Source organism: Rutidosis leptorrhynchoides, chromosome 2 (assembly GCF_046630445.1).
Source record: "Rutidosis leptorrhynchoides isolate AG116_Rl617_1_P2 chromosome 2, CSIRO_AGI_Rlap_v1, whole genome shotgun sequence".
Taxonomy (NCBI): domain Eukaryota; kingdom Viridiplantae; phylum Streptophyta; class Magnoliopsida; order Asterales; family Asteraceae; genus Rutidosis; species Rutidosis leptorrhynchoides.
In genome coordinates, this window is record NC_092334.1 from 675,320,186 (window position 1) to 675,392,274 (window position 72,089).

General features: G+C 33.7%; 2 protein-coding genes across 2 annotated transcripts; one reads left to right on the forward strand and one right to left on the reverse strand.

Moving 5' to 3' along the window:
- Nucleotides 1–31,364: 31,364 nt before the first annotated feature.
- Nucleotides 31,365–31,913, reverse strand: LOC139890271 (dirigent protein 11). Its single transcript, XM_071873164.1, has one exon. It carries the CDS (start codon nt 31,911–31,913, stop codon nt 31,365–31,367), a length of 549 nt encoding a protein of 182 aa, XP_071729265.1.
- A 7,212-nt stretch (nt 31,914–39,125) lies between these two features.
- LOC139893944 (exocyst complex component SEC3A-like) lies at nt 39,126–48,898 on the forward strand. Its single transcript, XM_071877149.1, has 25 exons — nt 39,126–39,370; nt 42,199–42,269; nt 42,376–42,456; nt 42,558–42,625; nt 42,709–42,811; nt 42,896–43,041; nt 43,679–43,796; nt 43,898–44,002; nt 44,086–44,187; nt 44,303–44,440; nt 44,537–44,665; nt 44,927–45,007; nt 45,133–45,207; nt 45,300–45,473; nt 45,561–45,708; nt 46,067–46,125; nt 46,215–46,385; nt 46,468–46,547; nt 46,644–46,725; nt 47,071–47,168; nt 47,583–47,691; nt 47,806–47,874; nt 48,167–48,232; nt 48,321–48,410; nt 48,575–48,898. Exons 1-25 carry the CDS (start codon nt 39,193–39,195, stop codon nt 48,683–48,685), a joined length of 2,652 nt encoding a protein of 883 aa, XP_071733250.1. The 5' UTR covers nt 39,126–39,192; the 3' UTR covers nt 48,686–48,898.
- The last annotated feature ends 23,191 nt before the right edge of the window (nt 48,899–72,089 follow it).

Genomic DNA, 72,089 nt, shown 5'->3' on the forward strand with positions numbered 1-72,089 from the left:
TGAAGTAAATCCTCGGAATGAGAATGTTAATATGGTTTCAATGAATTCTGAAAAACCAGCACCAGAAGATGGGAAGGTTTTAGATGAGAGTAACAATGAAGAAGTTACACCACCACCACCCGAGTATGTAAAGCCAATGGTGGCACCATACAAACCACCCATCCCGTTTCCAAGAAAAGGAGTTGAGTATGAGCAAGTGATAGGTAATAAAGATTGTGATACCTCTGGAAAGAAGAAGAAGAAAAAGAATAAGAAAGTGCAAGAAACAAAAGCCGTAAATATAAACCCGGTGAAGACAGTTCCACCAAAACCTCCACCTAGGGTAGGTGATCCGGGTGAATTTATTGTTCCTTGTCTACTTAGTGATTGTGTCATGTATGATGCACTAGCAGATTTAGGTGCAAGTGTAAGTGTTATGCCTCTTTCCTTATATAAGAGATTAGGTGTAGGTAAGTTAAGTCCAACGGATATGAGTGTTCGACTCTTTGATCAAACCATTAAACACCCAGTTGGAATTGCTGACAACCTACCCATTCAAGTAGGTAATTTAACCTTTCTAGTCGAATTCATTGTCATTGACATAGAAGAGGACCCAAACATTCCTCTAATTTTAGGTCGACCATTCTTTGCGTCCACCGGGGCGTTATTTGATGTAGGAAATGGAAGAATGACACTTAGTAGTGGTAACAAATCGATCACCTTTATGATTCGAAAGTCTAAATCTCCACCAACCAAAACCATTGAACCAGCAAAAACGATTGGTAACAACCATGTTGTTTTACCAACTCCAACGGTAGTGCTTAATAATAATGAAACGCCTAAGTGTGGGGAAAATGAAGTAACACCTAATGATGACATGATAACAAAGAACCCCGTTGTTGATACGAAATTAAATGATCTCGTTATTAATAGTTCAATGAAGAAACTTATTAAACGGATTCGCGATGCTAGAACCAAGGGGAACTTTAAGTTATGTAACCGGTTAGTATCCAATCTATCACCTAAAGAAAAGGAGAAACTAGTTGAAATTGTGGATATTACACAGGAATCCGACCAATGGCTTAAAGAAAAAGTCACGGATATGCAAGTTGATTATGGACCAAGAGAAATTAACGATGAAGTTAATCACAATTTTGACACCACGGCTACCTAAGTGTGGGGAGATTCAAATGTTCTAAAAAGAAAATGCTATCTAGAGTTAGTTGTTCTGTTCTCGTGTAGTTCCGAGAATGGAACCCGATTGGTCTTTTCCGCTAGCAGACACTAAAGAACTAGTTTCCTCCCTCCATTCTGAATTTTTTTTTATTTTGTAGGTTTTATATAAAAATTAATATGCTTTTTAAATTTAAGTTTTGTGTGATTTTAAAAACAAAATTTACTTTATTTCATTAAGTTAAAAAAAAAAATTGATTTCTAAAATTCGTCGTGAGTTGAAGACTAGGTCATAGAGCCGAAATTGCTTTACCCGAGAGCGGGGCGAAAAATTTTGTTATCATTATTTTTAATTTTATTGATCTAAAGTATGCCAAAAAAAAAATATTATATTTTATAAATTTTTGAACGTGGAGAAATATACCCAACTTCAAAAATATGTATATATGTTTGTAGTTTATATCATGAACACAACAGGGTAAAACAACGCACTTTCAAAGACTGTCATTAAAGTTCAGCAAAAGGTACCAATTTTGACGACAAGACGCAAAATAACAAATGTTATATAACAAATGGAGGAATGAACGATGAGGCGCCATCAATCATTCGACGAGCTTTGTAATTACAAACTCGGTATTTTTAATCACTTTTCTACACTAATCACCCTCATGAATTTATAATTATAGTCTGATTTCATGCAAATGAGGGCATTGCATGATCTCAAGTGTGGGGAAGGGTTATAAATTCTCTCGGGTTTATACTTAGTTTAATTGCCAAATTTCATGAAAATTTGAAAAATTTTCAACTAAAATACTAGTAACGCAGTAGTTGTATTAGAATCTAGTGCTCTCTGATAACAAGGAACAGCCCTAGTCTTATATACTGACTACCCACTTCTAGTAAAATTTTTCAAAATTTTCAATTAAATGAAGTCAAAATCATGTTTATACATATTTATGAACGATGAAAACTAGGTGTTAATACTGAAATTATCGTTACCTCGAGGACATAAATTGAGAAACAACCCAAAACGCTTGAATTCATTTAAAAAGGAATAAAGAAGAATAAAAAGGCAAAGAAAGAAACTAAGTGTGGGGAGAATGTACCAAGTTATTCAATTAAAAACTATCTATCACATGTTTCTGTAAAGTTATTGCAGGTGCTTTTGTTTTGGACTTAATTAACAGTTTTACCCGGTTTATTGTAATATATTTGAAAGAAAAGATGGATCTACACGATGAATCAATTCCATCATTAAAAGGAAGTAAAGTCTTCCGAAAAAGACACGCGCTTCTTGATTTAGGTCATGAAGTTGTCGTCCAGACCAGCTGTAGGTTGACGAAAAATCTAGAAAAGTCATCTCTAAAATCAGCAGGAAATCCACGGACCTCAGCATCAAACAGGGTCGCCAAGTGGTCAGATTTATCCTAACCATGAGAAGGATTTATCTCGTACAATGGGGGGGCACCGTGCAAATTAGCTTGATAAGACTAATGAATCAGATCCCCAGAAAGGATAATCTCCTTAAAGATTAAAAATCAGCTTTTAAGCCTGATATTACTCAATCCTTGAGATTGACCTTAAAGATTGAGAATTCAAACTCATGGAATTCGATGATATCTAAACTCGAGCTTGAACGAGAAAATATTTTGATCAAAATTAAAACCGATTTGTTTTCTGAAAATCCATTTTCAATGCGTTCATTACCATTGAACGTAAAATCCTGGGAATTCAACAGAATTCATTAGGTCACCTGAACCAAATCGGGTGTCAACCGTAAGAACGGTGGTTGCATAGCATGGTCGAAGACAGGACCTTGTGCCAGACCGAAAAATCAAAGGATGATCTTTACTATTGCTCCTACCAAGGATAGTTCTAGCATCCGACACGTTAATTAGACCATGAACAAATGCATGTCATTAGACATTGCCTTAACAGTTTCTTGTTCATCGCTTTCCTTTACAACCGGACGGTAGTTTACCGAAAGGTAATATACGGAACAAGTAAACTGGATGTGTGCTTCCGATATCGGGATAGCAGTGGATTACACGAACCTAAAAGTTTTAAGCCAAAATATTGATCCACAAATATATTTTGCAACACCGATGATGGATCAAATCAGAAAACTTGTCTAGGGTAAAATCTAGCTTGAATTTTTAAAAGATCAAATGTTTTCATAAAGATCCAATTTCCTTAAGGATCTACATTTTTATAGTCATGTGGGACTGTAAACCACCTTTCAAATGTGCACTTTGCTTTGAAAACCGAAAGTAAATCGGCTATTTGATTGCAAGTGTCGTTGACCTAAACCCAAGGCAACTGTGGATGACACACCCACCTTTAACCATGGTTCTATTATTAATATCATTGTTTATACCGCTCTATCAAAATCACTAATGTACAAAGTGTGAAGAATAAAGAAGTGATTCGTGTGATGTATTATATTATTTCAAGACTGTATTGCTTGAGGACAAGCAACGCTCAAGTGTGGGGATATTGATAAGGCTAAAAAGGAACATATATTTCATAGCAAAATCCCCCAAGAAAGACAAGATTTTAGTTGCAATTGTTCCATTTTCAAGTGATATTCGTTTATATTAAATAAGTGCGAAGACAAAAGGCGAAAACGACGAATTAAAGACACAAAGGTCCAAAAAGCTCAAATATACAAGATACAAATAAAAAGGTTCAAATTATTGATGAAGAACGTCTAAAAATGACAAGAGTACAAGTTGCGGAACGCAAAGTACACGATATAAAATAGTACGAAAGGACGTCCGAAAATCTGGAACCGGGACCCGAGCCAAGAAGAAACGCCCGACGCAATGGACCAAAAATATCTAGTCTACTATGCACATAAATATAAAATAATATATAAATAATTATTAAAATTATTTATATTTTATATATATTTAATAAATATGTCGACGAACAAGAAGACAAAAGATATGTGAGCTGTCCAGCGTGGCCATGCGAGTCGCATGGCAAATAGGCATAAACCCATGCGAGTCGCATGGCAGTAAAAATCTGGCCAAATGCCTATAAAAAGGCAGTTTATGCACGAACTCAAACACATCTTTTTCTTTTCCTTCTCTGAAAACATATAACATAAATAAATAATTATAATTTTAATTATAATTTTAATAATTATGATTTAGTTTAGTATTGTAACAAATGATTTACGGGTTTTAAGTCAAGACTCTGCCCGTGTAATACTACGATATTAATACCCACTGTAAGTTATGTCTTTCCTTTTTAATTTAATGTCTCGTAGCTAAGTTATTATTATGCTTATTTAAAATGAAGTAATCATGATGTTGGGCTAATTACTAAAATTGGGTAATTGGGCTTTGTACCATAATTAAGGTTTGGGCAAAAGACCGACACTTGTGGAAATTGGACTATTGACTATTAATAGATGGGGGGTATTGTCTAATTGAGTGACAACTCATTGGAATCTGTCGAATCTATCTTCAAATTAATTATCCTAATAATTAATAATGATTATGGTTGTCCTATTTAGTGACGTTCATATGGAATCTATTATAATCATTTAATTAATTATTCGGGTTGGGTAATTGATTATTCAAACTGATCAAGTGGGTAAATTAATATTCATATCTAATCAAAACAGGGGTAGATTACATACAGTGATAACTGGTGTAATTGTTGACAGAAGTGATAACTCCGTCACAGTTTAAATCCTTAATTAGTTGGAATATTTGACTTCGGGTATAAGGGTAATTTGACGAGGACACTCGCACTTTATATTTATGACCGATGGACTATTATGGACAAAAACCAGATAGACGTATCAAATAAACCAGGACAAAGGACAATTAACCCATGGTAATAAATTAAAATCAACACGTCAAACATCATGATTACGGAAGTTTAAATAAGCATAATTCTTTTATTATATTTCTCATAGTATCTTTATTTACTGTCATTTTATTACTCGCAATTTTATTTACTGTCATTTTATTTATTGTCATTATTTTACGCACTTTAATTATCGTCATTTATCTTTGCGCTTAAAATATAGAATCGACAAACCGGTCATTAAACGGTAAAACCCCCCTTTTATAATAATATTACTACTTATATATATATATATTTATATAAATATAGTTTTATAAAAATATAGTACGTAATCACTAGCTCCCTGTGGAACGAACCGGACTTACTAAAAACTACACTACTCTATGCTTAGGTACACTGCCTATAGTGTTGTAGCAAGGTTTAGGTATATCCCATCCGTAAATTAATAAAACTTGTGTCATATTTTGTAGTATTTCCTAGTAAAAATAATACTATTTCATATACCCCTCGCATAACATCAATATTTACAAATAGATGTTTGTGAATCGTCGGTCAATAGTCAAAGGTTAACTGAATATATAACATTAGTTCCAAACATTTTGGAGAATCAATATTACAGACTTTGTTTATCGTGTCAGAAACATATAAAGATTAAGTTTAAATTTGGTCAGAAATTTTCGGGTCGTCACAGTACCTACCCGTTAAATAAATTTCGTCCCGAAATTTGAGTGAGGTCATCATGGCTAACAATAAAAATGTTTTTATGACGAATATGAGTGGATAAATAGAGTTTTATCATTATTGACTAATATAGATAAAATGATTCGATTATGTGAAGAGTACGAGTGAATCTATCGTAAAAGAGTGAAATGAGAAAATAAAGTTTCGTCATATCTTTTGACATAGATAGGGTTGATTTCCGGAGTTCAAGGGATTTAGAGAAAATCTTTGTAATTAGATTTGGTTCTTCGGTAAATAAGGAAATTAGGATCTTCTTTGGTTAAATGCTATAATCTGTTTTGATTGCTCTGTCGGATATTTTACTATAAATCCACCCTCTTCATTTCCTTATTTTCCACAGGTCATACCTTCTATTGTTTCTCCCTCAATTCATATTTTAAAGCATTCGTCAATATGCTCCATCCAGTTCTGCTTCTTGATATACTCCTAACTTTCATATCTGTCATTCTTCTTTTTCATCTCCCACCAGAAGAATCTATTTACTTTTACTATTCTCTTGGTTTTATAGTATTTTTAGTTCTCCCCTGTCTTTATATTGCTATATGCATCGATATATACGGTTTGTAAATTTCTGGGTTGTTGTTGGGTTTTATACCTTCCCTTATATTTTGATGTTTCTGCTTTTGTCTTTCTATAATCATTGACATCCATAGTTAATGCTCTCTCCTATTTGCTGTGATTTATACTCCCATTTCTATTTCGGAGCTTCATGCTTTTGTTTTCTCTTCGCAAGTAATGGTCCAGAATTCGTAGGTATGGAGTTTCGAATGATCATAATATACAAAGTAGAAAGGAAAGGTAATAGCACGATTTGATTTGTCAATTTACCAGAATATCCGGAAAAGACCGAATCATCAAGAAAAATATTTTTTTGATATGTTTAGAGGTTAAATAGAATGAAAGAGTTACGTAACATGATTTATGATGAGGGTATGATCTGTGAACCTTTATCACGTTCCATTAGAAACTCAGCATGACTTACTGTAATATAATCACGTTGATCAAGTGTCATTATATTATACTAACTCATGCTTCAGTTCCCAACACTACTTCAAAACATTCATATTTTAAATTAAAATTTTTCAGAATTTAGAAACTAAAATAGTTTCCTTTATGATGTAACGCAGATATCGCGAAGAGATAAATAATTTTAGATAAGAATAGTTATGAAAATATCTTCAGAAATATCGAGGATGTTTATAATGATAGATACGATGCTATCTTAAAATTTCTAATATCGAAGGATGATAAAGAAGATTTATCCGTAAAGGTTTAGAGTCAGGAGCAAGGTATTCGCTAAAGGCTTCAGCAGACACTGAATCATTTGGATTCTTTGAAGGTAGATTTAGTCTTTGTGATTTGTCAACAGTCTCCTTCATAGTTTGCTCAATCCGTTTTTCAGTTCTAAATCTGAGCTTTTTTCAACACACCACTCTTTATTATCAAACTTTTGGCCATTAAGATCATTTATAGTTTTGCTGCTTCATCAGCATTCAAAGTTATCATAACCGAATCGTCAGTTATCAATCCGAGGTGTTTTTAAGAGTTCGAAGGGTTTGAATGAAGATTGTAATTGTCAATATACATATGATGTTTTATAGTCTTGAATGATACGAATATTTTTCTGAGTTTTATGAAAAGAAGTGATGTTCTAGCACAGTTTAGAAGTCAAAGTATAGCTTTGAAAGGTGTAGGGATCTGAGAGTGATGATATCAGTTATATCTTGACTTGGATTCTGATATGTTAAAATCAGAATATGTAATTGAATTTGAATGAGTATGGTTGTTTTGATTTCTATGAAAGAATGTATATCGTTGTGAAAGTAGTGAGTATAGTTGATGATTTACTGAATCAAAATCGAACATATTAATTGTGACTTTATATATCTCCCGGGTATTACCTATCCGTTAAAAGTTTCACAAGTAATATTTTGTATAAAAGAATTTTCATTAAAGTTTTTATGAAAATATTTATATGTGTATTTTCTTCAGATGTAATACAGATTTAATGAGTTAATATCGTATTAAGCTCATTTGATTTTCGGCTGGATTAGAAATGAATAATCTCTAAAACATTAAAGATTTAATAATCTTCACGGAGTATTTCACTAATGTAATCAATACTTCGTTATTCAGTTTTATTGATATTTCCTCAGTGAATCATGTTGGTGCTCATGGAACTCTTGCTAACTTCACAAGGTACGAATAATGTTTTCTGGAAAGTTTCAAGTACATCGAAAATGAAAGTGTAAAATCAAACATGTATTTGAATAATACACTTGATTTATTATGAAATGTAATCTATTAAGTCGAAGCAGAGATTATAGTTAACGATTGTTAAGTCATTAATGAAGGATGTACATCATAACATATTAATAACATGAACTAACCGAGTAGTTAAGATTCACACGTAATAGCTTAGTACGAAAAGATTTATTTTGATCTCAAAATTCATATATATATATAAAATATACATATAATTTCTTCAGAGGGAATGAGTTAATACTTCATAACTCGTTGATACGATATACGCGTTGTTGATTAGTGATGATGTTTGCGGTGATTATGGATCTAGCGGAGCTTGTGATGTTGTAGATGCTGCTGATGCTGACGATGCTGACGGTACTGACGGTGCTGGCGATGCTGACGGTACTGTTAATGCTGCTGGTAAAATAGATCTAGCTTGTAAATCGTACACCATTCTGATCAGGGTTTTATTTCATCATTTCTATTCTCTCACTCATCTGGTTTACAATTAGAACTAGAATAAGTAATCTCTAAAACTTTTAGAAACTACATATTCTCTGCAGAATATTTCTTTGATGAATTTATGAATCAATACTTCATCGTTTGTTGTTGTTGGTATTCCTTGGTATCTATGGTGCGTATGACGTTGATGTTCGAGGTACAGATTGTGATGTTGAAGTGTGGGATGCGGATATTGTTGTTGGTGGTAGTAATGATACTGTTGGTGTTGATGATGGTGGTACTGTTGATGCCGGTGATGCTGCTGGTGCTTGTAATCTTTGCACCATATTCTCTAAAGCCACTACCCGAGCGCGAAGCTCGTTGACTTCTTCTACTACACCAAGGCGATTGGTGGTTCGGACGAGTGGATGAATAAGATCCAGAATTTGAGATAGTATATAATCATGACGAGATACTCTGGAAATGAGAGAGAAAATGGTATTACGAACAGGTTCGCCGGTAAGTGCTTCAGGTTCTTCGTCAAGAGGGGAATGTGGTGGATGGAAGGGATCACCTTCTTCTTGTATCCAATGACTAAGTAGGCTACGAACCCATCCCTAATTCATCCAGAATGGGTGATGGCTGATTGGTTGATCCATTCCAGTTACACTGTCTTTGGAGTTTAGGTGAATATCCATATCGGAATAGCTGTCGGAGTTTAAGGAATTTGAACTAGATATGGGATCCATCTTGTATAATTAGGGAGATGATTTTTGATATGAAATAGATTATAGAATTTAGATTGGTACTCTTCAATACATAATTTACATATGTATATATAATACCAAAATTCCATAAATCACGGAGGAATTTTCGGAAGATGTCAAGCAAAGTTTACAGTAATAGATATGCTAAGATATGAATTTGTCTGTACACTATGTATGCAATAAATGCAGGAAATGTGTCTAGACTTAAGAATGATAAGCATAACTCGGTAAAAACAGATACGGTCATAGTCCAGACTCACTAATGCATCCTAACAATTACCAGTTAAATACACTAATGCAAATTCTGGTTCCCTATGACCTCAAGCTCTGATGCCAACTGTGATGACCCGTCCAAATCCATTTGGACGAATACATCATTCATTGATTTCATAGTGAGGTTTTGACCTCTATATGATACGTTTTGTAAACATTGCATTCTTTTAAAAAGGCACACCATAAATGAATATATAAATCCAAGGTTTTCGACATCTGATGATTTCTACATATAGACAATCACAGTATATAATAGTTTTTAACAATACATCCGTTAACAATACAGTCAAATAAGATACATGGTGATGATTTTGTGAATGCAAAGTTTTCTCGAATAAAGCATGTATGACTCCATGCACATAGCTTGTATAACATATAAGCAAACAGCGAAAGACTTCTAGGAACCTGAGAATAAACATACTTAAAAGTGTCAACACAAAGGTTAGTGAGTTCATAGTTTTAATGTTGCGCATAATCTGTATAAAAAGGTGGATCACAAGATTTCAATTGTTTCATCCGAAACGTTTATCAAAAGATTCTACGTAACAGAGTACCCTGGTAACTAAACTTAACGTTATAATGATAATTACCCTATTCGTTTTAATACACGCAAACCAATTTGTCATAAACTCAAATATCATACGTCCGTTAAAAGGCTAGCGCTCTAGCTCGGATGGGGATGTCAAGCCCTATGGATCCATATACAATTATTCGCGCCCACCAGTCCACATCCTATGTACTGGCAGCTACTAGTTACCAAAGCTAAGGGATTTTCTATTTAACTCAGTGTAGAATTAAGTATGTACTTGTGTCCATTGCGTTTAAAATAAATTGCATGTATTCTCAGCCCAAAAATATTTAAAGCATTTAAAAAGGGATCTATAAACTCACCTTAGCAGCACATAAGGTCATTCACCGAAATGTGACCGAAACTCGGAATGCAAAATAACCGTAGATCTCAACCTAGAGAACATATGTTGGTCAATACATGTCTAACAAGCTAGGTCGGGTCATAGTGTATCACAATCCTAATGCTCGAGACCGACATGCAAAAGTTAACAAAAGTCATCTCAAAAGTCAACCTGACCCAATATGATCTTTAAATCTATACTTGTTTATTAACATAATATAAGTCTTGATAATTGAACGAATTTATAATTTATCAAACTCAAAATATTATTTATTTCAGGAGCTATGTTATATTTGAATTATCATGGCAACCGAACATATTTCATAGTTTTCCAACACTTGTAAAATCAGATTATAGTGTTTATAAAGCTTTAAAACATGTTAAGACAGTCAACTTTGACAATTGCTCAACAAGACGAGACGTGCCTTATACAGAAATTCATTTACTCGATTAGTAATATTTGAAAATCTAATTTATCAATCTCATAGACAAGTTGTTTAAATATTAATTTACAATTTCAAACACAATTTCAATTAACGTCAAACATAATTCAGTTGACCATATCTTTTAATTTGTTCATCGAAATCACGCGATTTCTAAATGAAAAGTTAATAATTTTTCGACAGCTTTCCAATGACATGCATATCATATACTTTATATCAATAACATATGTATCAAATTCGTGATTCATCATAAACTATCTAATGACAAAATTAAAGCATACAAGCATATATATACTCGAGCACTAGACATGGATACACTAATAATATATAAAAGATAAGATATGAATGCTCACATATCAATATTGTGATTCAATATTGCAGGAATGTACGTAGACACAACGGAGATGATAAACACTAGTTTGACTCACGAGCAATACTCCCGAACCATACCCATAACTTCCATAACTATAACCCATAATTTCCTTAGCTCTATCCCGCTCGAAAAGCTTGTTTTGAAATAACTCGTTCATGACTTCATCGTAGTAATTTATGTATAATACTAATAATAATAATACTTCTAGTGATAATAATAAGATTAATAATAATATTAATCTTAATAATAATAATAATAATAATAATAATAATAATAATATTACTAATAATAATAATAATAATATTAATAATAATAATAATAATATTAATAATAACATATAATATATATTTATGTATAACAGAGAGAGATTGAGAGAAAATGGGTAAAGAGTTCGGCAGAAACTGATCGAATTTATAGACCTTTTGTGGAATCAGTCCCAATGCGATCGCATGGGGTTTTAGTATGTAAGCCATGCGATCGCATGGCTTTAGTTTACAGCTTACATCATTTTTGTTTTATAGTTCATCGACATATTAATATATTTATATAATATATATATATATATATATATATATATATACATATATAAAATTTATATTAATTATATATATATTATATTCATGTGCATAGTTGACTTGTAATTTTAGGTCCGATAACTTATACGTTGACGCTCGACTTATGTCCCGGTTCCGGTTTTTCGAACGTCCTTTTGTATGCTTAGAAAACTTGCACTTTACGTTGCTCGACGTGTACCTTTATCAATAATTAGACTTAATCATCGATAAACTATATTACCCAAAGTATAATCTTTACATTTGAGCGTTGTGGTTATTTGCTTCTATAAATCAACGTCTCGTTATTTATTAATGTATATTTAATAATTTTAATTTTAAATTAAATCGTTTTAATATTAAGTTAATATTTTATTTTATCACCTTGTAAAATATATATATACATTTTCATTTTGAAATAGTGTTTTACTGTAGCAAAGTTTTTCTTTACTGTAGCAAATAGTAGTTTTTGAAAACACTGTAGCTTTTCGAGTACTGTAGCAATTCGAAAATACTGTAGCAAATTAGTGTTTTACTTGTTCATCTTAAACGTTTTTGTTAACTTATCTAAATATCAATCGAATCAATAATCGAATGTTACTATCGTTTACTAAATAACTTGAAATTATATATATGTATATATCTTTATTTAATATACTTAAATCAGTTTTTAAATACACATTGCAAGTTATTTATAATTAATTTTAATATTCCAACTTATTGTATATATATATATATATATATATATATATATATATATATATATATATATATATATATATATTATATTTACAAATAGATGTTTGTGAATCGTCGGTCAATAGTCAAAGGTTAACTGAATATATAACATTAGTTCCAAAAATTTTGGAGAATCAATATTACATACTTTTTTTATCGTGTCGGAAACATATAAAGATTAAGTTTAAATTTGGTCAGAAATTTCGGGGTCGTCACACAATCCTAGCCTTTTCAGATTCATATTTTAACTTAAATGAGTCTCTTTCTGCCTTAAGTGTTTCTATCTGGCTCAAATACAGATTAATCACTTTCTCATCATCTACAATAGTTGATTTTAGGTGACTTATATGATTTTCTAAGGACTTAATGACATCAACATATTCTTTCTGCTTAATGAGGTAGAAAAGAGCATCATCATAGTTTTTCTTATTGGTCTGATTTTCTAGACTCAAGTTCTTAAGTTCAAGTCTAAGTTTAGGACAAGTCTCACAGATAGCAGGGATTTTGTTAAGCTTAGAAACCACACATTCAAGTCTATCAATCTCCTGTTCAATATCAACGCATTTAGAATAAGTAAAAGTAGATTCATTGCATACCTTATCATTACTCGATGTGTTGGCCATAAATGCATAATCGTTCCCGTCATCTTGTGAATCTGCATCTGACTCTGATTCAGACTCTGAACTCGTGCTGTCTGAATAATCTGCTTCATAACTTTCAACACCTTCTTCTATGACATTGCCCCCTGACTCTGTCACGGTAACAACCTGTTGATCAACACCGTTGCTGCTCACAGTAACTATCTCATCCTTTTCTTTCGAGAACCATGTGCATGAAGAAAGATCAAGACCCAATGGCTCGTCCTCATCGGAAGAATCTGAAGTGAACTCCAAATCAGACAAATCATTAGCTTTACAAAACTTATCATACAACTTATCTTTAATCCTCTTTTTCAGACACGTCTTCATCATCTCTTCAATCCTTTTCATTCTAGCATCATACTTGCACACATAACAATAACAATTAGGATTATCTTTACCAGTACAACCAGCATTCATTCTGATAACCCTTTCTTCTTCTATCTCAGCTTCACTCTTACCCACAAAGACCACATGAGCTTTCTCAGCATCAATCGAGATTGACCAGTCACACACTTCATCAGCATAGGTAGTAGTCAAAACTTTAGATTGACCATTAGAAGTTACTTCCTTGTTCACTGCTGGAGCAGTATGTCTGGGAGTCACCTCAATTGTAGAAGTATGAAACGGATTGTGAAAACCAGGTTGTGGAGGTCGTGTACATGTTCTCTTGAAATGACCAAGCTCATCACAATTATGACATCTCACTTTGGACATATCAAAACCAAACTTAGTATTGCGATTCAGACTCAATGTACTCTGACCTGTCCTCTTCAAATACTTTCTAGCACGTCTCACTACACTTCCCATAGCATACAAAATGTCCATTCTCTCAATTTCATCTTCATCAATCTGATCATAGTCTTCATTCTCCAGATGACCATTAATTATCTGTCTACTGATCATGTCATTGTAAGAGTTAACCACGATCACTGCTAAAGCCATATCTTCCTTAATCAGTTCTAGAGGCCTCTTCTTGATATTCCCTGTCTTGATTACTGGTGATTGAGTCTGTTGTAGAACGCCGTAATCAATCAGTTTAGCAGTTGACTTCTGTGCTTGAGACTTAGCATTAAAATAACCAGAATCTGATATTGGAGCCGAGGTCTGTGATGCATTAGTAATGTAAGCCATTTACAGAGGAGCATGACCTCCTGAAGATGACCCAATAGTGGAGGATGCAGCTACACCACCTAGTCTCTTTCTTTTAGCTTCAACCTGGATATCCTTTTCCATCAGCTTGGATGTAAACGCTGTCAAGGTTAACGTACGACCTGACGCAATGTACCTGTTCTGAATCTTTTCAATTTCATTGTCCCATTTTTCAGGAAGACCTTCTTTCAAAACTTTGACTGCTTTATCATCCGATATGTCTATTCCATAATCTGTCATTTTTGCAACCAGTAGGCGATACCTCTCTATGGTTTGCCCAAGAGTCTCGGAGGGAAGAGCTGCAAACACTCTTCATTCATCTTTCAAAACCTTACCCTTATTGGCACGGTAAGTAGTTGTACCCTCTATGGCTGATTGAAGAGCAAGCCAAAGGGTATACGAAGTCTTGTTCCTGTTTTTGAACTGGAAAAAGATTTTCTTAGACAGTGCCTGAGTTAGCTGCACGTAACACTTACATTCCAAGTTATACTGTTCACGCTCAGCAGGATTAAACTGTGCGGTTTCCTTTGGTTCCCCGTCTGCTCCATTTGGCCAAGCATATTCATTCTCGATCAACTCCCATAGTCTAGAATCAATACCGTTCAAATATATCATAAACCTGGCCTTCCAGTCTAAAAAGTCCTTTAGATTATCAAGCTTGGGAACCTTATTGGAAGTTCCAGTCTCATTCTCGGAAAGAATTAGTTTATGAAGTCCAGGTGAAATCATTAAAGCACTGTATTCATTAGCCAATTGCTCATTGGTGTCCGACATTTTAATAAAATATGCGTGAAATAACTGAAAATTAAATTTCTGATTAAATAGACACACGGTCGACTGTCTTTAACACACGGTCGACTGTATTAGACACACGGTCGAGTGTAAGGGTCACACGGTCGAATGTCTGACAAAAATTGGGCAGCACTTCGTCACAAATTTAAGCTTTGGTATTACTCACGGCCGACTGTCTCACTTCCACGGTCGATTGTCTTATGCACACGGTCGAGTGACTATACTCACACGGCCGATTGACTATAAGAAACTTACTCAACTTTATTGAAACACACACGGTCGATTAACTGACTCACTCGGTCGATAGAAGGACTCACACGACCGATTGTCAAGACTCACACGGCCGCGTGTGTTCTTGACAGGAACTGGTCGACTTTTAAGGTTTTCTAGGTGAAAATCGATTTTTCGTTCGATTTTTTATGGAAAAACATAAAACAAAACCGTAGAACACAATTATGAGTTTACTAAGAACACATTTTGACACACAACACAAATACTATAACGTAAAAACAGAGATTAATCGTGAGAAACAATACTAACCCAAAAACGAATTTAAATCAAGCAAAACCAGAGACGCTTGCTCTGATACCACTTTGTAGACGATTATTGGACGGATCTTAGGTCGCTTGGATCGTATCTAGAGGCGGAAAACACTAGAGACGACTTAAACCGAGATTTGGGTCGCGTTGGGTTCGTATTGGTTAAACCTAGAGGTGAATCTAGATTAGAACGAAGCCTAAACGATTAATTTCGGTGGTAATTTGTGTTAGGGATCATTGGAGACGAAAACTAGACGACTAGGGTTAATGTAATGTGTAACCTCACAAAGGAGGCTTTAACCCGTATATATACTGCATATCAGACAGAGTCGGTCGACTGAGTCACTCAGTCGGTCGACTGTGTATGCAGTTTAACATATTGAATATTATTTAACTAAGCACACACAAACACGAATGTAATCAATAGTCACACAATTGAAATGTCCCGTTCTTATTGATTAAAAACGTTCCATATTAGTTGATTTCGTTGCGAGGTTTTGACCTCTATATGAGACGTTTTTCAAAGACTGCATTCATTTTTAAAACAAACCATAACCTTTATTTCATAGATAAAGGTTTTAAAAAGCTTTACGTAGATTATCAAATAATGATAATCTAAAATATCATGTTTACACACGACCATTACATAATGGTTTACAATACAAATATGTTACAACAAAATAAGTTTCTTGAATGCAGTTTTTACACAATATCATACAAGCATGGACTCCAAATCTCGTCCTTATTTAAGTATGCGACAGCGAAAGCTCTTAATAATCACCTGAGAATAAACATGCTTAAAACGTCAACAAAAATGTTGGTGAGTTATAGGTTTAACCTATATATATCAACTCATAATAATAGACCACAAGATTTCATATTTCAATACACATCCCATACATAGAGATAAAAATCATTCATATGGTGAACACTTGGTAACTGACATTAACAAGATGCATATATAAGAATATCCCCCATCATTCCGGGACACCCTTCGGATATGATATAAATTTCGAAGTACTAAAGCATCCGGTACTTTGGATGGGGTTTGTTAGGCCCAATAGATCTATCTTTAGGATTCGCGTCAATTAGGGTGTCTGTTCCCTAATTCTTAGATTACCAGACTTAATAAAAAGGGGCATATTCGATTTCGATAATTCAACCATAGAATGTAGTTTCACGTACTTGTGTCTATTTTGTAAATCATTTATAAAACCTGCATGTATTCTCATCCCAAAAATATTAGATTTTAAAAGTGGGACTATAACTCACTTTCACAGATTTTTACTTCGTCGGGAAGTAAGACTTGGCCACTGGTTGATTCACGAACCTATAACAATATATACATATATATCAAAGTATGTTCAAAATATATTTACAACACTTTTAATATATTTTGATGTTTTAAGTTTATTAAGTCAGCTGTCCTCGTTAGTAACCTACAACTAGTTGTCCACAGTTAGATGTACAGAAATAAATCGATAAATATTATCTTGAATCAATCCACGACCCAGTGTATACGTATCTCAGTATTGATCACAACTCAAACTATATATATTTTGGAATCAACCTCAACCCTGTATAGCTAACTCCAACATTCACATATAGAGTGTCTATGGTTGTTCCGAAATATATATAGATGTGTCGACATGATAGGTCGAAACATTGTATACGTGTCTATGGTATCTCAAGATTACATAATATACAATACAAGTTGATTAAGTTATGGTTGAAATAGATTTGTTACCAATTTTCACGTAGCTAAAATGAGAAAAATTATCCAATCTTGTTTTACCCATAACTTCTTCATTTTAAATCCGTTTTGAGTGAATCAAATTGCTATGGTTTCATATTGAACTCTATTTTATGAATCTAAACAGAAAAAGTATAGGTTTATAGTCAGAAAAATAAGTTACAAGTCGTTTTTGTAAAGGTAGTCATTTCAGTCGAAAGAACGACGTCTAGATGACCATTTTAGAAAACATACTTCCACTTTGAGTTTAACCATAATTTTTGGATATAGTTTCATGTTCATAATAAAAATCATTTTCTCAGAATAACAACTTTTAAATCAAAGTTTATCATAGTTTTTAATTAACTAACCCAAAACAGCCCGCGGTGTTACTACGACGGCGTAAATCCGGTTTTACGGTGTTTTTCGTGTTTCCAAGTTTTAAATCATTAAGTTAGCATATCATATAGATATAGAACATGTGTTTAGTTGATTTTAAAAGTCAAGTTAGAAGGATTAACTTTTGTTTGCGAACAAGTTTAGAATTAACTAAACTATGTTCTAGTGATTACAAGTTTAAACCTTCGAATAAGATAGCTTTATATGTATGAATCGAATGATGTTACGAACATCATTACTTCCTTAAGTTCCTTGGATAAACCTACTGGAAAAGAGAAAAATGGATCTAGCTTTAACGGATCCTTGGATGGTTCGAAGTTCTTGAAGCAGAATCATGACACGAAAACAAGTTCAAGTAAGATCATCACTTGAAATAAGATTGTTATAGTTATAGAAATTGAAACAAAATTTGAATATGATTATTACCTTGTATTAGAATGATAACCTACTGTAAGAAACAAAGATTTCTTGAGGTTGGATGATCACCTTACAAGATTGGAAGTGAGCTAGCAAACTTGAAAGTATTCTTGATTTTATGTAACTAGAACTTGTAGAATATATGAAGAACACTTAGAACTTGAAGATAGAACTTGAGAGAGATCAATTAGATGAAGAAAATTGAAGAATAAAAGTGTTTGTAGGTGTTTTTGGTCGTTGGTGTATGGATTAGATATAAAGGATATGTAATTTTGTTTTCATGTAAATAAGTCATGAATGATTACTCATATTTTTGTAATTTTATGAGATATTTCATGCTAGTTGCCAAATGATGGTTCCCACATGTATTAGGTGACTCACATGGGCTGCTAAGAGCTGATCATTGGAGTGTATATACCAATAGTACATACATCTAAAAGCTGTGTATTGTACGAGTACGAATACGGGTGCATACGAGTAGAATTGTTGATGAAACTGAATGAGGATGTAATTGTAAGCATTTTTGTTAAGTAGAAGTATTTTGATAAGTGTATTGAAGTCTTTCAAAAGTGTATAAATACATATTAAAACACTACATGTATATACATTTTAACTGAGTCGTTAAGTCATCGTTAGTCGTTACATGTAAGTGTTGTTTTGAAACCTTTAGGTTAACGATCTTGTTAAATGTTGTTAACCCAAAGTTTATAATATCAAATGAGATTTTAAATTATTATATTATCATGTATGAATATCTCTTAATATGATATATATATACATTAAATGTCTTTACAACGATAATCGTTACATATATGTCTCGTTTAAAAATCATTAAGTTAGTAGTCTTGTTTTTACATATGTAGTTCATTGTTAATATACTTAATGATATGTTTAATTATCATAGTATCATGTTAACTATATATATATCCATATATATGTCATCATATAGTTTTTACAAGTTTTAACGTTCGTGAATCACCGGTCAACTTGGGTGGTCAATTGTCTATATGAAACATATTTCAATTAATCAAGTTTTAACAAGTTTGATTGCTTAACATGTTGGAAACATTTAACCATGTAAATATCAATCTCAATTAATATATATAAACATGGAAAAGTTCGGGTCACTACAGTACCTACCCGTTAAATAAATTTCGTCCCAAAATTTTAAGCTGTTAAAGGTGTTGACGAATCTTCTGGAAATAGATGCTGGTATTTCTTCTTCATCTGATCTTCAAGCTCCCAGGTGAACTCGGGTCCTCTACGAGCATTCCATCGAACCTTAACAATTGGTATCTTGTTTTGCTTAAGTCTTTTAACCTCACGATCCATTATTTCGACGGGTTCTTCGATGAATTGAAGTTTTTCGTTGATTTGGATTTCATCTAACGGAATAGTGAGATCTTCTTTAGCAAAACATTTCTTCAAATTCGAGACGTGGAAAGTGTTATGTACAGCCGCGAGTTGTTGAGGTAACTCAAGTCGGTAAGCTACTGGTCCGACACGATCAATAATCTTGAATGGTCCAATATACCTTGGATTTAATTTCCCTCGTTTACCAAATCGAACAACGCCTTTCCAAGTGCAACTTTAAGCATGACCATCTCTCCAATTTCAAATTCTATATCTTTTCTTTTAATGTCAGCGTAGCTCTTTTGTCGACTTTGGGCGGTTTTCAACCGTTGTTGAATTTGGATGATCTTCTCGGTAGTTTCTTGTATAATCTCCGGACTCGTAATCTGTCTATGCCCCACTTCACTTCAACAAATCGGAGACCTGAACTTTCTACCGTAAAGTGCTTCAAACGGCGCCATCTCAATGCTTGAATGGTAGCTGTTGTTGTAGGAAAATTCTGCTAACGGTAGATGTCGATCCCAACTGTTTCTGAAATCAATAACACATGCTCGTAGCATGTCTTTAAGCGTTTGTATCGTCCTTTCGCTCTGCCCATTAGTTTGTGGATGATAGGCAGTACTCATGTCTAGACGAGTTCCTAATGCTTGCTGTAATGTCTGCCAGAATCTTGAAATAAATCTGCCATCCCTATCAGAGATAATAGAGATTGGTATTCCATGTCTGGAGACGACTTCCTTCAAATACAGTCGTGCTAACTTCTCCATCTTGTCATCTTCTCTTATTGGCAGGAAGTGTGCTAATTTGGTGAGACGATCAACTATTACCCAAATAGTATCAAAACCACTTGCAGTCCTTGGAAATTTAGTGATGAAATCCATGGTAATGTTTTCCCATTTCCATTCCGGGATTTCGGGTTATTGAAGTAGACCTGATGGTTTCTGATGCTCAGCTTTGACCTTAGAACACGTCAAACATTCTCCTACGTATTTAGCAACATCGGCTTTCATACCCGGCCACCAAAAATGTTTCTTGAGATCCTTGTACATCTTCCCCGTTCCAGGATGTATTGAGTATCTAGTTTATGAGCTTCTCTAAGTACCATTTCTCTCATATCTCCAAATTTTGGTACCCAAATCCTTTCAGCCCTATACCGGGTTCCGTCTTCCCGAATATTAAGATGCTTCTCCGATCCTTTGGGTATTTCATCCTTTAAATTTCCCTCTTTTAAAACTCCTTGTTGCGCCTCCTTTATTTGAGTAGTAAGGTTATTATGAATCATTATATTCATAGATTTTACTCGAATGGGTTCTCTGTCCTTCCTGCTCAAGGCATCAGCTACCACATTTGCCTTCCCCGGGTGGTAACGAATCTCAAAGTCGTAATCATTCAATAATTCAATCCACCTACGCTGCCTCATATTCAGTTGTTTCTGATTAAATATGTGTTGAAGACTTTTGTGGTCGGTATATATAATACTTTTGACCCCATATAAGTAGTGCCTCCAAGTCTTTAATGCAAAAACAACCGCGCCTAATTCCAAATCATGCGTCGTATAATTTTGTTCGTGAATCTTCAATTGTCTAGACGCATAAGCAATCACCTTCGTTCGTTGCATTAATACACAACCGAGACCTTGCTTTGATGCGTCACAATATATCACAAAATCATCATTCCCTTCATGCAATGACAATATAGGTGCCGTAGTTAGCTTTTTCTTCAATAACTGAAACGCTTTCTCTTGTTCATCATTCCATTCAAATTTCTTCCCATTATGCGTTAATGCAGTCAAGGGTTTTGCTATTCTGGAAAAGTCTTGGATGAACCTTCTGTAGTAACCAGCTAGTCCTAAAAACTGGCGTATGTGTTTCGGAGTTTTTGGGGTTTCCCACTTTTCAACAGTTTCTATCTTTGCCGGATCCACCTTAATACCTTCTTTGTTCACTATGTGACCGAGGAATTGAACTTCTTCCAACCAAAATGCACACTTTGAAAACTTAGCGTACAATTCTTCCTTCCTCAATACTTCTAACACCTTTCTCAAATGTTCACCGTGTTCTTGGTCATTCTTTGAGTAAATAAGTATGTCATCAATGAAAACAATGACAAACTTGTCAAGGTATGGTCCACACACTCGGTTCATAAGGTCCATGAACACAGCTGGTGCATTAGTTAAACCAAACGGCATGACCATAAACTCGTAATGACCGTAACGTGTTCTGAAAGCAGTCTTTGGAATATCATCTTCTTTCACCCGCATTTGATGATACCCGGAACGTAAGTCAATCTTTGAATAAACAGACGAGCCTTGTAGTTGATCAAATAAGTCGTCGATTCTCGGTAGTGGGTAGCGGTTCTTGATGGTAAGTTTGTTCAACTCTCGGTAGTCGATACACAACATGAATGTACCATCTTTCTTCTTGACAAACAAAACAGGAGCTCCCCACGGTAATGTGCTTGGTCGAATGAAACCACGCTCTAAAAGTTCTTGTAATTGGCTTTGCAGTTCTTTCATCTCACTGGGTGCGAGTCTGTAAGGAGCACGAGCTATTGGTGCAGCTCCTGGTACAAGATCTATTTGAAATTCAACGGATCGATGTGGGGGTAATCCCGGTAATTCTTTCGGAAATACATCGGGAAATTCTTTTGCAATGGGAACATCATTGATGCTCTTTTCTTCAGTTTGTACTTTTTTGACGTGTGCTAGAACAGCATAGCAACCTTTTCTTATTAGTTTTTGTGCCTTCAAATTACTAATAAGATGTAGCTTCGTGTTGCCCTTTTCTCCGTACACCATTAAGGGTTTTCCTTTTTCTCGTATAATGCGATTTGCATTTTTGTAACAAACGATCTCTGCTTTCACTTCTTTTAACCAGTCCATACCGATTATCACATCAAAACTCCCTAACTATACTGGTATCAAATTAATCTTAAATGTTTCGCTAACCAGTTTAATTTCTCGATTCCGACATATATTATCTGCTGAAATTAATTTACCATTTGCTAATTCGAGTAAAAATTTACTATCCAAAGGCGTCAATGGACAACTTAATTTAGCACAAAAATCTCTACTCATATAGCTTCTATCCGCACCTGAATCAAATAAAACGTAAGCAGATTTATTATCAATAAGAAACGTACCCGTAACAAGCTCCGGGTCTTCCTGTGCCTCTGCCGCATTAATATTGAAAACTCTTCCGCGGCCTTGTCCATTCGTGTTCTCCTGGTTCGGGCAATTTCTAATAATGTGGCCGGTTTTCCACATTTATAACAAACTACATTGGCATAACTTGCTCCGACACTACTTGCTCCGCCATTACTCGTTCCGACACCATTTGTTCCTTTCGTTCTATTAACCCCTGGTCCGTAGACCTCACACTTCGCCGCGCTATGACCATTTCTTTTACACTTGTTGCAAAATTTGGTGCAGAACCCCGAGTGATACTTTTCACACCTTTGGCATAGCTGCTTCTAATTGTTGTTGTTGTTGCGGTTATTATTGTTGTTGGGATGATTGTTGTAGTTGCTGCTGTTGTTGTTGTTGTTGTTGTTGGGCCGTTTGTTATAGTTGCGATTGATGTTGCGATTGTTGGGATAATTGTTGCGATTATTGTTGTAATTGCTGTTGTTGTTGTATTGGTGATTCTTATCACCGTTTTCCTCCCACTTTCTTTTGACTTGCTTCACATTGGCCTCTTCAGCAGTCTGTTCTTTAATTCTTTCTTCAATCTGGTTCACTAGTTTGTGAGCCATTCTACATGCCTGTTGTATGGAGGCGGGCTCGTGTGAACTTATATCTTCTTGGATTCTTTCCGATAATCCTTTCACAAACGCGTCGATCTTCTCTTCCTCATCTTCGAATGCTCCCGGACACAATAGGCACAATTCTGTGAATCGTCTTTCGTACGTGGTAATATCAAATCCTTGGGTTCGTAACCCTCTAAGTTCTGTCTTGAACTTATTGACCTCGGTTCTGGGACGGTACTTCTCGTTCATCAAGTGCTTAAATGCTGACCACGGTAGTGCGTACGCATCGTCTTGTCCCACTTGCTCTAGATAGGTATTCCACCATGTTAACGCAGAACCTGTGAAGGTATGCGTAGCGTACTTCACTTTGTCCTCTTCGGTACACTTACTTATGGCAAACACCGATTCGACCTTCTCGGTCCACTGTTTCAATCCGATCGGTCCTTCGGTTCCATCAAATTCCAAAGGTTTGCAGGCAGTGAATTCTTTGTAGGTGCATCCTACACGATTTCATGTACTGCTAGATCCAAGGTTATTGTTGGTATGTAGCGCAGCCTATACTGCGGCTATGTTTGAAGCTAGAAAAGTACGGAATTCCTCTTCATTCATATTCACGGTGTTTCGAGTAGTCGGTGCCATTTCCTTCAAAATAGTCAAATGGAACAAGTTAATCATACAGAATATTAAGAGTAGTTAATAGTATTTCGTAGCATAATATGAACTCATTTATAAAAGCTTTTTCTTCATATTAGCGTTTTATAAGTTTAAATTCGGGTAGTACCTACCCGTTAAGTTCATACTTAGTAGCTAATATACAATTCAACTACTACAATTCTATATGAAAAACTGATTATAATAATATTTTGTGTTCAAACTTTTACACAATATTTTACAAACTTACAATACCGCTTATTTTACATATAGCATGAAATATAGCACACAATAAATTTGATACAAGATGGTTGTAAAGATAATTCTAGCTAGTACACAAGTTGTTCAGCAAAGGCAATAAAGACACATAATTCATACGTCTAGAAACAAGTCATGCATTCTGGTTTTACTAGGATTACTTCCCATCCTTGGTCTTGTGGAACATAACCGTTATGGCCGTTGATAAGACAGCGTGTTGTAACGTCGTCAAAGGGACGAGGGTTACGTAATGTCCAACAGTCTCGTAACAATCTAAAAACCTCATTTCTTACCCCAATTACCGACTCCGTCACTTGTGGAAACGTTTTGTTTAATAGTTGTAGCCCGATGTTCTTGTTCTCACTTTGGTGAGAAGCGAACATTACTAATCCGTAAGCATAACATGCTTCTTTATGTTGCATGTTAGCCGCTTTTTCTAAATCACAAAGTCCAATATTCGGATATATTGAGTCAAAATAATTTCTTAACCCATTGCGTAAAATAGCATTTGGGTTTCCCGCAATATATGCGTCAAAGTAAACACATCGTAACTTATGGATTTCCCAATGTGATATCCCCCATCTTTCGAACGAAAGCCTTTTATAAACCAAGACATTCTTGGAACGTTCTTCGAATGTCTTACAAACTGATCTCGCCTTAAATAGTTGTGCCGAAGAATTCCGACCGACTCTAGACAAGATTTCATCAATCATGTCTCCGGGTAGGTCTCTTAAAATATTGGGTTGTCTATCCATTTTGTGTTTTTATACTGTAAAATAGACAAGAGTTAGATTCATAAAAAAAAATACTTATTAATACAAGCAATTTTTACTTATATCATAAAGCATAAGCACACTATATTACATATATTACACTACACGAATACAACTATCTTATTCCGACTCGCTTGTTTCTTCTTCTTCGGTTTTGGTTCGTTTTGCCAAGTTTCTAGGGATATATGATGTTCCCCTAATACGAGCCGTCGTTTTCCACATTGGTTTAGAAAAACCTGGTGGTTTAGAGGTTTCCGGGTCATTGTTACAACTTAAGGACTTCGGGGGTTGACGATACATATAAAGTTCATCGGGGTTGGAATTAGATTTCTCTATTTTTATGCCCTTTCCCTTATTATTTTATTTTGCCTTTTTAAATTCAGTTGGGGTAATTTCTATAACATCATCGGAATTCTCGTCGGAATCCGATTCATCGGAGAATTGGTAATCCTCCCAATATTTTGCTTCCTTGGCGAAAACACCATTGACCATAATTAACCTTGGTCGGTTGGTTGAGGATTTTCTTTTACTTAACCGTTTTATTATTTCCCCCACCGGTTCTATTTCTTCATCCGGTTCCGATTCTTCTTCCGGTTCCGATTCTTCTTCCGGTTCCAACTCTTCTTCCGGTTCCTCTTCGGGAACTTGTGAATCAGTCCACGAATCATTCCAATTTACATTTGAATCTTCATTATTATTAGGTGAGTCAATGGGACTTGTTCTAGAGGTAGACATCTATCACATAATATCAAACGTGTTAAGAGATTAATATATCACATAATATTCACATGTTAAAAATATATAGTTTCCAACAAAATTTGTTAAGCAATCATTTTTCAAGTAAACACGGTCGAAGTCCAGACTCACTAATGCATTCTAACAAACTCGATAAGACACACTAATGCAAAATTCTGGTTCTCTAAGACCAACGCTCGGATACCAACTGAAATGTCCCGTTCTTATTGATTAAAAACGTTCCATATTAGTTGATTTCGTTGCGAGGTTTTGACCTCTATATGAGACGTTTTTCAAAGACTGCATTCATTTTTAAAACAAACCATAACCTTTATTTTATAGATAAAGGTTTTAAAAAGCTTTACGTAGATTATCAAATAATGATAATCTAAAATATCCTGTTTACACACGACCATTACATAATGGTTTACAATACAAATATGTTACAACAAAATAAGTTTCTTGAATGCAGTTTTTACACAATATCATACAAGCATGGACTCCAAATCTCGTCCTTATTTAAGTATGCGACAGCGGAAGCTCTTAATAATCACCTGAGAATAAACATGCTTAAAACGTCAACAAAAATGTTGGTGAGTTATAGGTTTAACCTATATATATCAAATCATAATAATTGACCACAAGATTTCATATTTCAATACACATCCCATACATAGAGATAAAAATCATTCATATGGTGAACACTTGGTAACCGACATTAACAAGATGCATATATAAGAATATCCCCATCATTCCGGGACACCCTTCGGATATGATATAAATTTCGAAGTACTAAAGCATCCGGTACTTTGGATGGGGTTTGTTAGGCCCAATAGATCTATCTTTAGGATTCGCGTCAATTAGGGTGTTTGTTCCCTAATTCTTAGATTACCAGACTTAATAAAAAGGGGCATATTCGATTTCGATAATTCAACCATAGAATGTAGTTTCACGTACTTGTGTCTATTTTGTAAATCATTTATAAAACCTGCATGTATTCTCATCCCAAAAATATTAGATTTTAAAAGTGGGACTATAACTCACTTTCACAGATTTTTACTTCGTCGGGAAGTAAGACTTGGCCACTGGTTGATTCACGAACCTATAACAATATATACATATATATCAAAGTATGTTCAAAATATATTTACAACACTTTTAATATATTTTGATGTTTTAAGTTTATTAAGTCAGCTGTCCTCGTTAGTAACCTACAACTAGTTGTCCACAGTTAGATGTACAGAAATAAATAGATAAATATTATCTTGAATCAATCCACGACCCAGTGTATACGTATCTCAGTATTGATCACAACTCAAACTATATATATTTTGGAATCAACCTCAACCCTGTATAGCTAACTCCAACATTCACATATAGAGTGTCTATGGTTGTTCCGAAATATATATAGATGTGTCGACATGATAGGTCGAAACATTGTATACGTGTCTATGGTATCTCAAGATTACATAATATACAATACAAGTTGATTAAGTTATGGTTGGAATAGATTTGTTACCAATTTTCACGTAGCTAAAATGAGAAAAATTATCCAATCTTGTTTTACCCATAACTTCTTCATTTTAAATCCGTTTTGAGTGAATCAAATTGCTATGGTTTCATATTGAACTCTATTTTATGAATCTAAACAGAAAAAATATAGGTTTATAGTCAGAAAAATAAGTTACAAGTCGTTTTTGTAAAGGTAGTCATTTCAGTCGAAAGAACGACGTCTAGATGACCATTTTAGAAAACATACTTCCACTTTGAGTTTAACCATAATTTTTGGATATAGTTTCATGTTCATAATAAAAATCATTTTCTCAGAATAACAACTTTTAAATCAAAGTTTATCATAGTTTTTAATTAACTAACCCAAAACAGCCCGCGGTGTTACTACGACGGCGTAAATCCGGTTTTACGGTGTTTTTCGTGTTTCCAGGTTTTAAATAATTAAGTTAGCATATCATATAGATATAAAACATGTGTTTAGTTGATTTTAAAAGTCAAGTTAGAAGGATTAACTTTTGTTTGCGAACAAGTTTAGAATTAACTAAACTATGTTCTAGTGATTACAAGTTTAAACCTTCGAATAAGATAGCTTTATATGTATGAATCGAATGATGTTACAAACATCATTACTACATTAAGTTCTTTGGATAAACCTACTGGAAAAGAGAAAAATGGATCTAGCTTCAACGGATCCTTGGATGGCTTGAAGTTCTTGAAGCAGAATCATGACACGAAAACAAGTTCAAGTAAGATCATCACTTGAAATAAGATTGTTATAGTTATAGAAATTGAACCAAAGTTTGAATATGATTATTACCTTGTATTAGAATGATAACCTACTGTAAGAAACAAAGATTTCTTGAGGTTGGATGATCACCTTACAAGATTGGAAGTGAGCTAGCAAACTTGAAAGTATTCTTGATTTTATGTAACTAGAACTTGTAGAATATATGAAGAACACTTAGAACTTGAAGATAGAACTTGAGAGAGATCAATTAGATGAAGAAAATTGAAGAATGAAAGTGTTTGTAGGTGTTTTTGGTCGTTGGTGTATGGATTAGATATAAAGGATATGTAATTTTGTTTTCATGTAAATAAGTCATGAATGATTACTCATATTTTTATAATTTTATGAGATATTTCATGCTAGTTGCCAAATGATGGTTCCCACATGTATTAGGTGACTCACATGGGCTGCTAAGAGCTGATCATTGGAGTGTATATACCAATAGTACATACATCTAAAAGCTGTGTATTGTACGAGTACGAATACGGGTGCATACGAGTAGAATTGTTGATGAAACTGAACGAGGATGTAATTGTAAGCATTTTTGTTAAGTAGAAGTATTTTGATAAGTGTATTGAAGTCTTTCAAAAGTGTATAAATACATATTAAAACACTACATGTATATACATTTTAACTGAGTCGTTAAGTCATCGTTAGTCGTTACATGTAAGTGTTGTTTTGAAACCTTTAGGTTAACGATCTTGTTAAATGTTGTTAACCCAATGTTTATAATATCAAATGAGATTTTAAATTATTATATTATCATGATATTATCATGTATGAATATCTCTTAATATGATATATATACATTAAATGTCTTTACAACGATAATCGTTACATATATGTCTCGTTTAAAAATCATTAAGTTAGTAGTCTTGTTTTTACATATGTAGTTCATTGTTAATATACTTAATGATATGTTTACTTATCATAGTATCATGTTAACTATATATATATCCATATATATGTCATCATATAGTTTTTACAAGTTTTAACGTTCGTGAATCACCGGTCAACTTGGGTGGTCAATTGTCTATATGAAACATATTTCAATTAATCAAGTTTTAACAAGTTTGATTGCTTAACATGTTGGAAACATTTAATCATGTAAATATCAATCTCAATTAATATATATAAACATGGAAAAGTTCGGGTCACTACAACAATAACGTCATTACATAATTGAATGTGTTAAATCGATAACGTAAATCACGGTTGGGGATTCATGCATCAACACTTTATACGTTTATAGGGATTTTAATGTTTAGATGAAATTCTCTATGATTATTATACAAGTTTATTAGTTTCTTCCGAAAAAAGTAGATTTGCATTATTCACCATTCTATTAAACACATCTCGAGCTTTTGAATTGAATCTATATGAAAAGGGGGATTTTTTGTCCTGTGTCTTCACATACCTTTTCATCCATTAAAATCGCATTTATTAATAAATAATTAGGAGTTATATTACAATGATTAATTTCTTCTAACAAATCTTTTTCATAACAATTTTTTCCCTTGAATTTTATCACATGAAGTCTCTTTTCATCAGTTCTTGGCTTCATAAATTCATCAACATACCAATGATTAACATTTTCTTGCTTTCATATATTCATCAACGTACAATGATTAACATTTACTAACAGATAATTATTTCAAGAACTATTGGAGACTTTCTATAGGTTTCCTGGTTTTTGATACTGGGTTTTTAACTTCTATAATATTGATGTTAAAACAAGAATCTTTAGACTCTAAGCGGCAGTCAAGTCGGCAATAAATCGAGTCAACAACAAGTGTCGATTTATTGGCGACTCGACTACCGCTTAGAGCCTAAATTGAACTTCATGCAAGTTTATAATCAATGGAAATTTGATCGTACCATTTTCATAGCGTCTCACACTTTTTTTAACCTACTTATTGGCCGGAGGTCCATTCGAAAACAATCTCTTCATAGAACATTGAGAGAGATGACATTTTTGCTTCTTTTCGTGTGTTTCACTATGTGTAGAGAAATGACTTCTATTTATTTTTGAATTGGGGAAAAATTGTCTACATCTTACCTCTCCATACCCCACGTATGTAAGATTGGGTTTTGTTGTTGTATACTTTAGATAACCCAAAACAATTGGATCTTGAAGAAGAAATATGTTTGTTTTTTTTTGGAGGAATTAAGCGATAATTTATGGGTTTGGGGTTCTTGATTGAATTGAGATTTTTATTATACAGATTTGGATAAAATGAACGTTGTATGGGTTTATAGATTTATAGTTTTTGATAAAATAACCATCACAAGTTAGTTCAATGGTAAAGAAAACCTTCTACATTTTAACCTTTTTAGTTTTCGATAAAAGAGGAGCACCGTATAAAACTGGCACTTCTTGTAACCTAATCAAATAGGAGATAAATATTATTCTGAGTGGAATGAATATGGGATATTGGGATATATATACATTCTTGAGTACAATGAATATAGAGACTACATGATTGAATAATGTCTGCAGCCATCACAGCTTCTTTCTTTCAACCCATTTTGACAATCTAGGCTATGTTTGGCACGGAGCTGTTTGAAGCTTTTTGAAGCTTTTAGCTTTTTAACTTTTATGAAAAAACTCTTATTTAGTAAAAAGCTTTGTTTGGCTAGAAGAGCTTTAAAGCTTTTAGTGAGATTAAAGAAGCTCCTAAAAGCTCTCAAATTAAACGCTTTGTTGAGTAACGTTTAGAAAAGATAAAAGCGTTTGGTGTTTTAAATTTCTTAAATACCCTAATCCAATATATTATTCTGTATAAATTCTCCACGTAAATCCAATAGAGTTTGGATTATCCAGTTTCTAATATAATATTATAATATTAAGATTACAAGAATGTATCAAGTACATTCTAATAGATGAGATATTGCTCTTAGCCATTAACACGTTTGTATTTTCTAACGATATTTCTATTACTACTTTTATTTATTATGCACAACATTAATAGTTTAATCATTATACTATTTTTTTTTTTTTTTTTTTTTTTTGTTAATAACTTGTTTCACTAAAATAAGATGATATTATTTAATATTAAGTGTTTTTAATAATTTAGTAGTATTATATATGTTTTCGGTTATTAGTAGTATTATATATGTTTTCGGTTATTTGGTAATGACTATGTTTTATTAAACTAAAATAATGATATTTAAGTATTTTTTTCTAGTGTCCATTTTTGTCATTTTAATTATTTTATAACAGCTCCAGCTACTTTGCCAAACAATTAAATACATTTAAAAAGCTTCAGCTAAACGCTTTCAGCTAAACGCCTGCAGCTAAACACTTGCAGCTTCCAGCTAGTTTTGCCAAACATACCCCTAATTGATTCCTCATTCTAGGAAAACAATGTCTCTCAAACTTATTAGAAATAAACAAAAACGTTAAGATATTGTTCGTTGCTCATCCTGGTGTCATTTTAGACCTATTCGGATACTTGAGATGTAGTTTAATATGATACGGTACAACAAGATCCGTATCACGACCATCTTTCTGTGTCAAAACCGCTATTCCACGTACGAAAGCAAACGAGCCTGTACCCCCGACAACAGTTAGTTCATCTTTATGACCACTACCCGAGTTTTTAGCCTGAATACCAACACTACCCGAGTATGCATGGGTATCGAACGTAAGATAAATAATGTTGAATCCTGACCCTGAAAATTCGTTAACAGGGACAATAAAGCCTTGTGCTTTCCCAATAACTCGCGAAGTATTCTTGGGCCCTTTTGTTAAAACACGGTGGAAGATCAAGGCGCCAGCGTCTTGTGGGGCCACGGTTTGTGTATTTGGTAGTGTGGCTGTTTTTGGTTGTTGTATGTATAACGATAAGGCTAACCATGGCTTTGAAGATGAGTTTTTGTGTGGTATGGGCGAAAGAGTGGCTAGAAGTACAACCAAAAGGATCGCTAATGATACTAACACACAAAATGTATATTTGTTAGAAAGCATAATTACAGAATTATGATACTAGCTGTAAGCTTGGGTTAGATTTTATATCTTCTAAGGACTTAAAAGTTTCTGGCCACCTAAATCACTTTTGCTACCAAATACACCAAGAATCCAGATGTTATGTATTGTTGATCACAAAAATGCAAAATATAAAAATATAATATTAGAATACTCGAAGCAGCTAATATAACTAAATGAATCCCTTGATGATCAATATAATATACAGTAATTATTATTGGTTCTAAGTTGAGCTTAGAATTGTTATAATTCAGTAGGCTTATAACTACCTTTAGTGGTTTGATTCTTGATGTTATAATTCAGTAGGCTTATAACTACCTTTAGTGGTTTGATTCTTGATGTTATAATTCAGTAGGCTTATAACTACCTTTAGTGATTTGATTCTTGATTTAGAATACTAATAATGAAGTGTAAGAACAAAGATGATAATGGAGAGAAAGAAAGAAACACTTTGTAAGTGTGAGAAATGGTGCAAGTTTAATGCTTGCATTCATGAGTATTTATAGCCTAAAATCTCAATATAAAAATACATACTTTGTGTACCAAAATTGACTATATGTATACACCAAAATTGACTATCCATATCTATATTATTATTATTATTATAACACTCCCCCTTGGATAGCAATTTTATTTTGTTGAAGATCAACTATAAATTACTGCCTCGTTAAAAACCTTGCTAAAGAAAACCCAGTGGGAAAAAACTTTAGCTAAGGGAAAAAGAGTGCAGCATGGAGTTGACTCCCCCTCAAGTAGACATCGCTTCAGCTGTTACATCTTTTGAACATGTCTCATGCCAATGTTATGAACGTGTGTTCTGAAAATAGCAGTTGGAAGTGCTTTCGTGAAAAGATCAGCAGAGTTTTTGCTAGATTGCACATATCTCATTTCAATCTGGTTGTCCTTAATGAGATTTTGAGTGTATGAGAAGAATCTAGGTGGTATGTGTTTTGTTCGGTCACTTTTGATATACCCTTCTTTCATCTGTGCTATGCAAGCTGCATTATCTTCATAGATAGTTGTTGGACTTTTATCGCGTTCTAGTCCACAAGAATCAGTAATGAGTTGTGTCATTGATCTCAACCAAAAACATTCTCGAGTAGCTTCATGTAATGCAATCACTTCGGCATGATTTGACGATGTAGCAACAAGTGTTTGTTTTTGAGAACGCCATGATATTGCAGTACCTCCATTTAGGAATACATATCCAGTTTGAGATTTAGCTTTATGTGGATCAGATAAATAACCTGCATCTGCATAACCAACCAAATCTTGTTTTGATTCGTTAGAATAAAATAATCCTAAATCAGTAGTTCCTCGAAGGTATCGAAATATGTGTTTGATCCCATTCCAGTGTCTTTTGGTAGGAGCAGAGCTGAACCTTGCCAATAAATTAACTGCAAAAGAAATGTCAGGTCTTGTACAATTTGTAAGATACATAAGAGCTCCAATTGCACTAAGATATGGTACTTCTGGTCCAAGAATGTCTTCTTGATCTTCACATGGACGAAATGGATCAGCTTCAACATTGAGTGATCTAACAACCATAGGAGTACTTAATGGTTTTGCCTTGTCCATATTGAAACGTTTCAAAATCTTTTCAGTATATGTTGTTTGATGTACAAGTAAACCATTAGGCATATGCTCAATTTGTAAACCAAGGCAATACTTGGTTTTTCCGAGATCTTTCATTTCAAATTCTTTCTTTAGAAGTTGAATGGCTTCATAGATCTCTTTATTTGTACCTATGATGTTAAGATCATCAACATAAACAGCTATGATCACATATCCGGATGTTGTTTTCTTAATGAAAACACAAGGGCAAGTAAGGTTATTTGTATACCCTTTGCTTATCAAGTAATCACTTAATCGGTTATACCACATACGTCCCGATTGTTTTAACCCATATAAAGATCTTTGTAATTTAATCGAATACATTTCTTTGGGTTTTGCATTTGATGCTTCTGGTACCTTAAATCCTTCAGGTAACTTCATATATATATCACTATCAAGTGATCCATATAGATAAGCAGTCACAACATCCATGAGATGCATTTCTAAATTTTTAGAAACTGCTAGACTGATTAAGTACCTAAAAGTAATTGCATCCATAACAGGAGAATAAGTTTCTTCATAATCAATTCCCGGTCTTTGAGAAAAACCTTGAGCTACAAGTCTAGCTTTATACCTTGTAACTTCATTTTTCTCATTTCTTTTTCGGACAAAAATCCATCTGTATCCTACAGGTTTCACATCTTTAGGAGTGAGAATGATGGATCCGAAAACTTTTCTTTTATTGAGTGATTCTAATTCAGCTCGTATTGCTTCTTTCCATTGAGCCCAATCATGTCTATTTTGACATTCAACCATAGATGTTGGTTCTGGATCATCATCATTATTCATGATGTCATATGCAACATTAAATGAAAATTTCTCATCAAGATTTTTCATTTCATTTCGGTTCCATAATATTTTTGAATATGCATAATTGATTGCAATTTCTGTATTGACATCATCAATCTCCTCTGCAGTAGGAGTACTGATTTGTGGTTCTTCTTGAACACTTTCTTTTACTTCATTATCAGCTGATTTTCTTTTTCGAGGATTTTTATCCTTTGAACCGATTGGTCTTCCACGTTTCTGACGTGGCAAAGATTCATGAGTGACGTTATTGCCAGCTTTTGGAATTTCAATTCGAGCTGGAGTATTTACTGCTGGTATATATGATTTTGTCACCGTTTTTGTATCTGTAAATGCATCAGGCAATTGATTTGCAAGTTCTTGTATATGCATTATCTTTTGAACTTCTGTCTCGCATTCTTTTGTGCGAGGATCAAGATACTTTAATTGAGGTTCACACCATGAAACATCATTTTCTTTATTTTTCATTTCTCCCCCTAATCTAGGGAACAATGTTTCATTAAAATGACAATCAGCAAAACGTGCTGTAAAAACGTCACCTGTCATAGGTTCAATATACCTTAATATTGAAGATGTTTCATATCCAACATATATTTCCAACCTCCTTTGAGGACCCATTTTTGTACGTTGTGGTGTCGCAATTGGAACATACACTGCACAACCAAATGTTCTAAGATGGGAAATATTTGGCTCTTGACCAAAAGCAAGTTGTAGGGGGGAATATTTATGACTTGCACTTGGTCTGATGCGAATCAATGCAGCAGCATGTAAAATTGCATGACCCCATATAGATACAGGGAGTTTTGTTCTCATTATCAATGGTCTAGCGATTAACTGTAAACGTTTAATCAATGACTCGGCTAAACCATTTTGTGTATGCACATGAGCAACAGAATGTTCAACAACAATTCCTATAGACATGCAATAGTCATTAAATGCTTGAGATGTAAATTCACCAGCATTATCAAGTCTCACCCTTTTAATGGTGTAATCAGGAAAATGAGCTCTCAATTTAATAATTTGGGCAAGAAATTTTGCAAATGCCACATTACGGCTTGATAACAGACAAACATGAGACCATCTGCTAGATGCGTCTATTAGAACCATGAAATATCTAAATGGTCCACATGGTGGATGAATTGGTCCACATATATCACCTTGAATTCTTTCAAGAAACATTGGTGATTCTTTCTCAACCTTAAGTGGTGAGGGTCTAGTTATCAATTTTCCAAGAGAGCAAGATGTACATGGAACCATTGTATCATGATGGATTTTTCTATCCTTTAGTGGATGTCCATGAGTACATTCAATAATCCTTTTCATCATTGTTGATCCTGAATGGCCTAATCTGTTATGCCATAAACTGAATACACCAGGATCAATATATTTTTCGTTAACTACCATATGTATTTCTGGTACATTTATATGTGTATAATGTAATCCAGAACTAAGTCTTGGCAGTTTTTCAACCACATGACTCTTGTCAGTGATACTTAAATATTTCTCATTTTCTGTTGTCACTGACTGATAATCATACCTGTTAAGGTATATGTCGGAGAAACTCAATAAATTTCTGCTTGACTTGGGAGAAAATAAGGCATCATTTATTAAAAATTTTGTACCATTTGGTAGTATGAAATTTGCCTTTCCTATCCCTTTTATCAAGTTAGCAGGTCCTGATATTGTATGTATAGTTCCTTCCGTTGGTTTTAGATCAATAAAATATTTCTCGGATTTAAGTATAGTGTGTGTAGTTCCACTGTCTGCTATACAGAGATCTCCACCACTTGATTGATGTTGTATTCCAGCAAAATTCATATTGAACTTCATATATAAGAAATAAATAGTGAGTACATTAATATTACACAATATTTTAAACGCAAATAGATAGTACTGAAACATTTAGCAAACATAATGACAAAGACAGACGATATTAAATCGTTTATTTTTCAAAAGACACACAACTTAAACATTCAAGAAATCTTCATATAAATCAGATGGTTTCTCAGTGACTGTTGGATCAATATTATCCACAAAATTTACTTCCTTTTCTTTACCTTTCAGCGAATCCTGATACATCTTAACAAGATGTTTAGATGTTCGGCAAGTATTAGTCCAGTGGCCCATTCTACCACATCTGTAGCAAGATTCTTCAGAATTTTTAGAAGAATTTTCTTCAACATCTTGTTTAATGGGCTTGTTTTGTGGTTGATATTTATATTTTCGTGGATTACTATTTCTTTGACCACCACGGCCACGACCACGACCACGTCCACGCCCATTACCATTACCATAAGGATGGTTTCTACCATAGTTATGGCTTTTGGCATGATGATGGTGATGGTTATTATAACCACGACCTTGCCCGCGTCCTTGTCCCTGTTTATAATTATTTGCAGTATTTGCTTCAGGGATTGCAAGTGTACCAGTAGGACGGGATTGCTGATTTTTCATTAATAGCTCATCATTTTGCTCTGCAACTAAGAGATATGAATTAAGTTCAGGATATGTTTTGAACTTTAGCATTCTCAAATTTCTTTGCACTGTGATGTTTGCAGCATTCATTGTGGAGAAAGTTTTCTCCATCATGTCTGCATCACTAATTTCATGTCCACAGAATTTAAGTTGTGAACATGTATTATACAGAGCTGAGCTGTATTCATTTACTTTCTTAAAGTCTTGGAACCTTAATGTTCTCCATTGTTCCATTGCAGCTGGAAGTAAAATTTCTCTTTGATTATTGAATCTGCTTTTGAGACCTTCCCATAAAACATGGGGATCTTCTACAGTCACATAATTATTTTGTAAGCATTCATCAATATGTTGATGAATAAAGCAACATGCCGTAGCTTGTTCTTTTTCAGAACAAGTGTTGTTTTCATTTATGGTTTCAAGAATGCCCATTGATTTAAGATGCATTTTTACTTTTATAACCCATGGCATGTAGTTGTTTCCAGTTGATTCTAAAGGAGTAAATTTAAGCTTTTCCAGATTCGATATTTTCTATTATCAAAAATTAAAACAAACATCATGATAAATTAGAGTCAATTTATATTCATAAGTATATAAACATTAAACATAAATTTAATATAACATAAATGATAAGTAGGTGACAGTGTCGACCATGTGTAAGCAATCATAAATAAATGTTATATAATAAAAATATAAATATTAGTAAACATAAATGAAAATTTGGCGACAGTGTCGACCATATATTTTTTCAGGTGGTATAACCGACCTATATCATTCTGGTGGTATAACCGACCATATATCATTCTGGTGGTATAACCGACCATATATCATTTTGGTGGTATAACCGACCATATATCATTTTGGTGGCAGAGCCAACCATATTTAGTATTAAGATTATCGTGCTGATAACGTGTTATAATTCAGTAGGCTTATAACTACCTTTAGTGGTTTGATTCTTGATGTTATAATTCAGTAGGCTTATAACTACCTTTAGTGGTTTGATTCTTGATGTTATATTTCAGTAGGCTTATAACTACCTTTAGTGATTTGATTCTTGATTTAGAATACTAATAATGAAGTGTAAGAACAAAGATGATAATGGAGAGAAAGAAAGAAACACTTTGTAAGTGTGAGAAATGGTGCAAGTTTAATGCTTGCATTCATGAGTATTTATAGCCTAAAATCTCAATATAAAAATACATACTTTGTGTACCAAAATTGACTATATGTATACACCAAAATTGACTATCCATATCTATATTATTATTATTATTATAACAAGAATCATTTTAAAAGAGATTAGTTATTGTAGTTTTGATATTTTCACAAGAGGTGTCGTTTTAAATTTCATTAGCAACATATTTTGGGGTGACTAGGTAAATGGTAAAAAAAAATCACAGAATAACCCGGTTAAACTGCATACATCTTAATATTAAAATAATCGCCACTCCAATAACCTGAACAGAAATAACCTTATCTATTTTCTAATAACCCCACGTTTACAAGAGAAATTGTTTGAAACATATAGAATAAAAACTTACTGACACTCGTAGAGATTGTGTATACCATATCTCTTGTCGATTATAGAAAATATGTAATATATGTAAAAAAGATAAAAATGTTTGATGTAATTTAGTGAAAGTTACAAGGACTATCAGTGTGATTTTAAAAGGATAAAGATGATTGATATAATTTAATATAAACGACAAGGACTATTAATATCAGTATAATTAATAAAAATAAAATGTGCATTTTGTTTAACGACATCCCCAATCGTTAACGTGCATAAAATAATTGTACAATTTGATAACTGTCACTATAAAATCAATATATAATTGTCATGTACAACCGTTTTATGCACGTTAACGACAGCTCAAAGGGTTTTTGGAAGCAAATCCAAAAAAAATTATAAATAATTATAAATAAATAAATAAATAATACTTAATAAGTTAATAAATAAAATAAATTAATATAATATATAAATATAATACATGATTAAATAAATATTATAAAACGAATAAATAAAAATGAATGAATAAATAAAAAAATAAATTGATTAATTAATTATAAATAAATTAATAAATTAAATTAAATAATGATAAATATAAACAAGACGCCTAAAATACAAATTTTGACCCAAAACAGACTAATTTTTTCTTATGCACAACTATACATCTACAGATACAGATCAGTAAAAGAGTTGAATTAACAGCAATCGTTACGCCCACGAATCAAAAATCAATCAATTACAACAACGAAAATTCATTCATTCATCGTTGCTCCCAGATCTGTACTTCATTATCGGATATAATAATTTTGTAGATACAAATTTTGGTAGTTTAAACAGAGAATAGTTGCGCCGGAACTAATGGCTAAATCGAGCGCCGACGATCTAGAACTCCGACGAGCATGTGAAACAGCAATGGAAGGAAGTAATCAAAAAGTTGTATTATCGATCCGTGTTGCCAAAAGTCGTGGTATTTGGGGTAAATCAGGCAAAATTGGTAAAGGTCAAATGGCTAAACCTAGGGTTCTTGCTATTTCTAGTAAGTTTACTTATATCTTTATTCATCATTCATTCATTTACATATTCAATTTGTGATTTACTTGATCAATTGAATTTATTGTAGTGTTATCGTAGATGGATGGATACATTGTTAAATTTGTTAGGGCAGTAAGTTGCTTAATAATAAGATGAATTTGTCAGAAAAATATAATTTTGCGATGGTGTCATTCGAGTTGAGTATAAATTGGAATATATTAATGCGGTGAGAAGCAGGCCGATTTGAAATTCCAAAATCTGTCTAATTAATCTGTCAACGCCAGTCAAAATCGGATTGAGTTGGTCAAATTCTGAATTTAGCAGGGCAATATCGGTCAAAGTTGGTGAAAGTCAAGTCTTTTACCTATTAGATATAAATTTAAATTAGAATTAGAATTTTGGAGTATGTGAACAATTGAATGATTTTGTTCATGTTTCTTGACAATTATGTTAAAGTTAATCTTTTTTTTTGTGTTTAAGACTATGGTTTTCTAATTTAATTACACATAATTTTGAATATATGATAAGTCCAATCTGATTAATCTTCGACTTGGCCAATTAATCCCTACATGGTTTTGGCTGATTAATCCCTGATCAATGTTTTTTTTACCTTGCTAACCAGTAAGATGTGGTCAATTGTGTAATTAGGTATACTCGTATACTGGAACAGTTGAATTATGCTTCGATTGATGTTATTTATGCTTATCAGAACTTGTGGATTTTAAGATGAACTTTGAGCAATTCAGTAATGTTTTTAAGCTTAATGGTTCCGTAGATTATTCGATAACCGTTACCGAAGTGTTTAAAATGGATATAGTAGCATTTATGTTCAAGAAGATGCAAAAGATTAGGGCAGAAAGCCACTTACATTAGTTTACGGAAAAAGTCAATATTGATATTTAAGATGGATGACATGAATTACAAACATTAAGAATGTAAACAAGAGTTCTATATCCCAATTACCACCATTGCATTAGAAAAAGTTTTTATGTGATGATATAACCAAGTATCTAATGATTCTTTTACTTGTACTGTAACTACTATCTGTTATTTAAGATACCTATAAACTGAACTTTATTTTGAGTTTGTGCCCTTGGTAATTGGCTGAAAAGAAAGAATAATTATTGAATGGGCTCACCAAAATAATAATTGCAATATCAAGAGTTTTACGTGGATAACTTTATAGTGTGAGTGGGCTTTTAGAATTCAGATGAAGAAAAACCTACCAATAGAGTTCAAAGGAGGCTCCCATTTGCTATCCTAATTGATCATTAGGTGATGACTTTAAGTCTCGTTTCTTGAAATTTCTAAGTGGGAAGAGGAAGAAGAAAAAGAAGAAAACTTATACCGTGAGAGATATGTTGATTTTTACAAGTACATGGGTAAACGGATAAGATTTTTCTTGTTCATGCTTGATTCTTACAAGATTTTGTTATATTTGAAACATGACTTTGGCCTTCTAAGTTCTAACTTGATTTTTGTTAAAATATGGCTCTAGAAGGTTTTGGAAACTACTTTACCATAATAGTTTGTAAGAAATGCAGTATGCTATACATTAAGTTAAAGAAAAAAAGGTAAAAGGTAGAAGGTAGAAGGTTTTCCCTGTTCGGGCTACCCGGGAGGTCTAGTAATCTGGCCCCATACTCTAATGTACGCAGCCCAGCAAGATTACTCCCTGGTTGTTTCCAACCCATCTCTGCCAATAAATATCCGTCCTCGACAGGATTCGAACTTAAGACCTTTGCAAGGAACTCAGGGCCATAACCACTGGGCTATAGTGATGGTTAAACATTAAGTTTAAGACCGCAAAAAATTCTAAGGTTTTTCCTTGTTCGGGTTAGCTGGGAGGGCGAGTAATCCAACCCCATACTCTAAATACCATGAGGTTTAATTCCTGGCTGTTTCCAACCCTTCCCTTGCCACCACAAGATTTGAACCCGGGACCTCTTTCAAGGATGCCGGGAACCTAAGTCCCCAACCACTGGGCTACCTTGTGATGGTTTTTAAGACCACAAAAAAGTTATTGGATAACTAGAGATGCCATATTGCGTCAAAGAATATGACATATGAGTTTTTGCAAGTAAACAGTTAAGTGTGATTCAGTTGGTAATTTATGAAATTAATAAGTTCCAAAGAGAGCATGAAGCTAGATAAATAGATTAAGAGTTTTATGCTGAACATGTCGTTTTTAAGTAGAATTGCAATATATTGTTTTCGTGGTAGTAAAGCAATAGCCTGATGAATGACAGAAAATTGCTATTTCAACCTTTTGTTTGGAATAAGTGTGATTGAAATGCGACTATTTAACAAGTGTTTTGAATGAATAATGTAAATGACCAGGCATTATTAGATTAAACATAAGAATTAATTAATATTGAGCTTGATATAACATATGATATGAATACTGTTACCACATTATTGATGACAGAATGTATAATAATAAAACAAGATATGTTGAAAATCACATAATGGTTTGGATGCACTTTATAAATTTGGAGGAAAAAGTACGGTTAAAAGATAACTTAATAATAAAATTAGAAAACAGTAAACAGGCATGTGGCAACCAAAGGCACAAAGAGGAGGTTTTGTGATGTTATAAGCAAAATATCATATCTGATCTTGATTTGAATGGTGAAACAAGGGGTCACCGAGTAAGAGTGTGTTGGTCAAATAAGTTCCAAACCATCAATCATATTTGTCTGACCCAATAACACACACATCTCATTCAGCCCTTTAAATCTCAAACAAATACCACCTTAGTGACCTTGTTTGGGGTTAAAGATTATTAACTATTTGTGTAGTTTGGTTGATAACTCTTTGTGGTATATGCAGCAAAAGAAAAGGCTCAACAAACAAAAGCTTTTCTTCATGTCTTGAAATATTCAAATGGAGGAGTTCTTGAGGTCCACAATTTTCTTTTTCTTCTTCCTCTCAGTCTTGTACTACCTGCATAATGCAAAACATTTTCAGTGAGAGAATATGTAACAAATAATTCTGAAATATGTGTAGCCTGCAAAATTGTACAAGCTGAAGCATCTTTCAAAGGTCGAGGTTCTAACTAATGATCCTAGTGGATGCACATTTATGCTGGTAGTGCTTCTTTCACATTATTATAGCAGAGTTTTTTTTCTTTTGTTTATTAATTAATTAGATACCGTGCTTTTACTTAATTGTTCCCTTTTTTTCTTAAGGGCTTTGACAATCTTAGAAGCCAGAGTGTTGCTCCTCCTCAGTGGACCATGCGGAATATCGATGACAGGTATTTTTCTTTCAATTATGCATTTACTCCAATAATAAATGAATAGGATAGTCTAGAATTCTGATATATTTTTGATGACTTAGGAATCGTCTCTTACTCTATATATTGAACATGTGTAAAGACGTATTGGGCCGTATACCTAAAGTTGTGGGTATTGATGTAGTCGAGATGGCTCTTTGGGCTAAGGTGTGCATAAAATTCTTATTCACTTAATCTTCATTTATTTGACGGTCCTCACTCCTAATGCTAAATATTCTTTTATTTGTGTAGGAAAATACACCTGCAGTTTCTAAGAAACAAAATGTTAGAGATGGGCCTGTTACAGATGCCATTGCAGAAAGTGACATGAAGGTTACAGTTGAAAAGGAACTTGTTTCTCAAGCAGAAGAAGAGGACATGGAGGCTCTTTTAGGCGTGTATGTTTCTGCCCACTTTTAATTAATTACTTGAAGCCATGATTGTGCGATATATTTAATACTATCTCCATTGTATGCACGTAGCACGATATATATTATACTATCCCCATCGTATGCACCAAACACAAAATAGTTGTAAATTTTTCATTTAATTCGTGTCCAACCGAGACACTGATAATTGTGTAGCAATGTTCATCACCTTTTTTTACACCAAATTTGATGTAACACTGTTCACCACACCAAACATCTACAATACACTTGCATTATAAATGACCAGCATAAGATATTAAGAAGTCCAAGTTTCCTTCAAAGATGGTATTTTATAAAGCTAATTGACCTTCAGCATTTGTACCACAGTGAATGTGGTATAATTTCATTTTTAATTAGCTGTTCATAACTGGTATTAATATTAGTTAATTATAAAAATGATATGTTGAATTATTAGTATAGCGTTAGTGTAAATAACTTATTTGCAACAAAGTTAATATGTCAACCTAGTTCAATATAAGTTGATAGATGCGTTTGTTGTAAAGTTTGTTGCATACATCGGAGATGAAACCTTTTTGGTGTAAGGCATAAGTTTGATGCTTACGTGCACTTAAAAGTATAACACTGTTGGTAATTGCACTGTGTTCAGATATGTGATGGATATTGGGGAAGCAGAAGCCTTTTCTGAACGGTTAAAACGTGAACTCCATGCTTTGGAAGCAGCTAATGTGCATGCCATTCTTGAAAGTGAACCTTTAGTAGATGAGGTAAAGATTGCATTTTTATCTGATATCACCAATTTTGTTTTGACTTTTGAAACATAGTCAACACAAGGTAAGTTATAATTTGTGTTCTTTATATCATGCAGGTGTTGCAGGGGCTTGAGGCAGCCACAAGCTGTGTTGATGACATGGATGAATGGCTAGGGATATTTAATGTTAAACTTAGACATATGAGAGAGGACATTGAGTCGGTACGTATTTATATGTATCTTCAGATTGCTCTCTACTTAACACATTTAATAAGTATACATAATGTTTAACTTTTTTATCACAGATAGAAACACGCAATAACCAGCTGGAAATGCAGTCTGTAAATAATAAAGCTTTAATTGAGGAGCTAGATAAGCTTCTTGAAAGACTGCGTATACCTTCAGAGGTACAACTAATCAATCAACATTAGATTTATAAATTCCATATATAGGTATCAAATATGGCTGGTTTATGGGTTAGTTGACTAGTCAAAACTGGTTTTGACTTTCTGTCTGTTTCAGTATGCAGCATGTTTAACAGGAGGTTCCTTTGATGAAGCTCGAATGCTTCAAAATATTGAAGCATGTGAATGGTTAACAGGTGCTTTACGTGGCCTTGAATCACCTGGTTTGGATCCAAGTTTTGCAAAAATTAAAGCGGTATACATTTCATTTTTAATTTTTTTTTTTTTTATTTCTTGCAGATCTTTGTTTATCAAATTTTAACAATTTATAGTTTGGTTAATTATTTTTTAGGTCAGGGAGAAAAGGGCAGAACTTGATAAATTAAAAACTACTTTTGTTCGGAGAGCATCAGAGTTTTTGAGAAACTATTTTGCTAGTTTGGTGGATTTCATGATAAGCGATAAAAGTTACTTCTCCCAGGTTTGTTCCACGCATTTTGCTAATTACTTAGGAGTTATGAATGGGTCAATTTGGGTTTTCTTCCATCTCTAACGGGTCAAATCATATAGCTAAAAGAAGAATTGGTTTTGGTTAGAAACCTTTAAAGTTTGATGCTTATAACTAAATTCTGTTATGTATTGTAATTTTAATGCATTTGTTATCATATTAGATGTAATGTAATGTAATGATTGATTGATCTAAATTGACCAATAAATTATTTTTGGTGTTTAAATTGGACAGCGGGGGCAACTAAAGAGGCCTGATCATGCTGATCTTCGTTTTAAATGCCGGACTTACGCTCGCCTATTACAACACTTGAAGGTCAGTTGATACGTACACACACACACACACAAAATAATTATATAATCATTAATAAAATGGAAAATTGTTATTTATATTCATTTGCACAGTGTTTCAGCATCCTTTTTACTCCTTGTTATTTGCAGAGTCTTGATAAAAATTGTTTGGGTCCTTTGAGGAAAGCTTATTGTAGTTCCCTTAATCTGCTTTTACGTCGCGAGGTATGGTTTCATTAACTTGTTAACATTTTCTACTAATCTAAAGCATTAAAACCAGAAGATTTAATTTTAAAAAAGCTCCATGTCTTTTTCAGGCTCGTGAATTTGCAAACGAGCTTCGAGCTAGTACTAAAGCATCAAGAAACCCTACTGTCTGGCTCGAAGGGTCAACTGGTTCAAATCAGAACGTAAACAATGCAGATACTTCAACAGTCTCAGAAGCTTATGCAAAGATGCTTACTATATTTATCCCACTTCTTGTTGATGAGGTTAGAATTTATGTTTATCCTCTAACCGTTGTCATTATTATTGCTATTTTTAGCAAAAAACTATAACTATCATCATTTTTACTGCAGAGTTCTTTCTTTTCACACTTCATGTGTTTTGGTGTTTCTGCACTAGCTCCACCTGCAAGTTCTGCTAATGGTGATAAATCCAATGATAATGATGATGATGATGATCTGGGGATTATGGATATTGACGAAAATGACAGCAACAGTAAAAGTAAATTATGTGACTTATATTGAGAGTTGGTTAAATGGGCTGGTTGGGTCATGGAACAAAACAGGTTCAAGCTGAAATGGATTATTCTGTAGCACAGATCAAACAGACGGGTTTGGTGCTATTTTCATAGACTTCATTTTTCATTATCTCAAAACTTCTTTATTAATTATGATCACTACAACAATATTGTTACAAATCTTGGAATAAGATAATTTGGGAAGTTATATGCCACCTGTTTGGCCCACTCAGATCAATTTGAGATAGGACACAATCCAAATTGATCCATCTATTAGTAAATGGGTCAATATTGCCATCTCAACTTATACTGATGTTGAGCTCTAAATTTGAAATCTTGTAGGTATATCAGAGCTTGGAGCACTAAATGAGTCTCTTCGTGATTTACTCGATGGGATTCAAGTACTGGAAAATCATTTCAATATAAAAATATTAATATTAAATTAGTATTTATACATTTATATAAGTTCTAATGCTGATGTGGATATCAGGAGGACTTCTATGCAGTCGTTGATTGGGCGTACAAGATTGATCCTTTACGATGCATTTCAATGCACGGGATAACAGAACGGTACATTTCAGGTCAAAAAGCAGATGCCGCCGGATACGTGCGCCTCTTGCTTGATGCACTTGAAGAAAGAATCACTGCACAATTTACCCGTGTATGTTACAACTTTCTTAGATTTTATTTTCTTTATTTTACTTTAACTTAAAATCCATTTTAAGTTATGTTTTGGAATTTAGTTTGTAGATGAAGCTTGTCACCAGATAGAAAGAAATGAACGAAATGTTCGACAAATGGGTGTCTTGTCGTACATTCCCAGGTAAAAATGTTAATTTTTCCTACATATGGTTTACAATTCGGTACTAAACTATGGTTATGCATTCTGCTCGATTTAATGACTTGTTTTTTTGTGTAGATTTGCGACTCTTGCTACACGTATGGAGCAGTATATACAGGGACAGTCTAGAGATTTGGTTGATCAAGCATACATTAAGTTTGTAAGTACTATCTCCTATTGATCTAAAATTCACCTGTAGCCAGTATTGTAAATATCGTTTTATCCCCGATTAATCGGTCTAATAAGCAGGCCGATTAATCTTTCCGTAATCAGTCAACTCTGGTCAAATGGTATAGTCGGTTTTGTTCAGTCAAAGTCAAAGTTTGTCAACATCCGGTTAATCCTTAATCCTTGATTTGGTCGATTAATCCCTACAAAGTCTGGGCAGATTGATCTTCGATTAGCGATTTTTACAACCTTGTCTGTAGCTAAGTCTTTAAGAGATCGCTTATCTGATTTTTTGTATAGATTATTTAGTCACAGTTGGTTAAATATTGTTTGTCAGATTGGCGTGATGTTTGCAACTCTGGACAAGATTGCTCAAACAGACCCAAAATATGCTGATATTATACTTCTCGAGAACTATGCTGCATTCCAAAATAGGTAACCGTGTTATGGGAAGGTGGCAAAATGAGTGGGTTGGGTAACAAGTCACAATACGTTGAAAGACAAGCTTTTTTTGTCTTTTTATACAGAAACTAGGTTACTTTTAACGTATTTCTATGATTAATAACTCAATATCAAAGCTTTAATTTCAGTGGCTAAAAAGAAGACAACATTAGCGTCTTTAAATAAATTCGACCCATTTGATCTGCTTACCTTTATTAAAATCTATCTAACTTGACCATTTGGGTTTGAGTCATAAACCAAGTTGACCCATTCATAGGGTCAATGCCAACTTTAATATATTGTTATTCCTGACTGGAGGTGCAAATGGTATACATTTTGTTTGATGACAACTATATATATATTTTTTTAATCTGGAATTACATGCTGATCAGAATCAGTTTTGTGCAGTTTGTATGACCTGGCAAATGTTGTGCCGACTTTAGCCAAGTTTTATCATCAAGCAAGTGAATCTTATGAACAAGCTTGCACGCGTCATATTAGTGTGATTATATACTATGTAAGTAACAAGACTCACTTTATGTTAGTGTATATTTGAAGTCATATTTTGACATCTAGTCATCATGCATACCGATAATCGTTTAATATGACGTGTTGTCAATTTGTTTTGCAGCAATTTGAGAGACTTTTTCAGTTTGCTCGAAAAATTGAAGACTTGATGTATACTATCACGCCTGAAGAGGTTATTGCTTTACTGATATTTCATATCATAAGTTAATATAATATAGGGAACAATATATAAAGCAAAAACAATTGATTTTAGTCACCAACTCTCTATCTTATTATTTCAATCTGGATATACTGTTGAAGTAAGTTTTAATATAAAATAAAATCTTCATATTTTAAATGAATAAAGAAAGCCCTAAAATTAGATGATCCAACTAAATTTCTCTCTTTCTTTTTTTTAAATTTTTTTTTTTTCCTTGTGACATTTTAATACTCCAACTGATTTGTAATGTGTTTGATAATTACAGATTCCTTTCCAGCTTGGATTGTCAAAAATGGATCTTAGGAAGGTGGTGAAATCGAGTTTATCAGGAGTAAGTTATATAATAATGAATCATTTAAATCCTCTTATTATTTACATATATACATATATATTCTAATCCGGACCATTCATATACACAGATTGATAAGCACATTAGTGCTATGTACAAGAAGCTGCAGAAAAATTTGACCTCCGAGGAATTATTACCTTCCTTATGGGATAAATGCAAGGTATGTTGAGTTTTATCTGCTTAATATAGCTCCTTATAATAAACACCGACCGGGATATTTTGATTACCACTGCATAAATTGTCCATATTGTATAGGCTAATTACATTTTCATGCAATTAGATTAATTTTGATAATAGTGTGTGTGACTATATGATGATTTGCAGAAAGAATTTCTTGACAAGTATGAAAGTTTTGCTCAACTTGTTGCCAAGATCTACCCAAGTGAGACGATTCCGTCAGTAACAGAAATAAGAGACATTTTAGCGGCGATGTAGAATTTTAGTAGTTATTCCAGACGTATTTAAAATGTATTCCTTTTTGGGTGTAAATTTGTGTTAGTATGTGATATGTGGTTGATTTGATCTCCCCCTTGCTTGTAGTTAATCTTATTTGTATGCTATATATAAAAGTACACTGTTGAGGTTCATAATTCAGGTAAAAGTTGTCTGTAACTTATGTAATGGGATTATAAATGAGAAGGACTTGCGAAAAGTACCATAGATTTCATCTTTTGTACATTCTTTTACTGATGGTGCTTTCTTTTTGAAAGGTAGTAATCCCAATTTACAGTATCTTATTTTTTTTTTACCTGAAAACATGCTAATCCTGGTAATTTCGAGTCTTTAACGAGACTTGAATTTACTACCTCGGAAGTTACATACGTGTTACTCGTAGGTGAGATTAAATACATTCTGGTAATAGTAGCTTAAATTTATTACCTCTGGATTAAGAAGTTAGTTGCGTGTTACTAGATTAAATACATTCGGGTATTAGTAGCATCTAGTAATCAAATGGATTATCATGATTGTATGCAATTAGGTCAGTCATTTTGTTAGTGTATTTATATGTTAAGATTCGGCGTTTTAAGCTATTATATTGGTTTTCTCAAATTTTTAACCTTTTCCCACGTCGATTAAAAATTCTTGATCTGCCACAACCTATGCCTAGTTTTCCATAGAACTTAACCATTAAGAGAGAGAGAGAGAGAGAGAGAGAGAGAGAGAGAGAGAGAGGATTATACCTTTTTATCGAATTTTATTGTTTCGATCAGCAGAAGGTCGAGAAGCCTGTTTACAGTCTTGAATGTCGACGTCCGATAATGGAATTGAAACGCTGGTTAATTAGCAGCACATATGGTAGGATAGAGCTTGAACACATGGCGCCTTCGATAAAGACACTTGATGAGGCCACGAAAGTTTGAAGATATGACCAAATTACCAAAACATGGTTTGATTAAAGGCGACCTATAAAGGTCTTAAATTACATACAATGCCAACAAAACCTGTAGGCTTTGCGTCTTCCGTTTTGCGTCTCAGGAAACTTTAATCTTCTCGATCAAAAGAGATCGGGTTAATAGTAACGTTTGGATTCTCCACATCTAATCTCAAACATGATGTGGGCTAAATTTGGAATTTTAAATTCACCTTTCCTGTTTATTTAGAATTCCTAGTTTCCATTTTAAGAAGATTACTTATTTAATGTGATCATGAAAAGGTCAGCTCCTATTATGACTCCATGGAAATGGACATGATCCTAATTTTACTATTTACTTTGTTATTTCTCTTGACTCATTCCATCAACATAATAATGTTACAGTTGTAACCAGCAAGATAGACGTACATATAACCTAAGTCCAGTGTCATATAAAAATAGTAGATATTTGAACACATTTATCTTATAGGATTAGAAAAACTATTAAGACATGTAACTTAACTCTAGTGTCATATAAAAATAGTAGATATTTGAACACATTTATCTTATAGGATTAGAAAATCTATTGACATGTATTCTAAATTTACTTCTTCAAGCTGTTATTACCAATAAAAACATGACTGAATCGCCCTTATATAACGAATTAAGCAATCAAAACTGTTGGTAAATTGGTTCAATCCCCACCTACAACACTTTGGGGGGGCTTGCCTTTCAAAAAAATAAAAAAAAAAAAAAAAAGTTGGTAAATTACAACGGCTAAATTGAATCGACAGAATCCTTCTATTCTTGGAGACTATATACAATTATACAGAATGACTATTATTTAAACACACTGCAAAAGAAAAAAAGCATAACCATAATAAACTTTCCAACGCAATCAAATCGAATATCGGATACTGCAGCAACATGTATTACTGCAACTTTCGGTATAGTAACAAGTAATTTCCAATACCTTCCAAGAAAATGATTCAAGGGGTTAAAAAAGTGCAACTACCGATTTTCTTGACCTAAAAGGCATTCTAAACCTTTATAAAAGGTCTCAAAATATCATTCGAAATATTTGCAGAATCAGACAGAATTAAGTTGGGTCGGGAGACGACATAATATCAGAACGAACTAAGCCTGGAAACACATTTTTAGGTTGTGGGCTTTGGTGACAACATATTTGTATTTCCACTACCAAATGACATGAGAGATGCAGTGGTTGCGGCTGCAGTTGGAACAACTCTTGTTGTAACACCAGGTTTGGACATCTATGGAATAACTTACACTATCACTTTCCAAACTACAATTTATTTGAACATCTGTGGAAATAATTAGAACTTAGGGGGGAAATCTTTTACGCTGTATTCTCGAGTTTATTTTTCAGCGGAAAGGAGTGGAAAAGAAAGGAGATGAGAGTGTTTTACTATCCTCCCTAATCCGTCCAAATATGGGCGGAGAGTGTTGTTAATAAAATATAACTATACTATCCTTTCTAATCATCTACTCTCTTTTCCTTTCCACTTAAAATAAAAACTCGAGAATCACTGTTATTTTTTAATCTGTCGGTTTCCTTTCCTTTCTATTATAAAAAAAACTCGAGAATGCAGCGTTAGAAACTTAGAAAAGCTTCAATTCCTTACAACAACAACAACAACAACAACAACAACAACAAAACCCAATACCACATAAGTGGTGTATGGAGGAGGTGAGATGTAGAGAATCATTCCCCTATCTTTGAATAAAGAGAAGTCATTTCTCCAACCAGAGTGATACACTCCAAGAAGTAGAGAAAGTCTTCCCTCTCTCTCTTCGACGGATAAAGAGATTGCTTCCGAATGGACCTCCGGCCTATAAGTAAGAAAAAAAATTTATAAAAAATTAAAATAAAATATAAAAAATAAAACATGAGACGCCGTAAGAATGGTATGATCAAATTTCCATGGATTTTAAATCCTGCACATTCAATTTAACATCTAAGCGGCACTCAAGTCGCCAATAAATAGACGCTTGCTGTTGACTCAATTAATAGAGCCACTTCCTGAACGCGCTTCAATTCCTTGTACATTGAAAATTCAATAGTTAACCACTTCCTGAACATGGTATCCTTCAACCGATTTGGTTTTTTTTATTTTTATTTTATTTTTATTTTTTTTGCAAAAAACTGAAGTTAAAATTGAAACAGATATGAAGATCTCGTTAAGTTACAATTGGGAAGATCCAAACGATCTTAGTTCCAACAAATAACCAAGACCCTAAAAGTGAAATAACATTTATCAATTGCACCTGTACATACAAAACCAACAACACAAACCCAAGTAAGAACACCTATTAAACATCCAACACATGAAACACAACAAATCCATAACATGCTTATGCCGTCCGCAAAGCAAACATTCTTGCGACAAAAAAGCCCCATATTAACCAAAGTAACCGGAAGAAAACCATAATGACATCACTACCACAAATCTCATCTAAAACCCAGTCAAAGTTTCACCTAAACTACACCCAAGTAGCAGTAAGTCTTCACTGCAAGTCAACTGTCACTGATCCGTCCCTAATTTATGCTCTGAATGGTGTTTTATGACAAAGTTTTATGTGATTTTAATGGTAGAAATAAGGTATTTTCGTGGATTTTCATGTATATCAAGTTATAACAACCTTTACTCTTCCAATTCTAAATTGACTAATGTGCCCTTAGAGTTTCTGTGTGCTTGTAATTTAAGTGTAAACTTTGTTTTAACAAAACGTTGACCGAATGGTAATTTTTAGTCAACACTTCCTGTTAATTAAGGTTTATACATATTATGTTATAGTAAATATTAAAATTACAAGTAATAATAAAATGTGTCATTTTTATAAACTATAAAACTATAAGGTAACAAATAAATTAAATGATAAAATTTTGTAGCTAATTAAATTAAGTAAAATTAATGTTACTTATCTAATAAATAAATAATAATAAAATATATATAAAATATAAAAATATATAATAATTGCCTGAAAAAATAAATATATATATTTAAAAATCGGCTAGGATAAAAAAATAAAAATAAAAATAAAAAAATAAAACCTAAACTTAAACACTTTATCCTAATTTAATTCCAATCCCTATCATAACTCATGACTAATCCTAATCCTAAACTTAAATTCTAGATCATTCCTAAGCTATTTGAGTTGGTTTCCAATTCTAAATATCACCATATAAAAACACTCCAAGGCTTCCCCAAATTTCTTCACAAAAACACTTCAAACTCTCCCACATCCTCTCTATATTTTGGCTCAATCACCACCACCCAAACCTCCACTTTCGGCCACCCCATTTCCGAGCACCACCACCTCCAAACACCACCCTACAACCTCCACCACCACCGCTAATTTTGCTATTTTTCTGCAGCCTATAAACCGCCACATGCTGCTACTTTTTGAGCAGCCTGTCCGCCATCATCTGCAGCTTCTTGCTGCTGTTTTTGACCACAAAACTGCACCAAAACATCCCCTTAAACAGTGGTGGATCTAGAAATTATAGTCACTGGTATCACTGGTTAAAATTCGATCAACCCGCCAAACTGCACCAAAGCCTCCTGCTGCTGCATTTTTTGCTGCTACTGTCCGCTGCCCAAACCCCCATCAAACCGCCACTTTTTGTTGCGTTTTGTCACTGTTTCTACTGCTATTTTTCCTGCTGCTGTTCGACTTCATCACCATCATCAAATATTCAAATCATCTTCTTTTTCTTGCTTAAACACTCCTAAGGTACCTCATTACCCTAAGATTTAATTATATTTTTTATATATCTAATTTACCAAAGTTATATGTTTAAGAATATGAGAATAAGATGATAAGCACATGGATAAAAGAAGTTGATGATTAATTTATGAACTCACGAATAGTGTTTGTAGCAACCTGCCTTTTTTTCGTTTACTTTCCGTTTAATTATTTTAAAGACCGTTATTAAATTATAACATCACCCGTTAAAATGCGTTTTTAAAATATTTCGTTTGGTTAAATCACGCACCCGCTTTTAAACTCGAGGGACTAAGGTTGCCAAGTGGGCAAACTAGTTGACTAGGTCAACTAGTCAACCCACCACCACCACCACTCATTCATTCATCACCTCATCATCTCTTAATACTTCCACTTTATGCTCTCAAACTCCCAATTCATTCAATCATCATCTAAATCCGATCTAGCAAGCGTTCTTCAAAACAAATTACATTTTTAGAATCCTTGCAATTTCCTCTTCGATTCCATACCAACTTCATCTCTTTTGGGTAACTTTCTAAAAACTCTAGATTTCATGTTCTTAGTGTTTTTAACTTAAAAGTGTGTTAATTAGTGTCTATGGCTCAAGTCTAACATGATTATGTGATTTATTTGCTTGTTCTAGCTATTTTGGTGTAACTAGCTTAAACTTGAAAAGTGACTAGTTTAATCTTGAGATTTGGTTGTTTAAATGTTGTTAGATGTTAAAGTGCATGTATTAAATGTGTTACTAGCATCACTAGCTTCAATTTGGTATATAAGTTGACTTGGAAAAGCCTCATTAACATGATTAAGGATTTTATGATTTTTGGTTAGGGTTTGGTAGCCTTAAATGTAAAATTTGATGCATTAAATGCTTTGCAATGTTGTTTGTAAGTATTTAGTAGTATTGTATGCATAATTACCTACGAAACGGCGTATTATATGTATGTATTAAGTTCAAGTTCCTGAATCATCATTTGCATTTATGAGCTTGAAACATTAAATGGTGAGCATTAAATGATCATTAGACGAGGATTTGGTTATCGTAAATGTTGGATTTGGTTGATAATATGTGTTTAGTTGTGTTCCTTGTTAAAATACCTTTCCAACGATGTATGATATGCATTTTTAGCGTTTTCGGATCATTAGTTATGAATGAAAGAAGTTTGGCTCGACACTTAGAAAAATTCAGCATTTCAGCACCTGAAGGACCCAAGTTGTGGCCGTAACCCAAGCCATTGCAGCGGTAACCCAGGCCATTGCGGCCGTAACATTATGGGCTGTCCAAAATTGTCGTTTTTCGTTTAATTCTAACTATGCTACGCACCTCCGATTAACATGTAACTTGTTCTAACATGCTCATATATAATTATATAACTTAGAAAAATTGTCCGAGACCCGACCCGAACACGTTGACTTTTACTTTGACCAATTTTGACTTTTAGTCAAACTTAACCAAATGCTTATGCAATCGTTCTAACATGCTTTTATACTTATATCTTGCATGAAACTTGACAATTTGACTCACATGCTATATTAATCGAGTCGTAACGAGCCATAGGAGTAATTGAACAACTTTGACCGACTTCATACTTTACCGATATTGATACAACCTATTGTTTAGGTCGAGACTAGCATTCGTTCTTGCACACTTTTACTTTGTGAAGTACATTTATATTCGTGCACTCAAGGTGAGATCATAGTCTCACTTTTACTCTTTTATACTTATATTTGAGATGAGAAAACATAAACGTTTCGTTTTACAAAGTGAACACAAGTACGAAACAACCATTCTACGTACGAGTTAGAACAAAAAGCGTCAATTCAATTATCATTAGTTACACTTGCCGGGTGTAAGCGAGAACTTATGTAGTGTGGCCATACGGGTTTGACAAACCCTCATTCGGACGGTTCGCTACCGTTATTCGGATGAAATATATTTTCGAGTATAAGTGTAGGTTCTAACACTATATTAATGGGGTTCGTGACTGTTAAGCCTTGATAATTGGGTGCTCGTGATAATAACAACAACTTTTAGAATGGGTTACTATTATTTCAACGTTATAAATCTTGTGGTTCAACTTACTCACTTACTTACTTACTAAACCTATGATTTCACCAACGTTTTCGTTGACAGATTTTCTATTTTTTTCTCATGTCTTTGAATGCTAAGTGATACATGCTTCCGCACTCTATTTTGATACTTGCTTGGATGTTGAGTATACATGCATACATGGAGCGTCTTTTGACTTTACTTTAAATTGTGTCGCATAGGTTTCATTTGTACTTAAAACGTTGTAACACATTTAGTCGTTGAACTACCTTGTAAACTTTGAAACATCTTTACATTTGAAATTAATGCAACATATTTTTGGTCAAATGTTGTTTTAAAGACTTATGACCACGTAACGGGACCTAAGTAGACGGCGCCGTCAATGACGATTTTGTCGGGTCGCTACAGATGGTATCAGAGCATTGGTTGTAGGGATTTAGAGTTCATTGGTGTCAACCCCGAGTTATAGGGTACATTAGTGAGTCTAGACTATAACTGGCATATAGACTTGAAGTAGGACTTGCTTGACTACTTGTGCATTTATACTTGAACTCTTCTATTCGTATCTAACTCCTATTTCATCTTAATCTCACGTTGTTTAATTTGATTGACACGCCATCTTGACCTTATGAGGTAATGTCGAATGCACATATGAATTAGGGTAATATAATTGCCAGGATTATATTACGGTGACTCATATGGACATTCCGACATTATATCATAAAGAATTTAGGGCGGGTCAAGGAAAATTTTCTCTCTATCTTTATTCCATATCACGATTAGTATTATTGAGAATACTAATCAACGATATTCTTGTGTCTTGAAGGAACAATACCTCCTCGTCGAGGTCAACGCAATGAAACTCCCGAACAAGCTCTTCAACAAATGATTGCCACCGCCGTAGATGCAGCCATGGCCGGTCACTCCTCCAACAACAATAACAACCACAACAACAACAACCATGGAGCCGGTAATTCAAATGAGGGGTGCTCCTACAAGAATTTCATGGGATGCAAACCTCACACTTTTAATGGGACCGGAAGACCGGTTGCTCTCACTCAATGGTTTGAGCAAACGGAAGCCGTTTTTAGCATAAGCAGTTGCTGGGACCAAGACAAAGTCAAGTATTCCACCCACACTTTCGCCGGTATTGCTCTCACATGGTGGTATACATATGTACAATCGGTGGGTACCGATGAATCCCACGCACTCTCTTGGGCCGATTTAAGGGAAAAGATGATCATCGAATACTTCCCACGTGAAGAGACTCGAAGGCTCGAGAACGAGCTAAGAAGTTTAAAAGCGGTCGGAAATGACCTCAAGGCTTATAATCAACGGTTTGCCGAGCTAGCCCTAATGTGTCCGGCCCTCGTGACTCCCGAGTCCCTAAGGGTTGAACTTTACATGGATGGCCACTCTAAGAGCATTAAACACGGGGTAATGTCATCCAAACCCGCTAACCTACAAGAAGCTTTAAAGATAGCCCGTCAATTGATAGATACGGTGGATGAAATTGAAGTGCCGTCACCAAGGGCTGAGGTTAAATCGGGTGGCAACAAAAGAAAGTGGGAAGCCCCCCAATCAAGCAACTACAACAACAACAACAACTTCGCCAAGAAGCCTTTCACCTCCGACGGCAAGAAAAGTTATGCCGGAACTCAACCTTTGTGCAACAAATTCCACAAGCATCACTTTGGTGAATGTGGCAAGCCATTTTGCCACTGGTGTCAAAGAAGTGGTCATGTGGCCAACGACTGTAGAAGTGCCGCCCCCGTCGCTCAAAAGGGGCCCAATGCACCAAAGACGGTTACTTGTTACGAATGTGGCCAACAGGATCATTTTAGAAATGCATGCCCAAAGAAGAAATCTAACCCCAATGCACGTGTCCGAACTTTCTATATCAACACCAAGGATGCCCGAGATGACAATGAACTAGTCACGGGTACGTTTGATGTGTGCAGCGGTGTATACGAAATACTATTATTTTTAATACGAAATACGATACAATTTTCACAAGCTTTAATTATTTATATAGATGGGATATACCTAAACCTTGCTACAACACTTATAGGCAGTGTACCTAATCGTAGAGTAGTGTAGTTTTTAGTAAGTCCGGTTCGTTCCACAGGGAGCTAGCGATTACGTACTATATTTTTAACAACTATATTTATATAAAATATATATAATTATATATAGTAATAATAATATATAAAAGGGGGTTTTTTACCATTTATTGACCGGTTTGTCGATTTCAAATAAAGCGTAAAGATAAATGACGATAATATAAATGATAGAATTTAAATTGCGATAAAGTAAATTGCAGTAATTAAAATGACAGTAAATAAAGGTACGATGAAATATGAAATAAAAGTATTATGCTTATTTAAACTTCCGTAATCATGATGTTTGATGTTTTGATTTTAATTTATTACACTGGGTTAATTGTCCTTTGTCCTGGATTATTTGATACCTATTTGGTTTCTATCCATAATAGTCCATCGGTCATAATTATAAAATGCTCGTCAAATTAACCTTATTCCCGAAGTCAAATATTCCAACTAATTAGGGATTTAAACTGTAACAAGGTTTTAATACTTTGTTAATAATTACACCAGGTTATCGACTGCGTGTAATCCAAGATTTTAATACTTTGTTAACAATTACACCAATTACCCTTGTATGTAATCCACCCCTGTTTTAATTAGTCCATGATATATTAATTTATCCACTTGGCCAAAATGAATAATCAATTACCCAATTCAATTGATTAATTAAATGATTGTAAACGATGTCGTATAAACGTCACTAAATAGGACATTCCTAATCAATTTAATAATTATTAGATTAACTAATTTGAAGATAGGTTCGACAGGTTCCAATGAGTTGTCATTCAATTAGACAATACCCCCTACCTATTAATAGTCAATAGTCCAATGTTCACAAGTGTCGGTCTTTTGTCCAAACCCGAATTATGGTACAAAATCCAATAACCCCGTCTTAATATTTAGTCTAACATCATGATTACTTCGATTTAAATAAGCATAATAAAAACTTAGTTACAAGACATTAATTGAAAAAGGAAGAACATAGCTTACAGTAATTACTTATCACGTAGCGTTACACGGACAGAGTTCTGTCTTACAAAACCTTAAAACATTTCTTATATTAACTCAATTATTATTAAACTTAATTTAAACTTTAAATTATAAATATAAATATATATAATTCTTTACAGAGGAAGAAAGAAAATTGAGGTGCGTTTAGCTCGTCCGAATTCGTGGCTATTTATAGCACTTGGCCATATTTTTCATCTCATGCGATCGCATGATATTAGTGTATCCTGGCCATGCGATCGCATGGCCTGCTGTGACAACTCACATTGATTCCAAAACGTGGGCGGCTCGATTATTTATTATATATAATATAATATATATAATTTTATATAATTATATATATATATATATATATTATATTATATTCTTGTGCAATGTTGACTTGTAATTTTAGCTCCGTTGACTCGCGCGTTAATGCTCAGTTCATGTCTCGGTTCTGGATTTTCGAACGTCCTTTCGTACGAGTAGATATCTTGTACTTTGCATTTCGCGGCTTGTACTCTTGTAAATTTTAGACGTTTCTCATCAATAAATTGAACCACTTGGATTGTAACTTGTACGTTTTAGCTTTTTGGTCATTTGCGTCATCAAATCGTCGTTTTCTTCTTTTGTCTTCGCACTTATTTATTTAAACGATTATTACATAAAAATATAACAATAGTAACTAAAAGCTTTACATATTGGAAGGATATTGATACTAAATATATGTTCATTTAGAGCACTATCAAAGTTCCTCCTCAACAACTCTTATGTTTCTTGCTTATTCGATTCAGGTGCCGATAAGAGTTTTGTATCCAAGACCTTGACTCATTCTTTTTGCACTCCACCACTCCCACTAGATATTACTTATACCATTGAAGTGGCCAATGGGAAACTATTGAGTGTCGATAAATTTTATCGGGGATGTACGTTAAACTTAATGGGTAAGGAGTTTGAAATTGACTTGATACCAATAGAACTAGGGAACTTCGATGTAATAATTGGTATGGATTGGTTAGCCAAAAAAAAATCTCACATCCTTTGTGATCTTAAAGCAATTCAAATTCCTATCGAGAATGGCGACCCTTGATTGTCTATGGCGATAAGAGTTGCACCGGACTCAACCTCGTCTCGTGCCTTAAAGTTGAAAAATATATTCGTAAAGGTTGTTTCGCGATCCTAGCCCACGTTAAGAAAGTCGAGACCGATGAGAAGCATATCGATGATGTGCCAATTGTTAGTGACTTTTCCGATGTATTTCTCGAAGAATTATCGGGTCTTCCACCTCATCGACCGGTTGAATTCCAAATCGATCTTATTCCGGGAGCCGCACCCGTAGCACGTGCACCGTATAGGCTTGCTCCATCTGAAATGCAAAAATTACAAAGTCAAATTCAAGAACCACTTGACCGTGGTTTTATCCGACCTAGCCATTCACCATGGGGTGTTCCGATTTTATTCGTTAAGAAGAAAGATGGATCCCTACGAATGTGCATCGATTATCGTGAACTAAATAAATTGACGATTAAGAACCGATATCCTCTTCCTCGCATCGATGACCTCTTTGATCAACTACAAGGGTCTTGTGTATATTCAAAAATTGATCTCCGCTCGGGTTATCATCAACTAAGGGTTAAGGGTGAAGATGTCTCCAAAACCCCTTTTCGGACTCGTTATGGTAGTTATAAGTTTCTTGTAATGTCATTTGGTCTAACTAACGCACCGGCAGTGTTCATGGATCTTATGAACTGCGTGTGCAAGCCGTACCTCAACAAATTCATTATTGTATTCATAGACGATATCTTAATCTACTCAAGAAGCGAAGAGGAACACGAGCAACACCTCCGACTCGTGCTCGAACTCTTGAGACAAGAACGACTCTATGCCAAATTATCCAAGTGTGAATTTTGGTTAAAGGAAGTTCAATTTCTTGGTCATGTTGTAAGCTATCAAGGTATTAAGGTCGATCCTGCAAAAATTGAAGCCATTAGTAAATGGGAAACCCCCACTACTCCTACTCACATTCGCCAATTCTTAGGCCTCTCATGGTATTATCGTAGGTTCATCGAAGATTTCTCTTTGGTTGCACGTCCTCTAACCGTGTTAACTCACAAGGAAAGGAAATTCATTTGGTCAACCGAATAAGAGTCCGCGTTTCAAATCTTGAAGAAAAAGTTAACCACCGCTCCTATCTCGACTCTTCCCGAAGGCAATGATGGTTTTTTTGTATATTGTGATACCTCGAAACATGATTTTGGGTGTGTATTGATGCAACGAAATAAAATCATTGCTTATGCCTCTCGACAATTAAAAATCCATGAACGGAACTACACGACACATGATCTCGAACTCGAAGTCGTTGTCTTTGCTCTTAAAATGTAGAGGCACTATCTTTACTGAACCAAAAGTACTATCTTCACCGATCACAAAAGCCTCCAACACATCTTCGACCAAAAGCAACTAAACATGAGACAACGACGGTGGATTGAAACTTTGAATGATTACGATTGTGAGCTTCGTTACCATCCCGGGAAGGAAAATGTAGTAGCCGATGCCTTAAGTCGAAAGGAAAGAATGGTGCCTCTTCGTGTTCGAGCTTTAAACATCACCATCCACACCAATCTCAATAACCAAATTTGTGTAGCCCAAGATGAGGCTCTCAAATATGAAAACATTTCTCTAGAACACTAGAACGTTCTCGTCTCTCGATTCAAAGTTAAGGAGACCGCACTCCGATTTTTTGCCGGAAGAATTTGGGTGCCTATTTATGGGGATTTACGAAGCCTTATTCTAGACGAAGCCCATAAGTCAAGGTATTTAATTCATCCCAGTGCCGGTAAGATGTACCACGATCTCAAGAAACAATATTGGTGGCTGAACATTAAAAGGGACGTTGCTACTTATGTTGGAAAGTGTTTAACTTGCTCCAAAGTCAAAGTCGAACATCAAAGGCTGTCCAGATTACTTCAACAACCCGAAATCCCGCAATGGAAGTGGGAAAGAATAACAATGGACTTTATCACAAAACTACCAAAAACGGTGGGCGGTTATGATACCATTTGAGTTATTATTGACCGTCTCACCAAATCCGCCCACTTCCTAGCCATGAAGGAAACCGACAAAATAGATAAACTTGCACAACTTTACATAAAAGAGATTGTATCCCGCCCGAGATGCCCGATTCCCTTCTAGATTTTGGGGTTCCTTACAAGAGTCCTTGGGAACACGCTTAGACATGAGTACCGCATACCATCCACAAACCGACGGACAAAGCGAGCGCACGATCCAAACTTTGGAAGATATGTTATGAGCTCGCGTTATCGATTTCAGAAAAGCTTGGGAAAAGCATTTGCCTCTCGCCGAATTCTCTTACAACAATATTTATCACGCGAGTATTAATGCCGCACCTTTCGAAGCTTTATATGGCTGCAAGTGTCGTTCTCCTATTTGTTAGGCCGAAGTAGGTGACAAGTAAATCACCGGACCCGAACTCATTCATGAAACAACTGAGAAGATCGTTCAAATTCGAGATAGGCTCAGGACGGCCCGTAGTCGTCAAAAGAGCTATGCCAACATTAGACGTAAAGATCTCGAATTCCAAGTGGGTGACCGTGTAATGTTAAAAGTTGCACCTTGGAAAGGTGTAATCTGTTTTGGGAAACGTGGAAAACTAAATCCGCGATATATTGGTCATTTTGAAATCTTGGAGCGTATTGGACCCGTTGCTTACCGTTTAGATCTTCCAACTCAATTAAGCTCCGTTCATCCTACTTTTCATGTATCAAATTTGAAGAAGTGCCTTGCCGAACCCGAACTCGTCATCCATCTCGAGGAGCTTACTATTGATGAAAAACTTCATTTCGTGGAAGAATCGGTTGAAATTGTGGATCACTCCGTCAAGACGCTAAAAGAAAGCAAGATTTCGATTGTCAAAGTTCGTTGGAATGCCAAAAGGGGACCCTAGTTTACTTGGGAAAGACAAGATCAAATGCAAAGAAAGTATCCTCACTTATTCGTTGAGTTGGCAACGCAAGATCCCGAGAATGAAGCAACGCCTACCACATCTACCTAAATTTCGGGACGAAATTTCTTTTAAGGAGTAGGTTATGTAACAACCCGCCTTTTTTCGTTTACTTTTCGTTTAATTATTTTAAAGTCCGTTATTAAATTATAACATCACCCGTTAAAATACGTTTTTAAAATATTTCGTTCGGTTAAATCACGCACCCACTTTTAAACTCGAGGGACTAAGGTTGCCAAGTGGGCAAACTAGTTGACTAGGTCAACTAGTCAACCCACCACCACCACCACCACTCATTCATTCATCACCTCCTCATCTCTTAATACGTTATCGTAAATGTTGGATTTGGTTGATAATATGTGTTTAGTTGTGTTCCTTGTTAAAATACCTTTCCAACGATGTATGATATGCATTTTTAGCGTTTTCGGATCATTAGTTATGAATGAAAGAAGTTTGGATCCACACTTAGAAAAATTCAGCATTTCAGCACCTGAAGGACCCAAGTTGCGGCCGTAACCCAAGCCATTGCGGCGGTAACCCAGGCCATTGCGGCCGTAACAAAGGCCGCGGGCGTAACATTATGGGCTGTCCAAAATTGTCATTTTTCGTTTAATTCTAACTATGCTACGCACCTCCGATTAACATGTAACTTGTTCTAACATGCTCATGTATAATTATATAACTTAGAAAAATTGTCCGAGACCCGACCCGAACACGTTGACTTTTTCGTTGACTTTAACTTTGACCAAGTTTGACTTTGAGTCAAACTTAACCAAATGCTTATGCAATCGTTCTAACATGCTTTTATACTTATATCTTGCATGAAACTTGACAATTTGACTCACATGCTATATTAATCGAGTCGTAACGAGCCATAGGACTAATTGAACAACTTTGACCGACTTCATACTTTACCGATATTGATACAACCTATTGTTTAGGTCGAGACTAGCATTCGTTTACACGTTTAGTTTGTGAAGTACATTTATATTCGTGCACTCAAGGTGAGATCATAGTCCCACTTTTACTCTTTTATACTTATATTTGGGATGAGAAAACATAAACGTTTCGTTTTACAAAGTGAACACAAGTACGAAACAACCATTCTACGTACGAGTTAGAATAAAAAGCCTCAATTCAATTATCATTAGTTACACTTGCCAGGTGTAAGCGAGAACTTATGTTGTGTGGCCATACGGGTTTGACAAACCCTCATTCGGACAGTTCACTACCGTTATTCGGATGAAATATATTTTCGAGTATAAGTGTAGGTTCTAACACTATATTAATGGGGTTCGTGACAGTTAAGCCTTGATAATTGGGTGCTCGTGATAACAACAACAACTTTTAGAATGGGTTACTATTATTTCAATGTTATAAATCTTGTGGTTCAACTTATTCTCTTACTTACTTACTAAACATATGATTTCACCAACATTTTCGTTGACAGATTTTCTATGTTTTTCTCATGTCTTTGAATGCTAAGTGATACATGCTTCCGCACTCTATTTTGATACTTGCTTGGATGTTGAGTATACATGCATACATGGAGCGTCTTTTGACTTTACTTTAAATTGTGTCGCATAGGTTTCATTTGTACTTAAAACGTTGTAACACATTTAGTCGTTGAACTACCTTGTAAACTTTGAAACATCTTTACATTTGAAATGAATGCGACATATTTTTGGCCAAACGTTGTTTTAAAGACTTATGACCACGTAACGGGACCTAAGTAGATGGCGCCATCAATGACGATTTTGTCGGGTCGCTACAGTGTTAATAATATGATTATGAATATAAATAAGTGATAAAAAAAGAAAAAAAAAAGAATGCATGCATGCATGCCTATGAATATGTATATGTATTATATGTATGTACAAAACTATATATATATATATATATATATATACATATATATATATATATATATATATATATATATATATAAATATATATATGATTATGAGATTTGGTTAATATGAAAAACAATAATGTAATAAATATAATATGAAGAAGATTATTATCATAATTATGAAGTATGTAATAGGATAAGTATTATGAATATGAAATTTTGATAGAACATTATTAAAGTATGCATGATTGTTCTAATAAACATGATAATGAGGTTGATAAAGATGTGATAAGTATGAATATGAAAATATTATGATGATAAGTTATAGATTAAAATAAAGATTATGATTATGAAAATACAAAGATTTTGTTTAAGAATTATGATTAACATATTATTATGATAAGATGATAATGATGATTTTAAATTAATAAGGTTACAACTTAGATTAAATAAAAGATAAGATAAATGTTGAAAGAATTTAAAAGAGTTAAAACTTATCTAAATTATTTAAAATATAATACACCTATACTAAGATACTAAATAAAAGTGATAATATTATATAAGATAATACTATAACTTATAAACTTATATTATATTATAGCACTGTAATTTAACTAAGTTATTATATATTAAAAACACAAATAATTATTAAGTATAATAATACGTATGATATATAATAGTAAACGTGTTGTATTCCTATACACACATAACAAGTGGAAACTATAATCATATCAATAACGTATGACTTATAGAAACTTCACCGCTACTTATGATTATGTGGATGATGCCTAGGCTACTTATGAGAATAAGGTTTTGGATTAAAAGAAATGTTGTAGACTTATAGTCTAATCGAAAGTTCCTGACCCCCGCATCTGCTCATCTCTTGACTTACTTGATAGCACCGAGGTTTGGGAAAAGTTGAATAACATCTAAACATGATTATGGTGGACACGCAAACATGTTAAACAACTCATAAGGTTACTTATGAACTTTTACTTGTCGGTTGAACAAACTAATGACCTAACTTATATCTCTAGGTTGAGATCTCGGTCATTTACTTGCGTTCATTACTTTCGTGGAATAACTTTATTTGCTAATAAGGTGAATTTCATAGCCCCACTTTTTACTATTTCATAATTGTTATACAACATGGGGTGAAACACATGCTTGCTTTTAAACTGTTTTACACTTTAGACACAAGTACTCAAACTATAACTATGTTGTCATGCTCTGTTTCATGCTAGATCCCTGCCATGATATCATTAGTTGCAACGTATAAATGCAAGCTTAATTATTGTCAGTAGGCCTATTGAGCGTAACGTCTATATTCATTTGACCGCTGATATTTGGATACATAATAATGATTTAATGACACCAATGGATAAGTGTCATGGGGTAAACTTTGTTTAGTCTCGATATCATGCAACACAACATTACTTTTGAATTGGTATTTCTATATCAATTTGCTTTTTAACTAAATCTTTTGGTCTAAAAACTTGGTTACTATTGATAAACCTATGAACTTCACCAACCTTTTGGTTGACACTTTTAAACATGTTTTGTCTCAGGTGATTGCTAGTTTTTATGATACTTGGTGATTTGATTGCTGCCTACTTGGAGTCCTCATATTACCATATTTACATTGCATTAAACATTTATTTTACATTTTGGGTTATGATGTAAACAATTATTTATTTCCGCTGCAATACAATTTATATATTTATAAAACTTTAGAGTCGTTCTCGTTTATTACACTTGTGTTTTGGTATTGGTTAGTCACATTTACCTCCGGTCCCATTTGGGAGTGTGACATAAGTGTTGAAGAAGAATGTGCGAAAAGAAGATAAAAGATGCTGAAAATGCTGAAAAAATAGACTCATGAGAGTTGTTACGAAATTGGGCATAACTCACACATAGGGTCTCCGTTTGAGGCGAATAAAATTGCCTGACGCCCGTATTTCAGAGATCTACAACTTTGATCATTATGCGAGACAGTAGCTTACGGCCCATGAACCGTAAATTATGGTGTTGCTATTTTTAAAATTTTGAACCGAGCCCATAGGGCCGTAATTTTACGGCCAAACTTCTGAAGGCTGTAATTTACGGCCATTTGGGCGTAAATTATAGCCGGTTTGTGACAGGTGATTTTTGGAAGGTCAAATTTCAAGGGATTTTGATTAAGGGGAAAGTTACTTATTTACTATATATACCAAACCCCTAACCACAAATTTGGGGACCTTCTATTCCACCTTTTGAGCTACAAACACCAATCCTATCACTGAAACACTCAAGATTTTCAAGATTCAAGGCATGTTCATCATTCTTCACCAAAGATTCATCATGTTCATCATCGCAAGCATGCTCGGCTAAGTTCTTTTCTTTTTTCTGCCGATATACAATTGTTGTACTTATTATTTCATTCAAATACTTATGTGATTCATGATTGTATTAGGAAAGTCATTTGATTTATGAATTGTGAATTAATTGAGTAATTGTTCAATGCAAGTTTATTGATTCTTATTATTGCAAGACAACTTATTGTGATCTACAATTGTTCAAAGTCCACATAGTGTTAATTTAGTTCGGGATAAAGACAATTTGAGTAAGTTGCATAGTTTGTGCTTAAGATAATATTTTAATAAACATAAGTACTCATGTCTATGTGATTTAAATGAAAGCTTGATAAATATAGTATTTGAATGAATGATTAGTACACAATTGCTTTGTTTTCTCGTTTTTAGTTAGTTGCTTCCGATAAATCAAATCTCAATTGGAGCGACCTTTCTTACCTTTCCTAGACGACTTAAACTTTATGAATTTAAGTGAGAAATAAAATAAATAACTAAAAACTAGAAGTTGTAATCAATTAATTAATAGACTTTATCTCTCCCGAATACTAATCATTCAAACGAATATTATGTTTATCAAGCTTTCAGCTATATCACATAGACATGAGTTCTTAGGTTTATTAAAACAAGATATTAAGCACAAACTATGCAACTTACACAAATTGTCTTTATCTCTATCTAGATTAACATTATGTGGACTTAGAATAATTGTAGATCATAATAACTTCTCTTGCAATAATAAGAATCGATAAACTTTGCATTAAACAATTACTCAATCAATTCACGATTCATAAATCAAATGAATTTCTTAATACAAATCATGAATCACATAAGTATTTGAATGAAATCATAAGTATAACAATTATTTAACGACATGAATAAAGAAAAGAACTTAGTCGAACATGCTTGCGATGATGAACATGATGAATCTTTGATGAAGAATGATGGACATGCCTTGAATATTGAAAAGCTTGAGTGTTTTGGTGATAGGATTGGTGTTTGTAGCTCAAAAACTGGAATAGAAGGTCCCAAATTCGTGGTTAGGGGTTTGGTATATACAGTAAAGAAGTAACTTATCCCCTAAGTCCGAATCCCTTGAAATTCAACCTTTCAAAAATCACTTGTCATGACCCGGCCGTAATTTACGCCCAAATGGCCGTAAATTACGACCTTCACAAGTTTCGCCGTAAAATTACGGCCCTATGGGCTCGGTTCAAAATTTTCAAAACACTAACACCAGAATTTACAGTTCTTGGGCCGTAAATTACGGTCTCTTATAAAAATTGATCTCTGTATTACGGACGTTTGGCAATTGGATTCACCTAAAACAAAGGGCGTATGAGTTAGTTATGACCAATTTCATAACAGCTCGCACGAGTCGATTTTGTCAGCATTTTCGGCATCTTTTATCTTGTTTTCGCACATTCTTCTTCAACACTTGATATACATGAAAACCCACAAAAATACCTTGTTTCCACCATAAAAATCACATAAAACCCTTGTCATAAAATACCATTCCGAGCATAAATTAGGGACCGATTAGTCACCACAAAGGGAACAAAAAGTAGGTATATGTCGAAATAAAATTCACCATCAACGGTTAAACAATTCAAACATAATGGATGAATCACCATACGAACCTCCACAAGAGAGACAAGAAACAAAGAAGCAAAGATCAAGAGAAGGGGTAGCGTAACGTTAGCTAAGGAGTTACATTGCGGTTAAATCTTAATCTGCATCAGCAAACGTTGATTTAATCGTGAGATCCATGTGTCAAATCATAACCGTCAAATTTTGGAAGGTTCCGTTAGTGGGCGGTTATCTAAGGACAGTTACTCAATAACCGTCGGTCTAGCAGCTATAAATACAAGGTTTGGTACTCATTTCAAGGACCACTTGTTACTCTCCATAATTCACTAGTTATTCTCAATCTTGGAAGCTCAACAAAAGATAAACAATTACACCCCTCCAATCCCCCAACCGAGATTCTTAATATGGAAGGTTGTGCTACCTGTCAATCCATACTAATTGCACTCAAGTCAATTTTGGCTTGATCATTTGATGCCATCTGTGAGATCTAGTCTTGTGGGCCGTTGGGGAAACTTGAAATAAATTCCGCACCCCGCAACGCTATCAAAGGTCATATCATGGCCGACTTCTTGATCGAATGTGCTAAAAATTCGACAAATTTGTATATCTTATTTTGTGACATAGGAAAATTTTGATAATACATTATTTAAATTACATCTTTTTGTATCCTTATGTCACTTTAGAGATCATACATCATGGATGCGTCAAAATAGATGGATGCACACACTTTAATTAATTATTAAATATATGAATAAATAAATTTTTAATTGCATAAATAAAAATATTTAATAAAAGTAAATGCTAATCAATACAACAACAACAACAAAACTCAATACCACATGAGTGGTGTATGAGAGAGGTGAGATGTAGACAATCATTCCCCTATCCGAGAATAAAAACAAGTCATTTTTTCACCCAGAGTGAAACACTCTCAAAAGTTGAGAAAGTCATCTCTCTCTCTATTTGACGAATAAGGAGATTGTTTCCGAGTGAAACTCTGGCCAATAAGTAGGTTTTTTTAAAAAATAAAAATAAAATAAAATTAAAAATAAAATTAGAAATAAAATTAGAAATAAAATTGAGACGTCGCGAAAATGATAGAATCAAATTTCATGGGTTTTAAATCGTGCATGGAATTCATTATTTAGAATAGATGTGAATGATCTAAATGAGTGATAAACGGATATGAATGATGTGAAAAACTAGTGGATCGGGTATGGATAACAATTTATAATCCACGAATATATTCATTTATCACCCGAAATGTAAAATATATACATGTTTACTAAAATTTATGTAAATACATTTACATATCCTTATAGATACGTACTATAAACTATTAAATGTTTATTAAATTTGTGTCTTTTATGGATATAATTTTATTAAAAGGTTATATACGACTCTATAAAAGTGCAATACTCTTAGGAATCTTGGTCTCAAGGGTAATGCTTCATTGTTACATAAGTATACAAGTAATTATTTGGGTTTAATAATATGTTTTACTTTTTAAAAAATGTTATTTTTTAAATATATTTGTGGATATGGATAATATTTGGGTTTAAGTATATTTTCATCCGTGTGTATATATATATATATATAAATATAGGGGCAGGATCAATGGGGAAGTAACCAATCGGGGGGAAGCGGGGGGAAGCAAAATTTTTTTTTTTCGTTTTTTTTGGAAATTTTTTTTTCGGCATCAAGATCACACGAAAATATGAACATTTAGAATAGACACTTCGTGATGAATGTTATTATTTATGCGGGAAAACGATCGACAAAAATAACATTCAAGATAATATTGTTCGTGAAGAATATGAACGTCTTTTTTTCATGTTTTGTGAAGTAAAATTTAGCCCGATTTAGAGTTTAGGGTTTAGGGTTTAGGGTTTGGTGTTTTGGGTTTATGGAATAAACCCAAAACACCAAACCCTAAACCCTAAACCCTAAACTCTAAACCGTTCGTGTTAAAAACTCAATCTAAATCTTAAATCTAAACCCTAAATCTAAACCCTAAATTTCTAAACCCTAATATCTAAACCCTATAAACCCTAATATCTAAACCCCAATAGCTAAAACCTCAACATACGCTCGAAAAACACGATAATTGTTGTATATTACTTCTTCGAGCGTTTTCCCGCCAAAATAAAAATATTTATCACAAAGTGTCTCTACTAAATGTTCATATTTTCATCCCATCTATAATGTTTGTGAACAAAGTTTTTTCAAAAAACGAAAAAAAAAAAAAAAAAAATTTTGCTTCCTCCCGATAGGTTACTTCCCTCTTGATCCTACCACTATATATATATATATATATATATATATATATATATATATATATATATATATATATATATATAGATGAAAATATAACTAAATGAATATAGATATGGATATGGATTTAAAATTATAAATGAATATGAATGTGATGATGGTCTCATCCGATCCAAATCTGATTCATTGCGATCCTCATTTATTTTATCTTATGAAATGGGACACATTCTAACAATTCCTTTAATATAAACGACTACCGCGGATATGGTACTAATTGTTCGTTTGATATGAAAAGTCTTTAGTAATATTTCGGCTAATCATGTAGCTTTCATTCACCAGTTTCTTTTGTCCACATTTTCTATACACGTTTCCTCAAGTTTGACCTTGTTTTGACATCTTGAAAAAAAAATTATAAACCATAAATGGTATATTCGATATTGAAAATTCTTTAGGGTTAAATAGGTAATATAGAGCGAACATAAAGAGGTTGTTATGCCATACTGTATTTCACAAACTAAAATGGTTTCGGGCCTAAGAATATGGCAATGAATGTTCAATTTATCGGATATCAACTGGATCCGAGTAATTAAAATGAATATGAATGATATAAATGGATGATTAACATATACTGATATGGATATTGTGAAAAATTTATAAATCGAATATGAATGTCAATTTGTTATCCCCACACACACACACACACACACACACACACACACACACACACATATATATATATATATATATATATATATATATATATATATATATATATATATATAATACACATATATTATCATCCGAAATACATATACATACGTATATACATTTGTACTAATATATATGCCGATATATTTAAACATGCTTATACTTATACTTATATACTATATATAAAGGTATTAAACTGTTATCGGAAATATAAATTGTGAAAATACAAGTGAATATTATTACATTCATATATCTTATATACAGGGTCGAGCCTGAGCTTTCGGATGCCCTGAGCGAAACGATCAAATGATACCCTCAATTTTTGTTAACATAAATCACATTTTTTTGCGATAAAGAATCGTTTGCACCACTAAATAATTTCGTCAATATACATAATAAAAGCTTTGCACCACTAAATAATTCCGTTAAATACATAATACATAGTTTCGATAATTTGTAATTACAATACGCGAATCGTTAATTGTTACAAATTTCTTATGAAACAATAAAAATTTTAAAAACTATTATAATCTAAGAAAGTTAAAAAAAAAAAAAAGTTGAAAATTAGTTTCATGACCACACCTTTAAAAAAAATATATATATATGTCGACGTTTAGACCAAAAGAAAATATCATATACATGTATGTGTTAAATAATCATTTAATCGTACCATAAAAATTATTTTATCTGTATAAAAAGTATATAGAAGTACACTAAGACTTTGTTTGGAAACCATAAGAATTTGAAAACCATAAGAAGTTGGAAATTATAAACGACTAATGATAATTAGTATCAAGAAT

Coding starts and splice junctions, on each gene's coding strand:
- LOC139890271 (XM_071873164.1), bottom strand. CDS start 31,913: ATGCTTTCTAACAAATATACATTTTGTGTGTTAGTATCATTAGCGATC.
- LOC139893944 (XM_071877149.1), top strand. CDS start 39,193: ATGGCTAAATCGAGCGCCGACGATCTAGAACTCCGACGAGCATGTGAA. Junction 39,371..42,198: donor TAGGGTTCTTGCTATTTCTA/GTAAGTTTACTT, acceptor TGGTATATGCAG/CAAAAGAAAAGGCTCAACAA. Junction 45,008..45,132: donor GCCTATTACAACACTTGAAG/GTCAGTTGATAC, acceptor TGTTATTTGCAG/AGTCTTGATAAAAATTGTTT.